We start from the raw sequence: 72,089 nt of genomic DNA on the forward strand, positions 1-72,089 counted from the left end.
ATTCCAAGCTGAAGTTGATCAAAACAGTATCACTTGAAGATCTGATGACATCATATGGAATTTCATTTAAAGTTGCAGTTTATTTTTTATTGTAATTATTTTGAACATGTTTTTTTTTGTTTTGACATATTTTATGGATCTGGAATTGCATTTTGCTTATAGTATTATATTATAGTTAATACTAGTTATTATTATTATTATTGTTAGTCTGAAGTTTAACCCAAAGCATCAAACATGTAAGGTATGATTCTCTACTGTTAGGCCACATTCCTGGTCAGGATTTTTCAATTTATTTATTTAAGCACCAGGGTTACAAACATGTTTGTAGTTGGGTTTCAGTCATAAAAAAGTACCTTCACCAGAAAGTTGCATTTTAATAATTCAAAAAATTATCCAAGACATTAGGACTTACTGTACTTAGGACTTCTTGTACCTGGCATTATTGTATTATTGTCAGATTAAAATGCACTAGTATCTGTAAAGTATTTAGATCAGTGACAGGCATAGAGTCATTATTAAATGTACTTGAAATTATTATCAATTTTATACCAATGATGTCAACAACTCATTGAACATTTCTAATCCAATGAGAATTAAATGTATTAGTAATGTCTTTTTATCATGCTTCCATCTCTTGGTACTATTCTTACTACTGAACCTTTTCCTTAATTATTTGAGGCCACATCATATGACGTTCAGGGTTTACTCCTGAGTCTGTTCTCAATGGTTAACCCTGGAAATGTGTGGTATACTGTAAGTGGTGCTGGGGATCAAATGGGCCTACTATGTGCAAGGCATACACACAGTTAAGTGACTGCCTAAACTCCAGAATAATCACAAGACCTTATCTGTTATTATGTGAACAACCATTGTACCTTACACAACCCTTACCTAACTATTTACTCACAATTTTTGCTTTTCTGTCCTATTTCAAGTTTGTATTAAGCAATATCTCAAAGACAGAAGACAATTATTGTGTAGTCAGTTTCCTCATTAGCACAGCAAATCCAAGTGGCCTCCACAATAGATGGGTTGTGGTTAGCACACTCTAGTCCCCCCACAGAACATTTTTTTAAACTGATTTCATTAAGGTGTTGCATAAGACAAAGAAACATAAAGCCTGAGGAAGAGAAAGCTACCAAATTGCTGTTTTCCTGAAAAGACCCAATAGTTATCTTTCCCGAGCTTTTCCTCTTCAACACAAGTTGGGCTGGTGAGAAGAGAAGTCTGCCAAAGCCTGAAGCCTTCAGGGTAACAATCTTGATTTCCTTTCCACAAAAAGTCCCCTTTCTTCATGATCTATTAAAGATGGCATCCCCTGTGCCAGTGAGGCTTTTTGAGTTTTTTTCAGTCAGTTACAACAGAGATTTGGGAAATTTTGCTGTGAGTATGGCTTCTCCTCAGAAATTGATTATTACCTGGTGCCCAAAATATGAGATATAATTATGCTATGTAAAACAAAATATATATGGACTCTTTGTCTTCTTCCTCCCTTTTTCCCTCTCTCCCTCCCTCTCTCTTTCACTTACAGAAGGACACAAACACACAGATAGTTTGAACACAGTGACTGAGCCCTACTTTGGATGTCAGCTCTAGTAATAAGAGACAGTGTAGACAAGCCTGAGGAATGAGATTTGGAGAGTGAGTTTTGGAGGAACAGTAGCAGGAAGTGAGACAATAGACCAGGTTACCCAGTGTGGGTTCCTTCCTTTTCAAATTGCTGAGTATAGCCTTGCACAAGTTACTGCACTCTATTACTTCATTTCCTCATCTGTAAAATCAGAAGGATCACAACAATGACTGTAAGTAAATTGATAACTAAATCAGTTCGCCAAAATAATTATAAAATCAAGGTCTACAACAGGGGTCTCAAACTCAATTTACCTGGGGGCCGCAGGAGGCAAAGTCGGGGTGAGGCAGGGCCGCATAAGGGATTTCACAAAAAAAAAGTCTTCAAACGTCATTATTAATAGTTTTATTTATTTCTTCTGAACATGAATAGAACATTGAGTGAAGATCATGAACAGTTCTTCTGAACATGGCATCTTTTGCCTATTCCTTGCTGCCAGAGACTTGACAGCGCTTCTTCTCACAAATCTGAACCACAGTTGGCTTTAGAGAGGAAGCAGTTGAGACCCTCAGTATGGCTTGAAGATGATCATCATTAAGTCTAGACCTGTATTTTGACTTATTAAAGTTCAATGTGGAGAATAACATTTTACACAAATATGTGCTCCCAAAAAGGCACATGATGTGCTTGAACATTCGAGAAAGCTCAGGGAAACTGGGGGGGCAATTCTCTCAAAAATTGCCCATGCATGTCTGCTTTTCCACTAATCTCCCTGAACTTGGCTTTGAGATCAGAGTTGCATTGCAGGTCAATGAACTCCATTTGAAGCACAGGAGGGGCATCTTGCATATCAAAGGAAAAGGGGTCCACAAAAATTTGGAAAGTGGCTCTGTGCTTTTTGAAGTCTGCAAATCTGTGATTAAATTCCTTCTCTAGCTTAAAAATAGCATCAACATGTTTATCACCACTGAATGGTATGCCTACATCCACAAGTTCCTTGCATGCTAGGAAATGGCAAAGGTTTGTCTGAGAGAGCTGGGATTTCCATAACACAAGTTTTGTGGAGAATGCTCTCATGTTGTCATAGGCAGCACTCATAAGCTGCCCTGGGCCTTGTAACCTCTTGTTTAGTACATTCGGCTTATGTGTGATGTCAACAAGAAAAGCTAAATCCATGAGCCATTTGTGATCACTCAATTCAGAAACAGCATTCCCATCTTTCTCCATGAAGGCTTTCACTTCTCTCAACTCAAAAAATCTTTTCAGGACATTTCCTCTGCTGTGCCAAGGTACCTCGGTGAAATAGAGCACATCTCCATATTCTGACTCCATTTCCTCTAAAAAAGCACGGAACCTCCTGTGCTTTAAGCCCCTGGATCTGGTTTGGTTGATGCATTTCACAACAACAGACATCACATTGTCACACGGCAGGCATTTACTGCAAAGGGCCTGCTGATGGGTAATGCAGTGAAGAGCAATGGCCTTCTCTACACCCTCCTCTTCAAGTTTTTTTTGAACAAGAGCCACCACTCCATTTTTCCTCCCTGTCATCGATGGCACTCCATTGGTTATTATTCCAACAAACCTCTTTCATGGCAAACCTGCATTCTCAATGGCATCACACAGATGCCGAAATATCTCATTAGTGGTGTCTGGCCATGCACTGAAATTATTGTAAGCAGCTCCTCTGTCAATTCAAAATTGCAGTCAATGCCACGGACATAAACTATGAGCTGTGCAGTGTCTGTTATATCTGTGCCCTTGTCAAGAGCAACTGAGTATGCATCAAAACATTTGGCTTTCTCACACAGCTTATGATAAATGTCACTTGACATATCAGAAATATGCTTTGCCACAGTGTTGGCAGAAAGGCTGATTTTGCTAAACTGACCTTTCTTTTCCGGACAGATAATACTTGCAGCCTGTAACATGCATTTTTTGACAAACTCTCTTTCTGTGAATGGTTTCCCTGCCTTAGCAATAATCTCACTAACCATGTAACTAGTTTCGACTGATGCAACATTCTCTTTGGTTGCTTTCTTGAAGAAATCTTGTTGCCTCTTTAGACATGCATTAAGACTGGCAACCCGCTTGGCTCTCTCATTTTCTTGCTATTTTGCACATTCCTCATCATGTTTAGTTGAATAATGGCATTTCAAGTTGTATACCTTGTGCACTGCAACTTTCTCTGAGCAAATAAGACATGTGGGGATGCCCCTGTGCTCAATGAAGAAATACTGCATCTCCCACTTTTCCTGAAATTGTCTGTGCTCGTCATCAATCTTTCTCTTCACAGGTTTTGATAAAGTCATGATGAAGTTATGACAAAATCTAATTTTGTAATAAACTTCTCTCCCTTAGGTCTCCGATAATGTAAGGGACAGTGGGCAGGAGCAGTGGAAATGATGTCTGCGCTAGGTGCAAAGTATTCACGATTATTCACTTACTGAATATTTGCAATAAAAATCGCGTTAGTAAGGAAAAAAATCGCATTAAAACATTTGATAAACATTGGCAAAAATAACAAAGAGAGAGAGGGAAACTTAGATAAATCGTATTAGGAATGAAAAAAGGAGAGATCACTACTGATATGACAGGGATTCAAAGGGTAATCAGAAACTACTTTGAGAAACTCTATTGCCACTAAAATATGAGAACCTGGAAGAAATGGATAAATTCTTGGACTCTTATAATCTTCCATGGTTGAATGTAGAGGATGTAGCATATCTAAACAATCCGCCATCACTACTGAGGAAATTAAGACAGTAATCAATGTCCTGCTCAAAAACAAAAGCCAGGCCCAGATAGATTCACTAATAAATTCTTTCACACCATTCAGAGGAACTACTACCAATCCTGGCAAGACTCTTTCATAAAATCGAAGAAACGGAAACACTTCCAAATAGCTTTTATGAAGCCAACACCACTTTGATACTAAACCAGAGAGAGATGCTAACAAAAAAGAAATTTACAGACCATATCACTGATGAACACATGATGCAAAGAGCCTCAATAAATTCCTGGCAAATAGGATGCAATACCTCATTAAGTAGATCATCCACTATGACCAAGTAGGTTTCATCCCAGGAATGCAAGGATGGTTTAACATCGTAAATCTATCAACATAATACACAACATCAACAAAAAGAAAAATTAAAATCACATGATCATATCAATAGATGCAGAAAAAATTATTTGATAAGGTCCAACACCCATTCTTGATCAAAACTCTCAGCAAGATGGGAATGAAAGAAATCTTTCTGAATATAGTTAAGGCCATCTAAAACAAGCCAGTGGCAAATATTATCATCAATGGAGAAAAACTAAAAGCTTTTTCCTCTGAATTCTGGGACAAGACAGAGGCTGTCCTCTCTCACCACTCCTATTCAACACAGCACTTGGGAAGTACTTGCTATAGCGATTAGGCAAGAAAAAGATATCTAGAGAAACCAGATAGGAATGGAAGCAGTCAAGCTCTCGCTGTTTTGCAGATGACATGATAGTCTACTTAGAAAACCCTAAAGACTCTACCAAAAAACTTCTAGAAAACAATAGACTCATATAGCAAAGTGGCAGGCTACAAAATAACACACAAAAATCATGACCTTCCTATACACCAATAGTAATAAGGAAGAAATGAACATTAAGAAAACAACCCCATTCACAATAGTGCCACACAAACTCAAATATCTTGGAATCAACTTGACTAAAAATGTGAAGGGAACTATACAAAGAAAACTATAAAACTCTGCTCCAAGAAATAAGAGAGGACACGCAGAAATGGAAACACTACCCTGCTCATGGATTGGCAGGATTAACATCATTAAAATGGCAATACTCCCCAAAGCATTGTACAGATTTAATGTGATCCCCTAAAGATCCCATGACTTTCTTCAAAGAAGTGGATCAGCACTTTTTAAAATTCATTTGGAACAATAAGCACCCTAGAATAGCTAAAGCAATCATGGGAAAAAAAGAAATGGGGAGGAATTACTTTCCCCAACTTTAAACTGTACTACAAAGTGATAGTTATCAAAACAGCATGGTATTGGAATAAAGACAGGACCTCAGATCAGTGGAATAGGCTTGAATACTCTGAGAATGTTCCTCAGACATACAATCACCTAATTTTGTGATAAAGGAGCAAGAAATCCTAAATGGAGCAAAAGAAGCCTCTTCAGCAAGGGGTGTTGGCATAACTGGCTAGCCCACTTGCAAAAAATTGAACTTAGACCCCCAGTTAACCTCATGTATGAAGGTAAAATCCAAATGAAGAGAAAGACCTCGATATCAGACGCCCGAACCATAAGATATATAGAACAACCACGTTAGGCAAAACACTCCAGACATTGAGACGACAGGCAATCTTCAAGGAGGAATACTGCTACTCTCCAAGCAGAGTGAAAACAGAGATTAACAGATGGTATATATTAAGCTGAGAAGCTTCTGCTCCTCAAAGGAAATAGTGCCCAGGATACAAGAGCCACCCACTGAGTGGGGAGAAACTATTCACCCAAAACCCATCAGATAAGGGGCTAATCCTCCAAAATAATACAAGGCACTGACTGAACTTTACAAGAAAAAAATCTAATCCCATCAAAAATGGAGAGAAAAAATGGACAGTACACTTTGATAAGAAAAAACAAATGGCCAAAAGACACATGAAAAAATGCTCTACATCACTAATCATCAGGGAGATGCAAATCAAGACAACCTAGTGAGGTACACCCACACCATAGAGATTGGTACACATCACAAAGAATGAGAATAAACAGTGTTGGCAGGGATGTGGAGAGAAAGGGAACTCTTATCCACTGCTGGTGGGAATGCCGTCTAGTTCAACCTTTATGGAAAGCGATATGGAGATTCCTCCAAAAACTGGAAATCGAGCTCCCATACTACGATCCAGCTATACCACTCCTAGGAATATACCCTAGGAACACAAAAATACAATACAAAAACCCCTTCCTTACACCTATATTCATTGCAGCACTATTTACGATAGCAAGACTATGGAAACAACCAAGATACCCTTTAACAGACGAATGACTAAAGAAACTGTGGTACATATACAAAATGGGAATATTACCAGCTGTCAGGAGAGATGAAGTCATGAAATTTTCCTATACATGGATGTACATGGAATCTATTATGCTGAGAACTAAGTCAGAGAGAGAGAAATACGCAGAATGGTCTCACTCATCTATGTGTTTTTAAGAAAAATGAAAGACATTCTTGCTATAATAATTTTCAGACACAAAAGAGAGAAGGGCTGAAACTTACAGCTCACTTCATGAAGCTAACCATAACAGGGATGAGTTTTGTTAGAGAAATAACTACTTTCCGAACTATCCTAATATATGAGAATGTATGAAGGAAATAAAAAAGCCTGTATAGAGTACAGGTGGGGTTTGGGTGGGGGAGCAGGGAGACTTGGGACATTGGTGAGTGGGAATGTTGCACTGTGATGGGTGGTGTTCTTTACATAACTGAAACCCAAACAACATAATCATGTATGTAATCAAGTTGTTTAAATAAAAAATATAAAAAAATAATAAAAATAATTTTGACAATAAAAAAACATTTACATACCCAAATGGGAACTGCTCGGGGTATGTTAATGTTTAATGCGATATTTTTCTTACTAATGCGAATTTATAGCGATTATTCGGTAAGCAAATATTCAGAAATACTGCGATATTTGAAGGCTGGCCTCAGGCCACAAAATGTTGTAGGGAGGGCCACAAACGGCCTGCAGGCTGCGAGTTTGAGACCACTGGTCTACAACATAAAGTAAATGGAGATCATAGAACTAAAATAGTCCTTACAAAATCAATATATCGAGCCAGAGAGATAGCACAGTGGTAGGGCATTTGCTTTGAAGTGCTGACCCAGAACCAACGGTGGCTCGAATTCGGGCATCCCATATGGTCCCCCGTGCCTGCCAGGAGTGATTTCTGAACAAAGAGCCAGGAGTAACCCCTGAGTGCCAGCGAGTGTGACCCAAAAACAGAACAACAAAAAAAGAAATCAATATATCATCTATTCAAAACAAAAAATAATTTCCACCGAATTATGGAACACAGTTAATTTTACCTGAATCCTGAATATCCTCCCTGATATTTATGATTGTCTTCAAATTATTTAATTTGAAGTGCTAGAATGGATTGTTTCCCTCTGGAGCAGCTCAGGAGTTTCTCATATGAGAGAATTTAATCCTGGCACATGGATTTTCTACTATTATCGATAAGTTGAATCAAAATTTCTTTTATTTATTAAACTAGCATTAGTTGGGTTACCCATATGTTAGTGCTAGATAAACACTGGTCTTTCAATGGGATCCAGATTAATGGATTGAGTTAAAGTCTAGTCAAGTAAAAAATATGGTGGTAAAAGGAAGTAGAAGGAATCCTGAGAGTAACTGAAAGGGATATTTTATTTCTTCTGAATTTGATCAGATCTGATAAATGCGTCCTTTATGAAAGTATATTCTGGAAGTGAGATTCAATTTTGAGGAACAGAAATTACCTAGGTGGGTAATTAGAGGAGTACTGGTGTTTCAGAAAGAGGAGAGTTGTCCTGAGAAAGGGTGAGGACTTTTGATTGCTTAAAAGTAGGGAGGATCGAGATACAGAAAACAAGACTAGACCAAGCTTTGACATAGGAAGGGGTGAGGAATGACACTGGGCACAGAGACATGCAACTCTAACCATGAATTATGTTTCTCTATCCTATATGTTAGATCTAAGGAATAGACAGATTTTCTAGTGGATGTATTTTAGGACTGTGATGTTAAACAAAGAAAGGAGAGTTTCGTTTTTTTAATTAAAAATTATTTAAACACTTTGGTTACAAGGTTGTTCATAATACAGTTGGTTTTATTTTCACAGTTACAAAATTGTTCATAATTGATTTGTCCAATGTCTTTCACCAATGAAATCCTACCCCTCCACTGCCTCTCTTCCCTGCTTACCTGTGGGAAAGACACTTTTCTTTTCTCTTTCTTTCTATCTATTTTCTGTTCTTTTCTTTCTTTCTCTTTTCTTTATTCTTTCTCTTCTTTCTTCCCTTCTTCTTTCCTTCCTTCCCTCCCCTTCCCTCCCCTTCCTTCGCCTTTCCCTCCCCTCCCACTCTCCCCCTCCCCTTCCTCCCCTTCCCTCCCTTTCCCTTCCTTCCCTTCCTCCCCTTCTCTTCTCTCTTCTCTTCTCTTCTCTTCTCTTCTCTTCTCTTCTCTTCCTCTTCTCTTCTCTCTTCTCTTCTCTTCTCTTCTCTTCTCTTCTCTTCTCTTCTCTTCTCTCTCTTCTCCTCTCTCTCTCTCTCTCTCTCTCGTCCTCTCTCTCTCTCTCTCTCTCCTCTCTCTCTCTCTCTCTCTCTCTCTCTCTCTCTCTCTTGTTTTTTTGGGTCACACCTGGCAGCGCTCAGAGGTTACTCCTGGCTTTAGGCTCAGAAATCGCTCTCGGCAGGCTCAGGGGACAATATGGGATGCTGGGATTCGAACCACCGTCCTTCTGCATGCAAGGCAAATAGGCTACCTCCATGCTATCTCCCTGGCCCTCTTTCTTTTTTTCTTCTTTTCCTTTCCTTTCTTTTCTTTCTTTTTTCTTTTCTTTTCTTTTCTTTTCTTTTCTTTTTCTTTTTCTTTCTTTCCTTTCTTTTCTTCTCTCCTCTCCTCTTTCTTTTCTTTTTCTTTTCTTTTCTTTTCTTTTTCTCTTTTCTTTTCTTTCTTTTTCTTTTCTTTTCTTTTCATATTAGTGAGCCAGTAGATATCTCTAGGGCAGTGGTCGGAAACCTTTTTTTTTTTTTCAACTGAGCCAAATCTCGCCAAAACCATGACTGAAATTTATTTTGAGAGCCACACAAGGCGCGCACTGACAGAGGCTAGGAGCAGAGTCCTGACTCCTGGAGCAGCCGCACGGCACACAGAAGAGCCAAATGAAAAGTGGAAAGAGCCACATGTGGCTCGCGAGCTGCAGGTTGCTGACCACTGCTAGGGAGATGTACATGAAGTGAGGAGTAAGAAAGTAGGAGCCCCCTAGAAAGGATCTGTTGCTTTCCCTCTCTCCACCTCTGGTCACCCTAGGAAGGCTGGGAAGATCTAGGACTATGGGCTTTGCTCTGACAAGGAGAGCAAAGTCGGTCCTCAACTTTAGTCAAGCCTTTTAGGTCTGTCCACCTTTCCTCTTAGTAAAAAATTTCAGGAATGAGCAATAAAGTGAAAAACAAGTTTTCTTTGGAAAACTTCTTCTGAGGGAAAGGAGGAAGAGGTAAGAGAGAGAGAGAGGAGAGAATGAGAGAGAGAGAGAGAGATAAAGAGAGAGAGATAGAGAGAGAGAGAGAGAGAGAGAGAGAGAGAGAGAGAGAGAGAGAGAGAGAGGAGAGAGAGAGAGAGAGAGAGAATATGCAGGCTTCTCCAAAGGTGAAGAGAGCCCAGGTACATTATGAAACCATGAAAGGTCCATATCTCTAGAGGTGACGCAAGCCTCTGTGCTCAGGCAACACAAGTGTGTACCTTCTTTGTTCTAGTTTGACCTTTATTAGGGTTTCCCCAATCTGTCCCACATGGGGCATCCTGCCTAGGTAAGAGTCCGGTTGTTAAGGTGGGTTGCCACTAGAAAGGGTTTGGGGTTCTTTGATTTGCCTTTACTGGGCCTTTGTTTTGCTGGAGCTTCTCTGGGTAGGGGGTCCAGTCTTCCCTGATCTGCAGTGGCTCCAGTAATACACTCATCAATGATGAAGTAACTCATCCAAATACTGTCTCTTGGTTTTATTACTTTTCAAGAATTTATTGCCTTCTCCAACTGCCTGCCTGTCTGCCATTCATTAGAATTTGTAAGTTTCTAAAATCTCCCTCAATCCTAGGTGTATTTTTGAGCAAAGGAAATGAGAGTTCCTTGTCATTTTATATCTATTAAGCTCTAAAATAATGAAGTTCTTTAATGCTAGTGTGAATATCACCAGTTGGGAAAGCTTTGGAGGGCGTGAAATATGATCAAGTGAAACTGTGTTCTGATCTTCATCTCTTGCATTCCATGATGTTTCAATACTTAAGTATGACACTCCCCATCCCATAACAGAATTATCAATGTGAATATTATCCAAAATGTAAGTATTTTATATTCAATTTGAAAAATATCAAAATTTATTGAAGTGGACCTGCAAGACAGTTTCCAACAAAAGGTAGAAATTAAGATACTAAATTAAGATACTAATTAGAATACTAAATACACAGTTCATCCTTTTGACAAATTAAAAACTTAATGAGTTTCAACTTAAAAAAACAAATAACTGTAGTAGAATGCCTGTCTTGAATACAGGCAGGGGTTGGGAAGGGGTGAGAGGGCCTTGGGAGGGGGAATGTTACACTGATGAAGGGGGGTGTTCTGTCTGTGACTATAACCCAACTATAATCATGTTACTTAAATAAAAAATATATTAAAGAAATTTAATGGAGTTTATGGTTCATATTCCAACTCCCTGCTTCATTAGATGTAAAAATAAGATAATGGTAAGTAACTTCTAATCCTTTGGGGATATGTTGTACAAGGTAGTTATTGCTTGAGTTAAGATATATGTGTAAGGGGCTGGCGAGGTGAGCTAGAGGTAAGGTGTCTGCCTTGCAAGCACTAGCCAAGGAAGGACACGGTTCAATTCCCCTGGCGTCCCATATAGTCCCCCCCAAGCCAGGGACAATTTCTGAGCGCTTAGCCAGGAGTAACCCCTGAGCATCAAATGGGTGTGGCCTGAACACCCCCCCAAAAGAGATATGTGTATGTTAACACTATATTTGATGCAATAATTGTGATGGCTGATTGTTAGGTATTTGGATAAGGTATTTCTCTTCAATATCAGTTTCCCTTCTACCTCCGACCTTCCAATATGGGGTGCTCTATTTGTGAGTATGCAAATTTCACTGAGCATACAGAATTTCTTAGATATCACAGCTAGAATATGATTGATTATCATTGTATCATGCCTAGGTTATATGCATAAAATCTAAACATAAAACATAAAATCTAAAAATCTAAAAAAAAAGTAAAACAATGGTATATTAAAATAATAATTACAAAATTACTGGTTATGCAGGTTTGGACACAACTATAAATGATATTTTAAAATATCTATTCCAATAAATTAAACCTTTAGAAGAGTCTTGGGTAAGAACATAAAGATGATATTATGCATGCATGTTTCTGTAAAATATATATTTTAAAGAAACATAAGGATAAAGACAGTTGCATTCTATTTTATTTAGTACATAGTCAATATATATATCCATATAAACTTGCAAAAATTAAAGAATTAAATGGAAAAAGTTGCCCAAACAATAAATAAAAAATTTATTTACATAAACTAATGAGCAATATTAAGCTCAATTCCAAGGGTGCTGGAATGTGAAATTTTTATTTATTTATTTATGTATTTATTTAGGTAATTTGGGTCATAACAGGGAGTGCTCAGGGATTATTCTTGGCTCTATGCTCAGGAATCAGACCTCGAAGACTCCAGGATATATAGAATGCCAGGGATTGAACCTAGGTTGGCTACATGAAAGGCCAGTGCCCTTCCTGTTGCACTATCATTCTAGACCTGGAATGTGAAAATTTTAAAATAGTTTTTATGATGCATCTTGATAAAAGAAAGGAACAATAAAATAGAGTTTATACTTACGATTCCTTTGTCTGCTTTCTTTTAAAGTTTATTAGTTTGGGAATCATCTCTGTTGCAACTGGAAGAAAACCCACCCAAAATTTAGTAAGTGCCAGTCCTTCCTCTTTCTCTATAATCCAAAGAACATAAAAGCATGTTTTTCCATGAATAGTAGAAGACACCATGTAATTTAAAGAAAACAAAATTCCCCCAGGCTGTCAGATGCTAAGTCATCAGAATAGCATGGAGGTAGTATGCACAATTATTGGAGTGATTATTAGGAAAATCTGATTAATCTAAAACTTAGAAAAGAATTTCTTAGATTTTATTTGACCAGAGTTAATCATTTTACATGTATTCCCATAATTAGTTCCACACTAAAAATTAGAAATTTTCTTCTATCAGTAATTTTAAGCAAAGATAACTTTTTATATGTTCTCCATGATTATTCTTTTTTTTTTCTTTTTCAGTCCCATTTACTCTTCCTCCTCCTTAGGTGACTATTCATCTTTATACGCTATTACCAAACACCAACTCTGCAGATAAACTCACTTTCTATTCTGAGAAAACACAAGCCATCAGAAGAGAACATTCAGCCCCCCTCCCTTTAACTCCAATTTCCTGGACCATCTTTTGCATGTATGTGTTTCATTTTAAGCCTTTCCCTTAAGTGATCTTTTTAAAAGCCAGTATCCCCTAATCTATGGCTAGATTCCATTTCCTTTTATCTGTACAAGTCTATGCACCAATTATTGGTCTTTCTCTACTAGATCTTTCTTAATTTGTTGTTGCTACCAGTTGTTGCTTTTATCTTAAAAAAAATTAGACCTTAAATTTGGGACATTGGTGATGGAAATATTGCACTGGTAAAGGGGGGGTTTTCTTTACATGACTGAAACCCAACCACAATCATGCTTGTAATCAGGTGTTTAAATAAAGGTATTAATTAAAAATAAATAAACAAACGTAAAATCTAAAATAAAATTAGACCTTGTTTTCTGCTTCTGATCCTAGCTTGCTGGTTTTTCAGCTTTTTAAGCCTTGGTCCTCAATTGCTATGGGCATCATTTCTACTAAGCTAATTTCAATCGGCTTTACTTTCCTTACTAACATGCCTCTGTAACTGTTATCTGTAAGGCCACTGAAGACTTTCATGCTGGTAACACAACTATAGGTTGTCAATCATTATCAATATTGGGTTCGATGATATTTCTGAGCAGTGGGTTAACACAGAGTGGGTAGACATTCCTTCTTTGCAATAACTTTCATTTAACTCTCAGGTCACATTTTGTTATTTTATCTTTCAAGGGCCTCAGCTTGTGGTGTTCAGAACTTACTCCTGTCTCTATGCTTATATATCAGTCTTGGTGGACCTCAAGGGCAATTAGAGATGCCCAGGATCAAACCCAGGTCTGCCAAGTGCAAGACAAACTCTCAACTTGATGCAGTATTATTTCTATCCTATCTTCAGGACATCTTTTAATTTATTTTTATTGGCTTGCAGGCATCCTATTCTCTTAATTTCTCTGTATCAAACTCCTTTTATGGGGAGCACATCCGGTGATGCTCAGGGGTTATTCCTGGCTATGCACTCAGAAATCATTCCTGGCTTGGGGGACCATATGGGATGCCAGGGGAATCAAACTGCAGTCCATCCTAGGCTAGCGTGGGCTACCCCTTGCACCACCACTCCGGCCCAGATTTTTTCTTCTCTTAAATGTTTTTTGTTTGTGTTTGTTTGTTGGGTCACATTCTTCTGTACTCAGGGCTTGATCCTGGCTGTATTCTCAGGTGCCACTTCTGGTGGCATCAACATGGGAGATCAGTTGTAGTGCCAGGAATTGAACCTGAACAGAACCCATGTAGGGCAAGTGTATTACATGCTCTCTTACCATCTCCTAAATATTTTAATGTTGAAATACTTGAGCTTAATTCTTTGTAATCTTCTCCCACTCTCTGGTGGTCTCATGCATTTTCATATATTAGAAAAACATCTGTTTCCATAGCCATGAAATAGATATTTCAGCCTAGATCTCTCTTATCAGACTGGAATATCTAATTACTAGAAGATCTAGGGTCCACAGTGTGTAAGGCACTTGCTTTACAGTCAGTCTCCCTGACCCAGGTTTGTTCTGTGGCACTATATATAGTCCTAGAACCTGGCCAAGAGTAATCCTTGAGCATAAAGCCAGGAGCTAACCCTAAACACAGCTGAGCATGGTCCAATAACAATAAAGGTCTAAAAAAAGAAAAATAAAAACTCAACTTCTCAACCTTTTATTTTAATTAATAATTTCTTTCTTTCTTCTTCTTTCTTTTCTTTTCTTCTTTTTCTTCCTTTCTTTCTTTCTTTCCTTTCTTCTTCCTTCTTTCTTTCTTTTTTCTTTCTTCTTCTTTCTTTCTTTCTTCTCTTTTTTTCTTCTTTCTTTCTTTCTTTTCATTTCTTTCTTTCTTCTTTCTTTCTTTCTTCTTTCTTTCTTTCTTTCTTTCTTTCTTTCTCCTCTTTCTTTCTTTTTCTTTCTTTTTCTTTCTTTCTTTCTTTTCTTCCTTCCTTCCTTCCTTCTTCCTTCCTTCCCTTCCTTCTTCCTTCCTTTCCTTCTCTCTTCCATTCCTCCTTCCTTCCTTCCTTCCTTCCTTCCTTCCTTCCTTCCTTCCTTCCTTCCTTCCTTCCTTCCTTCCTTCCTTCCTTCCTTCCTTCCTTCCTTCCTTCCTTCCTTCCTTCCTTCCTTCTTTCTTTCTCTTTTTCTTTCTTTCTTTTGTGGTTTTTAGGTCACACATGGCAGCGCTCAGGGGTTACTCCTGGCTTTTACACTCAGAAATCGCTCCTGGTACGCTCGGGGGACCATAGGGGATGCCGGGATTTGAACCACCGTCATTCTGCATAAAAGGCAAACGCCTTTCCTCCATGCTATCTCTCCGGCCCCAATAATTTCTTTATTAATACACCATGGTTACAAAAATTTTCAAGTTGGGTTTTAGTCATCAAATGAACACCACACTTCACCAGTGTAACTTCTCAATCTTGTACGTCAAACTTTCTATATCCACTGTCTGCCCTGGGACAGCACATGTAATTAAATCCTTCCAGAATCTCTGGCTTTAGGATTATTTCTAAATTCTTCTCTTTATTTTCCTTTTATCCTCTTTATTCCTTTTTCACCTTCCTTGTCTTTCCAGCTTCCTCCTCTTTTTTTGCTCTTCTTTTCTGCATTCAAATCTTCCTCCCAGACCTCTTCCTTTTATCTTCTTTTTCCTTTTCCTCCTAACCCTTCTCATGTTCTCAACCTTCCATCTCCAACTTCTTCCTTCTCTTAATCCTTCTTACCTTCTCTGCCTATTATTTCTCTTTTGACAATTTCATAGACAAATTGTCAACAAAATTCCACTTTCCTATGTTTAGACTGTACCAATGTTTGACCTTTTTCTTTTCTCTTAATGATTACACCTATCTCTCCATTGGTTTCCATATTTCCATCCCTGGTCTTCTCTAAACTTGTTCCATTTGAGACATCAAGAATATTTTCTTTAAAGCATAAATCTAATTGGGGTACCCATTTGCTCACAATCCTCCAGAATATTTTTCCCTCTTGTTTTATATTTATAATGAGCTAAGGTCTTTTCTATAACCCTCAGTCTATGGATTTTTGTTCACCCTTCATCTGAACTTCCTAATTTTCTCTGCTCTGGTCACTCAAGTTGCATTTCCTTATTGCTTCTCTCAAACACTGAGTTTCAAGCTAAGAGTTTTCTTGTCTTCAAGAACTCTTCTTAAATAGACTTATGGTTAGCCACCTCAACATCGTCATGTTTTTTTTCAAGTATTATTTCTATTTAATGGCATAAAACTTTATTCCTCTTTCTCTCTGAGATAGTTAGATCAGCCTTATTTTACTTTCTTATTCTATAGCATTTAATCACTTTTTTAAAAATGCATACTGGGGCCAGAGCAATATTACAGTGGGTAGAACCCTTGCCTTGCATGTCGCTGATCCTGGTTCAATCATTGAAATCTCATACAATCTCCCAGAACTTCCAGGATCACTTCCAGAGTGCAGAGCCAGGAGAATTCTTTGAGTATCATCAGGTATGGTCCCTAAACAAAAAAAGCAAACAAATAAGTAAAAGGCACATTAGTTGACTTATTAGTATATTTCACTGTCATCTATGACTTTTGTGTTGTCTATGACTTTGATGCCCTTGGACTGTAAGTTCCATGAGAGAAATATTCCTCTTTGTTTCTTGATATCTTCCCAGAATCTAGAATTTATAGACAACTCTAAGCTAAGGTTTGTTTGAAAGAATAGTCAGCAAGGGAATGAACTATGTGATTCCCATTAATTTTGAAAAGCCTTATTCCTTTTTTTAGATGCAAAATGAGTTTGGGATAAATCTTTCTACTGCTTTCATTGCACTAACTGGAGTTATTTTGCTCTCAATAAACTTATCATTTAATAACTTGTCATTGGAGACTGTCAGTCGTCGCAGTCACCAGACTTATGCATTTCCATGGGATCTTCCAAACGTATGTTTTTTAAAATATTGTGTTTTGTGGCTTTTTTTCAAAGGATGATTCTGGGGCTTTTGGCTTCAGCCAGGTCCACGGAATAAAGCTGCTATCTTCTGAAGCCTGACTGACTGTTAATTTTATACTCGCAGCATTCACCTCAGAACTGCTGGCTGAATGGGGTGACAGACGCATGCTCCGAGCTGGAGGAGAAAGACTTCATCCTCCATCCCTCCATCAGTCAGCACCATCAAGGGGCTGATTTGCAACACTTGTTTACTGCTTGTGGGCCCCTTGTGCTAGAGGTTGATCCCCTAGCCAGTGGTCGGCAACCTTTTTTTTCAACTGAGCCAAATCTCGCCAAAACCACAATTGAAATTTATTTTGAGAGCCACACAGGGCGTGCACTGACAGAGGCTAGGAGCAGAGTCCTGACTCCTGGAGAGGCCACCGGGCACACAGCAGAGCCAAATTAAAAGTGTAAAGAGCCACATGTACTCGCGAACCGCAGGTTGCCGACCACTCATGTCATGACCATCCTTCCATTTATTTTATTTGTACTGGTTTCCCCCTTGGAATACTCTAGGCAGTCCATAGGGGGTCATATGGCTCCTATATGATGAGTGCCATTTTAAGTTTTCTTTTTCAAAGTGGTCCTCTTTCCCAGTATTCTGAATTTCCTATGTTAATAAGTAGAGAGTGGGCAGTGCTCTAAGGAAGGGATTGGTCACCTTAACATCCATGGGAAAGCCAACTAGTTAACTAGAACGGAGAGTTCCAGGAAGCATAAATCTGTTTATGTAGAATGTGGCTGTGATAGACAGTACAAGATTAAAGGTTCATGCCTTGTCTGTGGCTGATCATGGTTTGATTTCTGGCACCATGTAGTACCCCAAGAATCACAAGGTGTATCCCTGAGGCCATTTGGCACCACCAGGCTAGTCCATATCTCCACAGCACTTCAGTGGCCTTTAAGCACCAAATCTGGCCTGCTCTGTATGAAGGGACTCCATGCCTACTCAGCATCAAATGAAAGACGCTTCCAAATAATACAAAACAAAATAAAAAAAAGTAAAAAGTCAAAGCAAAAGCTGAATATTATGGTAGAATTTGTTCCAGTATTTGTATATTTCGAGATGAATGGTGAAGGGACTTAAAATCATGAGTCATTCTAATAATAAATTTAAATAAAAATTTAAACAAATATTTTAGCAAATGCTAGTATGATACTGTTATACAGGGGATGAGAGATAGTACAAGAGTTAAGGTGCTTGCCTGCACGTGGCTGACCCAGGTTTGATCCCTGCTAAGCCCTATGATCCCCACCAAGAGTGATTCCTGAGCAAAGAGACAGAAGTAATCCCTAAACATCACCAGGGGTGGCTCAGAAATAAAAATATTAAAGTAGTAAGAGATTGGTGCACACTCATCTAGGGCTTTTGACTTAGAGAAGGCTGCTGAGGATGAGCACTGCAAGAGGCTTGAAAAGACAGGTGGATATTTAAAAAAAGAAAAAAATATTGTGTTTTATTATGAAGCACGTCAAATGAACCAAAATGTACAGAAAAACAATATATTGATCACTAAATTTGAATCTTAGCTCATTTGCTTCTTTTTTGTTTGTTTGTTTGTTTTGTTTGTTTTTTTTTGGGGGGGGTCACACCCAGCAGTGCTCAGGGTTTACTCATGGCTCTATGCTCAGAAATCATTCCTGGCAGGTTCGGGGGACCATATGGGATGCCGGGATTCGAACCACCATCCTTCTGCATCTAAGGCAAATGCCTTATCACTGTTCTATCTCTCCAGCCCCTTAATTAGCTTTTTAAGGAAGGTAAACTTGCTTTAATTCTTTTTAAATATTTGAGGATAACAATAACACTCACAGGGTTGGAATGATTAAATAGTTAATACTTAATAAGTGATAACATTATTGCTAATTACGATTTTTACACTCACCAAAGATTAATTTAAAATTTTTATTAAAATATTTTTTATTTAAAAACATTTTAAATGTAACCAATAATTTGCTACTGAAACTAACTTGAGTGATTTACAACTTTATGATCTGGGATTTTCAAACAATGCCCACATTTTTAATTACATCACTTTTTGAATTTGAGCATCTATTTTCAAAGGGAAAGGTTTTAAAAAACACATTTCTAAATCATTATTATTTTTAATCATTATTTTTATTTACTTATGTGCTCTCTCTTTTATTTATTTATTTATTTTTTTGTTTCAGGGCCATACCCGGCAGTGCTAAGGGGTTATTCCTGACTCTGTAATCAGAAATCGCTCCTTTCAGGCGGGACCTTCTTGGGGGACCATATGGGACCAAATGAGGTTCAAACCCTGGTACATCCTGGGTTGGCCACATGCGAGGCAAATATCTTACCATTCTGCTATCACTCCAGCCCCTAATTATTTGCCCTCTCTTGAGGAAAACTCAGAAATAAATATTTTCCTTTAAATGTTTTTGTTTCTTTATGACTCAGAAATAAATATTTTCCTTTAAATGTTTTTATTTCTTTATGTCTTAGAATTTATGATTATGATTATAATTTATGATGAGATCGTGTCTTAGAATTTGCTCTTTAGAAATACTATTAGTGGCTGGTGCAGAAATAATTTTTATCCATTTTCTTGAACTGCTTACTCATCTCTTTAGTGTATTATTATTTAAATCTTATGTTAGTGGTACTATCAGAAATTTTGCTGCTGAAATTTTCTTCCCTATGATTCTGTAAAATGGTTTGCGATAGAAATGCAACACATTTCTCCGAGGAAATATGTTCATGCCTTTAAATGGCTTTGCCTCTCCTATAAAGAACTCCTATTTTAAGATTGACTTGTGGTTCATTTTGTTCTCTTTTGTGAAAGATCTTGTAGTTTGGTTTTCTGGGTGTGATATGATATAACTTCCCCCTAGGGCCTTATGTCTCTAATGCTGATCTTAACCTTGCTGGAGTTCTGCATAAATATGAGTATCCTAACCAAGTGATGCAAAGAAAACTGCTATGATTCAGAAAATGTGGGTTTGTTTAAGTTAATTCAAAGTTCTACATGATATCATGTGGGACCTCTGGAGTTTGATATAAAAATTCTAGAATTTGTGGTGGGTTGAGCTATGGTACAGGTGGTAGGTCATTTGCCTTGCCTATGGCCCACTGGGTTTTATTTTTGGAATCTCATATAGTCCCTGAGCACCATTAGGAGAAATTTCTGAGGACAGAGCCAGAAATAACCCCTGAGAACTGCTGGGAGAGTTCTCAAAACAAACAAAAAATGCCAGAGATGGAATGCAACTGGAAAGAGAATGTAGTGTGTATAATTAATATCTAACAACACTTTTTACATTAAAATGGGATTAAGTTGAAATTTTTTCATATAATCTGTCACTTTCTAGGAAGGGGGAAATCATGAATGCTTTATACATTTTAGATTTTTTAGTTGCAAAATGGGAATATTGTGTTCTCTTTTAATGTTTGTTGTAAGAAATGTGTAATAATGTTGCATAATATATTTCATGATAGTAATGTGTGAGTGAATATTACCCATGGTAAATATTATGGTAGGAGGGGATAGAAGGAAAGAAAGTAATGGTCCTTTCCTTGAAGATTGATGTTGTTTTATGTTCCACGAAAATTCCTCACTTCCACATTCAGTGGAATAGGGCATGACTCCAGGTGAAAATCAATTTCAGAGCAAGAAAACCCAACTTCAAATCTTCCTGGATTCTCCAGGAAAGAATCAAATATGGATAAAATCTGAGTGGCACCATGACTCTGGGATATCACCACCATCAAAACCCTCCCTCTTCTTGAAAATACTATAAATATTCTAACTCTTGTCAAATTTATTCCTACTACTAAACCTATGTAACCTGGATTAGATAGAAGAATGCAATTATCTCAGGAGCCTACTCATACTTTTGATTCTTTGATTAAGTGTTCTTATTGAGTGAACTGCCTATTTTACTTTGAAATAACGCAACTCATTTTTTTAGGTTACTTCTGCACTCTAATTCCTAAGTGTATACTAACTTCTCATTAACCTTTTATGCTTAATTTCTTTGACTTATAATGAATACTTTTTGTGGATCTGGTCATCAGATCAGGCTTCACCACTTTAACCATAACTAGACTCTTTCTCAACAAATGGAGGAAATAGACTCAGTGAGAAAGAAGAGTTCTCTTATCTCTTCCTTTCAGATAGAGAAATGATCAAACTGTTAACTAAAATAAAAATATCACTGTTGCATGGAGGAAAAGAAAAAAAACCTCTCCTCCTCTTCTTCCCCAAAGCTTAAGCTTAGAGTTTCATGAAGGAAGAAGCTAGCAGAATTGCTTTCTCATTCACCCAGTGGGAACCTCAATTTAGAGATCATGATGATAGTCAATTCTTATTAGAAGAAAAATTATACCCTATTAATAATTTCAAAGTAATCAGACATTTTCTCTCATAAGTATATGATAATTTCTTTTATGCTATCTGAATAAAAATAAAATGTTTGTCCTAAGAATTTTGGTCACACAGACATTCGGCTCCTTTATTATTGCTGTGATGAGTTTAGTGTCTTCATATTATTGTTGTGGTGAGTTTGGTGTCTTTATGCCATCACAGGAAGCAGAAATGTACATGGGATAAAGGTGCAGGGATTTTCACACTCTAACGAAGGTGTTTTATTTCCTATGGCTGGATAAAAACAAACTCAGAAACTACCCCTTCTGGTTTTAATTGTATTTCACAAAGCCCATCCTGATTCTTTTACATTTTCCCAAAGAAATTCTTTTGTGATATGTGCCTGTGACCATTATTGTAAAAGATGAAAGCTTTAAAGACATAATCTGTGGGCACAGAAGATGACAAAGCATCTCAGAAGAAAATAAGGACAAATTGCAGCTAAAATTAAGATATGAGAAGAGGGAATCAAGATGATCAAATGAAGGGACGCTTTTAGAATAATATTGCATGTTTGGAGGGATGATCTGGGAGAAGATCATGATTTTAATTCCTGTAGGGAATTTTTCTGACTCTATATACCAATCTGGAAAAGGAAAGTCATTGGAGGATGGAGTCAAAATAGTGGCGAGACAATGAAGAGCCTGGTGACTGCAGAAAACAAATCAGAGCGGGGCAATCAAGACACAAGTATTTGTGGATAGAAATCCCCATATTAGTGATTTGGAGAAGGGTAAATTGCAAGTTTACCTGGAGGACTGACTACTAAGAGGCATAGATTAAAAACCCTACCAAGAGGTTGGAGAGGGGTGTGGTGTAAGGTAGACAAGCAGTTATTGTCTCATTGTCTATGGCAGTGTAACTGGGAAAATGATGTAGTGGAGATTCTCTGGTTGAGAAACCCTTCACCACCACCATTACTCCTATCAAAAACTTGAGTTAAAAGGTTATAGCCTGATTCACAAGCTATAGAGGTGAGAGCTGGGCTTGGAGACCCCACATGCCAGGAGTTTGTCCCTTGCACTGGTATGTGGTGGGCACTGGGCTGGACAGCTAGCCAAAGAACCGCTGGACTGCCAGTTAGTTCGGTGGGCCAGATTCCCCCATGCCTGAATGGTCTTCATGGCCAGATCTGGTAATCTGGGCCTTGGGGGATGGGATGGGGTGGAGGAAAACACCTTCCCTATCCATTCATTCTCAAGCTGCAGAGGCGAGAGCTGGGCTTGGAGACCCCACATGAGAGCAATTTGTCCCTTGCACTGGTATGTGGTGGGCACTGGGCTGGACAGCTAGCCAGAGAACCCCTGGACTGCTAGTTAGTCCGGGGGGCCAGATTCCCCCACGCCAGAATGGTCTTCATGGCCAGATCTGGTAACCTGGACCTTGGAGGATGGGATGGAGGGAAAACTCCTCCCCTATCCATTCATTCACAAGCTGCAGAGGCAAGAGCTGGGCTTGGAGACCCCACATGCCAGGACAGCTAGCCATAGCAGATTTATCTCAGCCATAGCAGACCTTCTGCAGGGGTGTCTTTTTTTTTTTTTTACTGATAACCATTTTTGCCCGCACGACATATACCCTTTGTAACATCATCTAAAAATACTCTAATTCTTGACTATTTATAGGAAAGGAAATGGAATATCCTATATATGGAGGATAGCACTCAAATAGATCTCTGAAGTCAGTGTCTAACTGAACGTTATGTTCTATACAGTTGTCCTCTCTGACTGTCAAGCCTTATCCTTAAACATTTCATCTATACAATGTATATAGCCTTTCTTCTATATTGCCTTTCCACACCCATAGACCTTTCTACTCCCCCCATATCCCAATCCGTATTTGTTATCTCCCCCTTATTTAACCCTCTTTACCCTCAGTTTTTAACTTGTTAGGCACCTTCCTTGCTACAGTGACATTATTTTCTCATCCACAACCGAGAGGAAAGGTTACACAAACACACACACACACACACACACACACACACACACACACAAAACCCTGGGATATGGCAATGAGAAGGTATGGAGCCAGAGGTTGTTCCCATGACAATATGCTTCAAGAGGGAGAAACCCTGAATCTCTTAGTCCACGGGAATTTCCTTCCTTCCCCAATACGTACTGTGCCTATACAAAAAAAAGATGAGGTAACACCAAACCCTGACACTGCAGCACTTTTTCTAGTTTTGTTTTGTTTTATTTTTATGTTCTTTTTTTTTTGATATTATTTTCCTTCTCTTTTTATCTTTCACTTTTTTCTGTTTCACTTTTGTGGATATTATTCGGTGATTTTTTTTCTTTTTTAGTAGTTGATACCAATTTTTTTCTTCTCTTTTCCTTAACCTTTTTATCTCCAACAGAATAGCATAACTTGAATCACTCAGCCTCATAAATTGAGGGGGGAAAAGAATGATACCAGGACCAGTCATATGAACATGTAGTGTAAATAAAAAATGACCAGACTGGAACACCAAACAGAATAGATACCCAACCTATTACAAGTTGTAAGATGGAGACCAGTTGCACTAGGATTCTGGGGGATAAAGGGGGGATATGTGGGAGACATGCTGGGAACAGGAGTGGAGGGAGGACAACATTGGTGGTGGGAATGCCCTTTATTCATTGTCACTATGTACTGTAAATAATTCTGTGTAATGAACTTCAGTCACAATAAAAAAAAAGGCTATAGCCTAATAATCTCACAAACATGAGTACACAATCAAAACCCTCTTTACCTGGTTCATGGGATTTGCATTGAGTGCAGATTGAGTCTTGGTTAATTCCTAGCCGTATTAAAGTCAATCACACAGCACTATTTTTCCAACCCTGAAGGAATTTTCTGTGATACAAACTAGTAAGACTAAATTAGGAGGAGGAAGTTAAAAACCTTCCATAGACTGACCAGTCAATGGAAAAAGCAATAGAACATCTCCCCTCAAAGTCAATGTCCAGATGCATTCAGGAGTAAGTTCCACCAAATCTTCAAAGACTTAATTGCCTGTATTCCTTATGTCCTCTCAGAATGTTGAAGACAAAAGTACCCTCAGCATGCCATGCATGTGACTGACCCTGACTCAAACTCAGCTCTTCCTAGTCTTCTGAGCATTGCTGAGTTAAGCCTTGGGGTGGGCAGCGTAATTCCTGGCAGTACTAGACCTCAATTCACTATGTCCTAATGCTTGGGCATTGAACCACCAGTCTAGTTTACCAACAATCAGTAATCACTGGGTCTCAGAACCTTCTGGTGCTATGAGAGTCGCATTTCTACCTCTCAAGGAGCAAGCAAGCAAATGGGCAATCTTTAGTGACAGATACTCCTTGAACTTTAACTATATAACAGTGTTACTAAGCTGGGGCAATGAAGGGAAGAAGAGGTGGAGGAGAACAGACACCAGAACAGTGGTGCAGTTCTTTGGCACTTTGGAGGTACTGAAAAGTTAGTCGCTATCTACATCAGACGCATAAATATAAACATGTTTTTATTAGGGTACTTCACCTCTAATAACAAAATAAAAAATGAAAACCAGGGTACAAAACAACTTGGAGGTGAAAAGATAGATTTCAGTTTGTGATTTGCATTTTGCACAGTTTTACTGAACATTCAGACAAAATAAGCATCATTTTTAAGCACCAAAACAAACTATTTTCTAATTCTCAAATCAAATTTTTTAGTTATTTGCTGTGCACATTGTGAACTGTATCCTTTCTAAAAATATGACCAAAAAAGCATCTTTTCTTATCCTTTTTTGGTGCTGAAGTGGTAGCACAGCAGTAGGGTGTTTGCCTTGCACATGGCTGATCCAGAACGGACATGGGTTTGATCCCCGGCATCCCATAATGTCCCCAGACCAGGAGTGACTTCTGAGCAGAGAGCCAGGAATAACCCTTGAGCACTGCTGGGTGTGGCCAAAAACCAACCAACCAACCAAAAGCAAACAAAAAACCTTATGTTTTTCCAGAAAGTATGGTGTGAAAGGCAAGGAAATTTCCCAGGTTGTAGCTTTAAGTCCCTGCTCAAGTGTTGCTTTCTTTGTAAATCTTTGGATAGAATCCTATATACATTTATCTGGTTTAATTGCCATTTCTATTTCTTACAGCAATCTCTGACATATTGATCATAAAACTAGTCCAAAGAAATTTCTAACTAAATTACCAGCAACTCTTTGGGATAGAAATAGTTATCTCTGTCTTTTTCTTCTCCTCCAAACACTCCTAAATCTTGCTTTGTTTAGGTTTATAGATAAAATGGAATGTTCCTGTGGGGACTCAACTGTTAATGGACAGAGGTACGGGTGTTTTGTTTTCAGGTAATTTAATTAATAAAACATTCATTTAAAATTTTTATTACATGAGGGATATCCAGTCAAATTGATAATGAAAATAATTTGGGACAGAGATAAATTAAGGAAAAAAGAGGACTCAGAACAGGTAACTTTCTCTTTGGTCACTCACCTGTGGAGAAGATCGCAGTAAAACAACAGTTCTTAAATATGCGTGCATGACCAGAGATTAAAGGAAAGGCAAAGGGACAAAGTACATCTGGGTAATGGCCTATGAGAGGACGTCACAATGCCAGTGATTCATGCAACACAACTCAGATCTAGATGTCATACATGGAAAAACAAGGCCAGTGAGGACAGAACACAGGACTTCATGCATAGGCCATCATTGAACCTAGAGGTATTCATATAAACTGTAGAATAAAAATAAAGATAAACTAGGACATCTATGTGTTTGTGTATGCACTCATTTCTACATGGATCTCCAAGAATCTACACAGAAAACCAGCACTGACCAGAGAATTTATTTATTCTAATGCCCAGAATGCTGGGCATACATTTATTAATGTATTTCCTCACTGGATAACCCAAGAGTTCCTACCCACTCCCGCCATCTTGCAGAGAAATGGCTCAGTTTTACAACTAATCTCCAAAAGAATATGAAGCTGCCGAATCTTCCCATGCAGATAAAATGGTTCAGGCTGAAACTCTGGGGCCTTCTCAGAAAGGGGCCAGGCAGATTCCCCTTTCTCCCTGGAGCAAGAGTAGCCTACAGTCATACATGTCATCTTTTGGCATAGAAATGTCTCAGTCAAGCCACCAAATTATTCCAGATCTGTAACCACACAACACTTGCAAATTTCATATCACTATCAGCTCATTAGGATCACAGCAAATACGATAGGAAAGTTATGTAGAGACCACTAATCTCAGTGAGCCTAAAGAATGGCATAGAACTGCACTAGCAGCTATCATGACATTGTTAATGAGTGAGAGAAGTAGAATGCCTGTCTTGAATACAGGCAGGAGTGGGGGAGTAGAGGGAGACACGGTGGTGGGAATGCTGCACTGGTGAAGGAGGTTGTTTTGTTTATGACTGAAACCCAACTACAATCATGCTTCTAATCTTGGTGCTTAAATATAGTATTTAAAAAAAGAAAGAATGACAGAAGACTTAAATAACACTAGGAAATAACACGAGGAAATCTTCAATGAAGTTAGTATTCCCACTGTGAGATATATCAATGATCACAAATCGATTCTTCTTGATATGCTTTGATAGTTCCATTTTCCTTTGTGTTGAAACAAAATATGAAATAAATTTGTTTCTGTTTGGAAAGAGAAAGGCTGGGCTGTGGGTGAAAAACTAGGGATATGGGTGGAGGGAAGGCTACATTGATGGTGGGTTGATATTGGAACATTTACTATCTGAAACAATTTGATAAGCCATGTGTGATAATAATTTTTAATGTATTCATCTTTTCTTTCTATATAAAGGCTGATTCTATAACCTGGAAAACAAGAAGGTTATTTTTGAGGACCATTTTTCTACTGCCACTTTGTTGCCAATAAAGTTATTTCTCAACCTGTCAACATGTCTCTGGATAGATTGTCCTCAAGTGGCAGTGAATCTGGTGATTATAATTTGTTCTGCTATGAGGTCTGTAGGAATTGGAATCTTTATGTTCTTATCAGTGCTCTCAGCAAGAGCAGTGGTTGGCATGAAGTCCTGAGTTCCTTGAGAATAAATATATCTGAGAATAAACTTTATTCTCCTATAAATACACATCGGTTAGGTTCACCAATTTCTAAAGATATTGTGAAAAACTGACACAAGGGTTAATACATTTTTGTTAATAAATTATAAATAAATAAAATTTTGTTATAAAAGCATAGTAAATATATATTTATATAATATACATTTTTGGTTTGGGGGCCACAGCCGGTGGTGCTCAGGTGTTACTCTTGGCTTTACTCTCAGAAATCGCTCCTGGCAGGCTCGGAGGACCATATGGGATGCCAGGGATCAAACCCAGGTCTGTCCAGGTCAGCCACATGCAAGGCAAATGTCCTACTGCTGTGTTATCACCCCAGCTCCTATATGTGTGTGTGTGTGTGTGTGTGTGTGTGTGTGTGTGTGTGTGTGTGTGTGTGTGTATATATATATATATTTTTTTTTAGATATATGTACTTTGTTCACACAATCATCTAACTGTTCTGGGGAACAAGAAGACATTTCATGTTCCAGATAAACAATACAATGTCTAATATACTGTCTTGATCATTATTATATAATATTTATTATCTGCAATTATTACATAATTAATAATACAATATTCCAGATAAATGGTACAATATTTAATATACATATATTAAATTTATAATTTAATCAATGGTCTATTATGTTATATGTAACACACAAACATTACATGTATAATATGAAATAAAATGTAATGTCTATAATTGAACTGAAGAATCCCAAATCTGTAAAAATGACCTGTATATTCATTTTGCCATAACCTAGCTATTTATGACACTAAAGTGAAGCAAGTCAAGTTTGTTAAAAAAGAAAAAAAAACATACACCATCATATCCAAGATAAAGTCCTTTTTGCTAAGCCCACCTCAACTAAAAGGAGTGGTACTCAGGGGCTACTCCTGGCTCTGCTCTCAAAAATTACTCCTAGCAAGTTGGGGGTGGACCTTACGAGATGCTGGGGCTCAAACTCAGGTCACCACATGCAAGGCAAATATTCTACCCACTGTACTATCTCTCCGGCCCAGAGATGCAAGCTTAAACCAATCAATGTGCAGTTTCCTGATCTGCACAGAAAGATAAGTTGCAGGATAAGATCCCCTTCCTATCGGCTTTCCTCTGAAGAGAGGAGTCTTTACAGAATAGAAGCTTCAACTTTCTTCTAAGAATCTTGTGCAGGTCTTTGCAGCAAACTAAGTGAAGGAAATATTTCTCCTTTACTTAAACCGTACCAGATAGATCCCCAAATGTGCCTTTATCTCGAGCTCCTTTTTTAAACCTTCTATTCCCTAATTTTTGCCATTCTGAAGAGTTTCCATTGTCTTGCCCCTCCTTACCAATCAAAGAAAACAAAGCAGCACCCATTTTTGTTTTAGCAGATAGTTTGTCCCCATTCTTGCTCTATGGGTAAGTACACTTTCTGTCCTTCTAATGTCTTCCTTGGAAAGGCATTTTCTTTCAGCTTCACCTCTGGACTGTTGAGTTTATTTCTTCCCCCAATGCACCATTTTCTTTTTAGTTTTTCTTTCTCTAACTAATGCTTGAAGTCTTTCCTGTGGGAGTCAAATGAACCTATTACTTGGCAGTAGGCCTGATTAGGCACTCGTGGTAAATAAGAATGTCTGTTTACTCTCAGAAACAAGTTAGGTTTCTGGGATTATATGTTGCTGAAAATCACATAGCTCATATTCCAAAGACATGAAGAAAGAGAAAGAGAATACATATAAAAATAAGATTTAGAGATGCATTAACTAAGACACAGAATTTTTAAACTGCTTCAGTTGTAGACTATGTATAAAATGAAATAGGGCTTGGTCAGGGAAGACGGGCTTTCTAGAAGTGCATATATCATAGACTTGGCTGAATAGGTACATGAGCAAAATATCTAGACAAAGAAGCACATTCTGGTTTATTTTCCCTGTGTTTATTTATCACCTCCTCAACCTCCACTAAGTGGTGTGGGGATTGATTTATTTATTTTGGGGAGAATGAGGATCACGTGGCTGTGTTCAGGGTTTACTCCTGGCTCTTCTATACTTGGGGATCACTCCCGGTAATGCTTAGGGGGCCATATGCAATATTAAGGATTAAACTAGAGTTAGCTGCATGCAAGGTAAGTGCCTTAACCCCTTTATGATCTTTCCAGACAGACTTCTAAATGGTCTGATGATGGTGTTGGAATCATATTCCTAAAACAGTAGTATCAGAAACAACTTTATGTCACACTGTCTTAAAAAGAAATAGCTAAAAAATATGGTCTTGAGGGGCCGGAGTAGTGATGCAGGCTGCAAGGCAGACACACTAACAGTTATTCGATCCCCTGGAATTCTATATGGTCCCTCAAGCCAGGAGTGATTTCTGAGCACATAGCCAGGAGTAACCCCTGAGCATCACCGGGTGTGGCCAACCCCCAAAATAAAGATCTTGAGCATGGTAATAATACCCAGAGACTATAGAGATGAGGGCTGGAAGGACCAGTCCAAGATATGAAGCTTACCACAAAGAGTGGTGGTGAGTGCAGTTAGAGAAATAACTTCACTGACAACTATCATAACAATGGTAGTGAGTGAGATAAATAGAATCCCTGCCTTGAAAACAGGCAGGGGGTGAGGGAGATGGGAGATGGGGGGCATTGGTGATGGGAATGTTGCATTGGTGAAGGGGGTGTATTTTTTATGACTGAAACCCAACTATAAACATGTTTGTAATCACAGTGCTTAAGGAAAGATATTATTAAAGAAATGGTCTGATCTGATATTTTGTATATACCACTACTCCCAGCAGAATTAGTCTGCAGGCATCTCAAATGTCTTTATTTCAATCTAGGTCTGCTTGGGAGCAGAGTAGAAGGACAAGACCACACAACTGGAATAAAGTTTAATAATTCTTTAATCCATCTACCAACAAGACTCCCACACTGGCCAGTGAAGGCCACCTCCTGAAGGAGATGAGCTCTGCCCAAGATCATGGTAAAGACTAGAGAGGGAAAGGATATAAGGAGGTTCCAGCTTTCTGATGATCTTTAAAATGACTGGCTATTGTCTAGGGTACCTTCCTACTGCTCGCTTGTCCTTCCCTGATAGGCTATCTGATATGGCCAGGCAGCTTGATGCGGTGCCTGTGGAAATAGGCTTGTGAAGACCTAGCATGTGGCTTATACCACAGTCTTCAAAATGGCATCTCTCTCTGCTCAGAACCTGAGAAGTCTGCCATGTGGCCTTTACAAAATGGCATCCCTCCTTGTTCAGAGTTTAGGACCCAATAGTTCCTAGCAAGTCACCTACTCAGTTTTGCTCTTCATCATAACAAGAAAAGCCCTATTGATTTTAATCAGTGCAGAAAATTATCTGTGTGACAAATATCATCAGTGTGAAGATAGTTATCATAGTCATGCATGAGCCAACCACCTGACTGCCCATTGCGGACACACTGTGAGAAGAAGTCTCCAAGGCTCATTTACCCATTTTCTTCTTCACTGAATAGCCTGGTTGATTTTAAAATGGGTGAGGAAATCAGAAGCAGAAAAGATATTGCACTTCCAAGCTTACAAGAGGCCTCGGAGTAAGTACAGGAATTTTCTTCCCTTATTGCTAATCATTTAAAAAACCAAGGATAGTTACAGAGCTGCCAATTTGTGTACTTAGGCATGTTCCCAACTAATTTAATTCAATATTTAATTAAATATATTTATTGAATATTAAAAAAACCCAGTTATTTGATATACTTGCCCAAAAGTTTTCTCTGGTTGGTTGGTAAGAAGTTATTTTTGCTTTATATGTGAGTAAGGAGTAAATAAATTTTCAAGCAAAACCATCTCTTTTGAGAGTGACAAAGGGGGATTTTACTTTAAATACAATTTTTATGCCACTTTTAATGGATAATTGGTAACAGGATAATGGTCTTCCTGGTTAGTATTGAATACTTTTGATGATATTACTAAGATACCTTTAAGATCTTACCCTTTGTTTAGGAGAAATATGTCTTTGAAGTTCAAACTGGTACTGTTGTATAATTTATTTTTCTTTGAATATCAATTATAACTATATGTTAAATCTTGTCATTAAAGATTTTTAGAGATATAGAATGATGAATTTGGGGCATCGATAGAACTTTAAAATATTCATGATATCTCCAGGCTTTAGAAGGAACAATATTTCTAGTTTCCTTATCACTTGCAAACAGGAAAAATTCAAATGATTCTTTGAAACCATTTTTTTATAATTTTTATTATGAATTATGAGAACAAAAAATGCAAAGAAAGAGGATAAGGTAAAGTTACAGTGGAAGGACACCCATAACATAATTATCAGAAGAAGTCCCCTTGCTGATATCTTAACTTTGAACTTTCACCAAAGAAAGTTAAGATAAATAAAACAGAATCCATGTGCAATTACTTTGTCCCTCAAGTCCCCAGATTGTAGCACATTATAATATTTATTAACAGCACACAAGGCAATCTAAAGCCATCAAACTTACATAACTCCTTAAACATTAGAGGCATAGTATTTTTTACATTTCCATGTACATGCATATTAGCTTAAGTTAACCTCAAATTTTAAGTGGGTGTGTTTTAGGGATTAGAGTCAAAGGAGCACAGTAAAAACGGTGTTAGAGTGGCAATTGTTGTTTGCATAGGCCCACCAAAATATGAGAGGCATGGAAAGGAATAGCCTTGGCCTAAATACAAAGAGATCCTACCCCTGAAGTTTCCTGGCATAAGACCAGCTCTAGGCCTCAGGAAAGTTATCGTTCACTCCAAGACATTGTCCGTAGCGCCAACACACTTATCACACAGTCTCTGTTGTTGGTCTCATGTTTCTGTATTAAAGATTCTGGAATCTGCATGTCCTACATTGAAGTCATGATGTGGAGTGCCTTCTCGTTTCACCTCACCATGAAAGGGGAATGCAGGAAGCCCTGTCCTGTAAGCAGGTTGTTGTTGTTAAGTCTTCTCAGTGTTAAGGGAAGTCTCTTTTGAGCAGGACGATGTCTGAGCAGTGGTAGGGTCTTCCGTGGTAGAGGATTGCTTCCAGGTGATGTTATAGACAAACCTCACCATAAAGGGGCAATACAGCAAGCCCTGTCCAGTAAGCAGGTCATTGTTCTTGTTGTCTTCTCAGTGTTAAGGGATGTCTCTTTTGAGTAGATCGATGTCAGAGCAGCTGTAGGGTCGTCCCTGGTACAGGAATGCCTCCGGGTGATGTTATATACAACCTTGGATGTTTTGTAAATGTCTTCTGTAGATCAAGGGGTAAATGGAGAATGCCCATTCTTCTGAGGCCTGTGCCAGGTCTTTATGTCAATGTTCAGGGTGTAAGGTCTCATTGCACTACAAGATTTGTGTGTTCCCATTTCTATTAGATAAGAACTTATTGGTATGTATAGTATTTTCCCATGTTAGTGTGCCTAGGCAAACAAGATATAAAGCCACGTGGTGCTATCAGATATATGGGGGCATAAGAACATTTCCAACAAGACCCATGACTTGGTTCAAACATAAGTATTAAACTGAGGGATTCTTTCACACCAAATTCCATATTGAGCAGTTCACAAAGAGAAGATAAAAAACATGGGGGGGGGGATCATCACTGTATAAGAAAGTAATTAGCAAAAGTTATAGCCATCAAAGAAAACACCCATAAAATGTTGAAAAGATATGTGTCCTTTTTATGCCTTTTAAAATAGTTGGGTGGGTGTTAACTCTAGGGCACCACTTTGGTCTGTGAATTAGGACTCAACAGTACTTAAGTTAGAAAGGGTAAAAAAGGAGTAATGATGATAGGAGATAAAGAAGTTAAAGAGAAATATAAATTTATGAAGGGGTATGCAAAAGGGCAGAGTACAAAATGGACATTCTGCATACATAAAAACATAATTCAATGGTAGTGAGTACTATTAATGTTTCTTGTGAGAGTACTATTAATGTTTCTTGTGCACGCGGGGGTAAATGTAGACTGGACAGAGATTACCAGCACCAGCCAAACCTCCTCCTGCTAGACTCCCGGCTCCCAGGAAGGAGAGATCCTTCAAGAAGCTGGGAGAACAGAAGTTCAGAGCCCCACCCAGACCCTCCCTAAGGAGCCGCATGGATAGTGGGGGAAGGCCTAGGGTACCTTCAAGCTCCACCAAGGGACCCAACTCACCGGCTTGCCCAGGCGTGTGACCCGGGGAAGCCCTGGAGATCTGGAGCAAGGCGGCAGAGGGGTGCTGGGGTTACCCAAGTCCCGCACCCCCCCTAGGCCTGGCCAAGCAGGCCTCCGGTATGGCGTGGGCCTGCCAAACCTCCTCCTGCTAGACTCCCCTGAAACCATTTTTTAATAGATGTGAAATTGAGTGTGATATCAACAAAATGTATTCATATACATTTCTATGTTAAAAAGGCAATGAGATGCATAAACATTTATTTGATTTTTTTATCTTTAATGTTGTGCATAAATTATGGGAAACAGCTTGATAGTTTACCCTGGATTATAATAAGAAAATTGGCATGTTTTTCCTTCTTTTTGGTTCATCTAATCATAAGTATTGGCCACTAATTTGAACACTCTTGAGTTTGAGGGGTCTAATTAATTCAGTGAAAATTTTCATTGCAGACTTGTTTCTAAAACAATTGTGCTGTTTTAATCAATTGATAGGTTTAAGCTTAGGCTTTCCATGCAGGGGAACTGGGTTCCATCCTTGCCCTGAATGCTCCTCTGAGCATTGCCAGAAGCAGCCTTTGAGCACCGGAGACTGTGTCCTTCAAATAAAAACCAAATAAAAACAATCGTAATTCTGCTTTCTGCAACTGAGAATTTCGCATAAGGAGTTAGAGAATTTTTTGCATGACTGAATTTGCGTTTTCACAGTGTGATTGAGCATGCAGAAGAACCTTTCCAAGACAACCCACTGCTAGAGAAGCCTTCTAAGACTCCCCAATCTCGGCCGCAACGTACCTGGATGACAGTTCTGCGGAATGAACTGGAATTCCTGGGGGTGAGTGAACCTCGTATAGGCTGAGTAGAGACAGACTCTAGGAAAGAGTATTTGGCTGGGTCGGTTAATGTTTTCACCTTGATTCATGAGACATGAAGGTCTAGTAGAGCTATACCAACTGGGCACCGTGGAATAGTCATTGGGAGACATTTGTTCTTGAAAAGTTGGATAAGAATGTTGAATAGAATCTGGCGATTGCTGGTGCATTAATTTAACATCTTACTATTAGGAATTTTGTGGAGTAAGGATGGGGATGAGGAAGATGGACATGGTTCGAGCCATAGATGGTGGTACTCAGGGATTGCTTTCTCCTGGTTCTAGAAGGGATGCTTTTTGTTGTATTTGGGGGACCAGGAATAGAACCTGGATCTCCTGTATGCCAAGCGTGTAAAGATCCATAGAGGAATTTCTCTGACCCTGGGAAGGATTTATAATTTTGTAAATTATATGTTTATATTTATTATATTAATCATGTTATATTCCTAAAATTATAAATTATATTTATAAAATATTTACATTTATTATATATTTATAAATTATTATATTTCATTTATGAAAATACCCATTATTAATATTTATCATTATTAAGCTAATAAAGGCATATACAAAAGAAATATATCAACTGTCCCTGCATTGTGTTATGTTTCTATTAAGTCTGAGAATGCTAGAGATATAAATATATAACATATTTAGATAATTTCTCAAGACTGCTTAAGACACTACAGCAATTTCTCATACTTGGTCTCAATTTTTTTTTTGTTTTGGGGCCACACCTGGCAGTGCTCAGGGGTTACTCCTGCTTTTGAGCTCAGAAATTACTTCTGACAGGCTTGAGGGACCATATGGGATTCCTAGGATCAAACCCAAGTTGGCAATGTACAAGGCAAATACCTTTCCTACTATGCTATTTCTGCAGCTGTTGGTCTCAATTTTAAAGACATTCATACACACTTGGGGATAAATGTTTATATTTCATAAAACATATGCATTTTTTACAGGTAACACAAGTTATGATTGCTTTAATATGCCTTTATTTTGGAACAATCATCTGCTCTGTAATCAAGATTTCAGAACTTGAAAAAGATATTTTTTCGTCATTCAAAGTGGGCTACCCATTTTGGGGAGCCGTACTTGTGAGTATATATACCTAAAATTGTCTCTAAAATAACATTATACATGCTTGTCATTTACCCAGATCAAACTTAACCAATTGCTATTTACACTATTTGAATTTAGATTATATAAATGCATTTATAACATCATTATAACATTTGTCACACTTTTATCAGATGAAATACTTGAGATTAATAAAAGTAAAATGACCAAATGTCGGCCCTAAAATTTTAGAATCCAAATATGGGGGAGGAGAACCCACTCCTTATATAATTTATCAATTAACTTTTCTTTGTGAAGAGTGGGAATACTGTTTCAATAGAGATAACCAGATCAAAAGGTGTTCAATGAACTCCTATTATGCTGTAGAAAGTCGTCTATGTGTTTTTATATCCTAAGTTTGTATTTACTGTACTGCTTAGAAACTAGAAAATTTGTTGAGATCATAAAGATATAGTCCTTAAAGAGTTATAATCAACAATCAGTTGCACAAATTTAAGAAATATAATTGTATTTTGACATAAGTAAAAATAACCCAAAACATTAACATATCAATATCATGGGTAGACTCATCACCTCAGACAGGTTTCTTGCATATCCCTTGATAATTTTTCTACTTCTCTTCCTCATCATTCCTCAAGTCATCTCTGTCATCATATTCAGTCATTAATGAGTAGTTTGCCTAATCCAATGTTTTTATAAAAGAAATTGAACATCATATTCTATTTTCCTATCGAGATTTCTTTGCTTATCAGTATTTTCATCAACTCATGTTGATTTTCTATCAGTACTTCATTCACAAGGACATATATTATTTTTGCTTATTTTACTTTATCCTGGTGAAAGTAATAGTTAGTGATATGGTTACAATAGTATAAATATTTCTGTGGGAATTTATTTTTGGTGTATAAAGTTACGGCACAACCAACACCACCAGGGTCAAAGATCCTCCATTTTACATCACTTCTAGTTTGCTTTTTCCTGATAGCCCACATCTCATACTTTCCTCACTCACTTGTTTCTTGGTAACATCAGTTTTGTAGTGAAAGTTTAAAGGTTACTATTAACACTGCCCATTCTCTTGATTTCTTTTTTTTTCGTGGGGAGCGGGGAACCTAGACTACTCAGGGATTCCTCCTGGCTCTGTATTCATGAATAACTCCTGGCAGGGGTGGTGAGCCATATGGGTTACTGGGGATTGAACCCAAGTTAACTGCTTGCAAGGCAAATAAATGTTTTCCTTGCTGTGCTATTGCTCTGACCCTGATTTATATATATAAAACGCTGGCTCCAATTTTTCCTTATATAATGCGAGTGAAATAATTTAGCATGTGTCCTTCCTCTGATTTATTTCACTTCACATAATCCCTTCTAATCAAATCCACATATTATTGAATGTCAAGGTTTCATTTTACCATTGAGTAGTACCCCTATTGTTACTATATGCTAGAATTTCTTTAGTCATCTTTTTTTGGACATTTCAGTTTTTTACAGATCTTGGCTATTGTGAACAGTGCTGCAATGAACATAGGTATAACCTTAAAATGATCTCACCAAGTTGGTCTTTACTTGCTAATTACTTACAATTAGGATCACTTGTTAAGGACTATCTGAAACTGTTGCTATATTTTATGCGAAATAATTTTCTACTATCATTCTATCCCAAACACTTTGCTTATTAAGTATTTCCCAATTCATCCCAGAATCTGGATCATTGATATGCTTTTGAATCCCTGCAGTTGGCTCTAGTTCTAATAAACTTCCAAGCACATTTTCATCATTTGCATATATAGAATATATGCCAGGGTCTGTATATATACATATATATATATATCACAAATATATTTTTGCCTAAAGGAGTTGTTACTGACACATAGGACATGTATACAGAAAAACTGTTATAATAACACCAGAGGAATGTTAATGTGGAGCCAAGCTTTAAGTGCTGTTAACACCAGCTACTCCAGTAAAGTTCAATGAATCATTAGATTTTAATGGATTCGATGAATCCACCTAGGAAGCCTGGCAGAAATGAAGACGCTCAAGTCCTATTCAGAACCACATGGAATAAGAATCTGTACATTTTACAGTAAAATTGTGTGATTCAGATGCCCATTTAATTTGAAAGAGCAATCTATGAGGGGAAAAAAAAGAGGAAGAAAAAAAAAGAAGGGAACACTAATGAATAACTCTATAGAAAACCCATAACTTTACCTTATGCTGTTGGTTAAGGGGAAAAGTGACATAGAAAACTCCAGACTTACTGTGATCTCTCCTTCTTCCTTTTGAACAGTTTGCTATATCTGGAATTTTGTCAATTATTTGTGAAAAGAAAAATGAACTTTACCTGGTGAGTTATAATTCTTTTGCCATCGTTGAGGAGATTAAAAAATACACCTAGAATTTGGAGGGAGTCACAGTGTCTCCTGAAACATGTAAATATATGTAAACAATCATTTATGTATTTAATATGTAAATATATTATGAGCTTATATTATATGAATATAGTATGAGGACATATGGCTTTATTACTCTGTTCTACATTGGATATAATGGCTAAAACATGAAAGTAAATTATCAACTGTGTCATTTGAAGAAGAATAAAGTGGAAGTACTTTGAAACTTTATTTAAAAATGTTCCCACTTCATACACTTGCCCCTGAATCAATCATCTGTCATGAAATAAATGATTCATTTTAATGAAAAATACAATATGGCGTGCTCGCTTCGGCAGCACATATACTAAAATTGGAACGATACAGAGAAGATTAGCATGGCCCCTGCGCAAGGATGACACGCAAATTCGTGAAGCATTCCATATTTAAAAAAAAAATACAATATGGGGAGAGATCATGTGCATTCCTGGTAAGAAAGTGATCAAATCATATTAAACAATAACTGTACATCCACAATTTTCTTTTTCAATTTGTATTTGGAACCAATGCAGAGTTTACTAGTTGCCTCCTGCCCTGAAAATATAGATAGGCTGATAGAATATACTGAGCGGTGTAAGCCCAGATCTAAGTGTGTATTCTTTACCTCCAGGTCTGGGGGCGCCTGGGAGCAAATTCTGTCAGCATCATCGGGTCAGGAGCAGGAATCGTCCTCCTGTGTATGAACTTAAGGAAGAGCGCAGCTTCTATTTCTGGTTGCAAGAAAGCTAAACAGATAGATTTCTGTTTTCTGGCTTCTTTTTCCACTGTATGTATTGCTTGTGGAAATGGTGTGAATTTAGGTCTTGATCTAAATAAGAAAATTCTATTTCTATAAACTAGAATACTCTTTTCAACGCTTCAATATTTTTGTTGCTTCTGTCATAATTTAGTGTTCTAGGGTCATGCAGATAAATACTTTATTCCTAGGTGAACCTTGAGTTATTTTCCCACATTTAAGTCACTTCATAAAAACTGATCACAGACATTAGGGGTTGATGAGGACAACAGCACCGTGGAGACATCTAAGGATAACTCTGCTGTCTTTTGTTGTTGTTGTTGTTATTGTTCAATAGGAAATTGTAGCCATAATCCTGTGTCTCACCATTCTGGGTTTTTGCTGTGCTGTGTCACTCACAGTTTATGGAGTTGGAGACATGATCAAAAAAAGTCAGGTAGGTGGTCACTTGGTATTACATCCTGATAGCAGGGAAGCTAAAAGGATTTGTACTTTCTCATTAAAAAAAAAAAAAAAGGCAAACAAACGTTTCTTCATGAACATTTTTTTTTTAAAAGACTTGCTTCACCAAGTTACGTTTTGGGTTCCAGTTTTCATATTGTAAATCAATTTCTACTTGAAGGAAATCCATAGCTCAGCCAGTATGATGGAGGGTTAAGAAAAGAGGATCTTTGTCCTTTTCGGAAATGAAAATGCTTCAAATTGTGTTGAGCATAAGAAGTGTATGATCGTGTAACAAGTGATGGGAACAGTGTCTGGCTTATTTCCTGTTCAAGTGTAATTCCCTTACTACTTTGTATTGCTCCTTCTTTTCACCTTCCCAGGTCCTCTTTTCTCATTCTTCATTTTCCCCTAATGCATGAGAGTACCAGATGCATTTTTATTTTTTCTGCCTCAGGCATTACAGCTTTTATGTGGAAAAAAAAACCCTCAAATATTTAATACACATACACTTCTCAAATATCCTAGATAAAACATTGTCTCCAATTGCTCACTCACTGATATGACTGATATGACTCACTGTTCAAGTCCAACAGCTTTATTTTTTAAATTATTTTCCTTTGAAAACAAATAAGATGGAAGACGCACCAAAGCTTAGATGTCACAATCTCACCAATGTGTCACTGAGAGATATTGGCTCTTTAAGCTCACACGGAAAGCAATCTAGCTTAGTTTGTAAGAATTGGAGAGAATATGTAGATAAACTTCTAGAAAAGATTTCCAGTGGTAAAGGTTCCTTGGTACTTTTACTATCTAATAATTTTAGCCAATATTTATAATATTATAAATCATAAGATTCACTTATACTAATCTATATTATTAAATCAATAAATATAATAACTGATTAAAATGAATGATTAATAAATATTTAATTCATAATTTGTTGTGAATACTTCTTAATAACCAACAATTATAATAATTAATAAAAGCATTGATGCATCGGTAATTTAATCAATAGCGTATGAGTAATTGATCATGTGCTTATGCTAGTATAGATTATGGCATAATAATAGTGAAATATCTAATATCTTGTTATCTAATAAACTATCAAATAATGTTTCCTCATTAGATTCCAGAAGATCGTCTATATGAAGAAGTAAACATATATTCATCTATTTACTGTGAGTTGGAAGACAGAGAGAACAAGCAGCTTACTGATTCTCCTCCTGATTCGTAAAATCATGTGCTCAGATCATGTGACCTATGGCAAATGGTTCAGAATGTCTTGATCTGTGTTTAAAGGGTTACTAACAACACTTCTCATCTGTGTTTAAGGGGATTCTGCCAACATTGCTAACTGAGGATCTGAAAGTTGAACAATTATGCATTCCCCAGATGGCAATAATTAGTTTTAATTATTTCTGTGGATCTAAATGAACCCAGGCCCACTTGCAGAGGTGATTGATTCCTATTGTTTTCTGTTATTATCTCATACCCATCCTATCTGGGAAGTCAACATATAAAAAGTAATACTTTACTATGTACTAATAATTGTGGGACTAGAAAATCAGGGGAACCTTGGTTGAGAATTGAGCTAAAACTTGGAAAGTTAGATCATATTTATTCCTGAGTTTTGGAAATTCACCCAAGCAAGATGTGCACGATATTTTTTTATCCCCTCACTGGACCATGGGCATCTTGAGGGAAAAGTCCATTGAGATCTCACAGGTATTTGAAGTTGCCAACATTTATGTCTTTCATAATAGGGTTACCAATTTTTAACATTCTATGGATGTCCAGTACATATTTCTGGGTTAGAAATCTTAAAGTAGAAAAGCGAAAAAGAGAGAAAGAAATGATCCTGAATTGAATTTGGAAGCAATTAGGAGGACAAATGGACAAATCTTAGGAGCTGAGTTAAGAATATAAATGAATATTTGAATAGACTTTGCAGGCAAGTATTAAACCTGTGGTGTATTCATATTAGGTTATCAGGCTATCTTTTTTCCTGTTTGTGTTCAGTCATATGGTATATTTATCTCTGATGATCAAATGCAGGAGTCTGCAGTAGAATCTTAGACCTACTGCTTGAATTAAGGGACTAATAACAAATCATTTAATAATATTTTCACATAATCTGGATTTTCTCATATGTAAAATCAAGATATTAGAAATTATTTTTCAGTTGGCCTTAAAAGGCAATTATGAAAACACAGTATAAATTAAAAGTGTTCTAAAAAAGAGATTATTATAAAAATATACTTGGGTCACATGTATATCTAAGCAATGTCCAAATCTTAAACGTTTCTAATATTTAACTCTGTGCACTTTATATTACTTTAAAAGGCTCTAATACAACTTCAACTTGAATGTACTTTGTACTTAATAATTTCTAATAAATTGACTCTAAGTGCATTTTATATTCATTTAAAATTTTCTGATACATCTTCAACTTGAATGTACTTTGGGCTTCTCCACTTCACAAGTTTTCCCTGGCTTGAAATGTTCTCTGATTGCCTAAGTGGAATCTTCTTTAACATTTATCTTAAATTTTATTTTAATATTTAAATTTTTCTGGTTACAACTTTTATTTTCCCTTGGTTAACAATTTTTCATACCAAATACATACAAAAATGTACACAACATACATAATTTTCTATATGAAAAGATTTTATGTCCCTTCAACAATACAAAAATATATTTTGGGCAATGAAATTATTAGTCTCACAAAAGTATGTGCATTTTTTGAATCAGGAACACATTCACTGGCACAATGACATAGAAAGACTAAGGTCAAAAAACACTTTCTAATACTAATGGAACTGTTTTTATTAAAGGGGTGTAGTATGAACAGACCTAAAAAGTCAGCTCAGTTTTAGGCTCTGATTTTTAGGAAATTTTACCAGAGAAAAGTGGAGAATACCCCAGGACATATAATAGAGTTCTGGTAAAGAAAAATATCTGGAAATATAGATTTTGTTTCATTTTAGAGAAACCATTATTAAATGAAGCAGACGCATTCTCTAACAGAATTACTTTGGGATAAAAGTGAAGTCAAATGAATTTTCCATACAAAAATAGAAAGGTATAAGGTGCAAAACTTAGAAAACTGCCTTGTTATAATAGACATCAAGTAGCCCTGAATAGAGTGATCCAAAAATGAGAGAATAGTTAGCCATAAGACATAGTATTTGCTGACTTTGCAGAAGTCCACACTGATAAGTCAGTTCCAGACTACTCATGGAGATGAAACAGTGAAAACAGCAAAGGTGAGTGAGAACAAAAAGAAGTCAGAGAAATTAATAATCAGGGTGATGATATGAGTAAAAGAATAAGACATCTGTAAAGGTAATGGAAGGAAAGAGGAAGTGATAAATGACCTTAGATGGTCAATAGAAGAGGGAGAGAGATAGACGCAGAATAGTCTCACTCATCTATGGGTTTTAAGAAAAATAAAAGACATCCTTGCAATAATTTTCAGAGACAAAAGAAAGGAAGGCTGGAAATTCCAACTCACTACATGAAGCTCACCACAAAGAGTGATGAGTAGTTAGAGAAATAACCACATTGAGAACTATCCTAACAATGAGAATGAAAGAGGAAAGTAGAAAGCCTGTCTAGAGTACAGGCAGGGGTGGGGTGGGGAGGAGGGAGATTTGGGACATTGGTGATGGGAATGTTGCACTGGTGAAGGGGGGTGTTCTTTACATGACTGAAACCCAACCACAATCATGCTTGTAATCAAGGTGTTTAAATAAAGGTATTAGTTAATAAAAAAGAGAAGGAAATAGACATAATCAAATGGAAATTTCTGCTAGCAAGTAATAAAATATTATGTTGTTTAAAAAACAGTAGTAGCAAAAAATTATTCAAATTTATCCAAAAATTATCTAAATCACTAAAAATTTAATGATGTTGAAATTTAGATGTTATAAATTTGGGGCATTGAGTCATGCCCAACAGAGATGCTCTGTAGTTTCTACACTTCTGGCCCAGAGCCTTCCTCATTAGGGATTCCTCAAGAGAGTTCTTGTCCTGGGGAAGTGACTCCTCTTTCCCCTACATCCCTATGCCTGCTGAAAAGCCACAACTAATAAGTTACTTCTGCTGGCTAATATGTCTTCCATACTTCTGTCTTAGTGAATCATATCCCTCTTCCCACTCTTGATTGCTAATTGACTTCCTTGCTGGTACTGTTGTAATATGGATTTAATTAAAACAATTAAATCCAATTGTTCAGGTAAAACAGTTTAATTAAACTCCTAATTAAAACTAAGTTTAGAATTGCATTCCAATTGACTTGAGGGTTAAGGTGAGACCTCCCACTTACCATGACAGTGAGAACTATTGACAGTTGAAGCTTGATAATACATGAACATGGCAAGACTCAGATGGAGTGAGTCAGCCAGAAAACATATAGAACTTCTGTACTCCTCTCCACCCCTAGCTCTTTAGACCTCTTCCATCTGGATATTCCTGAGCTATATCCTTTTTGCCATCTATAGGTAATCTAGCAAATAAGAGTTTTCCCAAGTTCTGTGAGTCACCAAAGCAAATTAATCCTAAAAGTTCTTTTAGGAGCCTTTATTCAATTTCTCCAGTAGTACAGAAACACTAAATCTAAAGTAGAGGGCAGGGAGAAATACTAACTCCAAAGGGAGAAAAACTAAATCTAAAATGGGGGGTAGGGAGGATTTAAAAATTCTGTAAGACTGAGAATTTGTTATTATTTTCTGGCAAGTCGAAGCTGAATTGGGTTAACTGTTTGGTGGTGTTAAGAGAGCACACAACGTAATCACCAAATAAAGATTTTATTTTGAAGTTAATTATTGATATCACTCCTAAGATTTGATTGTAGGGCTCTTGTCCATGTATACAAATGAGTCAAATATGTGGATGAAGCCATAAATCTACTGTAAAAGTACATAACAACAACAAAAACAACAACAAAAAGAATCACATAACTCCTGATGGAAATTAAAGGGAACAAAAAAATATTTCTATGACTTCATTATTTTATCTAGTTTTCTTGGAATAATGTGACTATTTGGTCAACGTAGTCAATGGTAGTCTGAAGTCCTGGGATTTTGTAGAAACCAATATTTAGTAACTCCAGAGACCATTATTAAATTATTAAACATATATTCAAAAAACAAAATTTTTTAATGTTCTATTACATAACATTTCAGGAATTTAAGATTTTTCTTTCTTAGCTTGGGTTTCTTTGGTTGGCTTACACATGTTCTCATCAACACCAGACTTCTGAGAAATTGACTTATATTTCCTAATTTAATAGTTCTTCATACGAAGACTCAACTTTAGTATGTGATGAGAATTTATTCTTGTGACTGTCGGGCAGGAAAAGCACACTCTAGAAGAAACAAAGTAAGTTTTTTTCTTCAGATTTTATTTCATTCATGCCAGTAAGTTTATAGTATATATAAACCTTAGCTATTCTGAAATAATAACACACATAATAACATAATAAACAGTTTTTAATATTATATTCATTCATTTTCATTTTGCTACCTCGAATAAAAGTTTAGATAGATCATTTAATTTATTTAAATGAAGATGTGAATCTATGGTAGTGGTGACTCATGGAATTGTATTAAACTATTTTTAAATATATTGTAAGGGAAAATAAATTTTAAATGGCTGAAAAAGAAAATAAGAGAAGACATTTTTTGAATATAGTCACATGACAAAATGCTCTTCTTGCCAAAAACAAAGAAAGTCACACCAAGTTCTAGTCAACTGAGTCCAGGAAGAAAATTCATACCACAGAGATGAGCAAGTCTATGTCTCAGATTTCTGCATTTTGAAACGAGAAGTGACTCGTTCATTTCCCACATTTGGCTGCCTTCACAGTCAGCAAATTTCCCATTGCATTATACTTCCTTCATCTTTTTTCATCTCTGTTAAAGTATTGCCTATCATGAGTATATCATGGCCTGGAACAGATTGTCCCTTCTGATACTCTTTTTTTTTTTTTTTTTTTTTTTTTTTCCTTCTGATACTCTTGCTAACATAGTTCAACAGAAATCAGAAACTGAGATACATTGGGTAAGGCTCAGGGAGTTTGGGAGGTTGGTGGGGACACTCACCCCAGAAAAACCAGATTGAAGCTGTTTCCACCACATCCCAGCAGTGAGAGCAGAGAGGAAGAACTCCAGCAGAGTGGAAATCAGCATCAAAGACAAAGTTCCCTGAAAAGCAGCAAACATCAAATCAGCAGTGCCTTTTCAATCATCAGAAAATAGTCAAAACACCATCAGGAGAACATGACTATTTCTGAGACTTAGTGCTTGGCCTCAATTCAATCCCTTTGCTCATTTATCACCTTGGCAAGAAAATCAAAGAACTCACTTAAACACCTTTTCTTCCTTCTTCCTTCCTTCTTTCCTTCCTCCCTCCCTCCTTCCCTCCCTTCCTTCCTTCCTCCCTCTTTTTTCTTTCTTTCTCTTTCTTCATTTCTATTTTTCTTTCTTTCTTTCTTCTTTCTTCTTCTTTCTTCTTTCTTTCTTTCTTTCTTTCTCTTTCTTTTCTTTCTTTCTTTCTTTCTTTCTTTCTTTCTTTCTTTCTTTCTTTCTTTCTTTCTTTCTTCTTTCTTTCCTTTTTTTCTCTTTTCTTTCCTTTTCTTTTATACCAGTTTTTTTTTTTTAATTAAAACCATTGTGATTTACAAAGTACTTGATAGTTGAGTTTCAGGCTTCTTTTTTTTTTTTTTTTTTTGGTTTTTGGGCCACACCCGTTTGACGCTCAGGGGTTACTCCTGGCTATGTGCTCAGATATCGTCCCTGGCTTGGGGGACCATATGGGACACCGGGGGATCGAACCGCGGTCCGTTCCTTGATAGTTGAGTTTCAGACACAGAATTAATCAGGGTCAATCCCACCACGGGTGTCCATCTCCCTCCACCAATGTTCCTCAGGTGGATCCCATACCATCACTCTTGTCCTCCAGTCTGCCAATATAATAGACCAGTTTTAAGTTTAGATGGTTAAAGTTTGGGTCTCTTGATTCCATTGTTGTTGCCTTTGGCTTGGCAAAAAAAAAGTTCTGTCCTTTTTTTAACACTACCAACACATGTGAGACTACTTGGCCCCAGGCCCCCAACCTTTCATGTTTGTATTTATCCTCTTTCACTAAGTTTCTTTCCTTCTTCTCACTATATTTTTGGGCCAAAGGTGTTTAAAACAACTCCCATTTAGACCATAGCATTTTTTTGTTTATTAATATCTTTATTTAAGCACCATAGTTACAAACATGTTTATAGCTGAGTTTCAGTCATAAAAAATGTGCACACCTCCTTCACCAGTGCAACCTTCCCACTTGTTTTTGGGTTTTGGGTCATATCCAGTGATGCTCAAGGATTACTCCTGGCTCCACATACAGGAATTATTCTTGATGGTGCTGGGGGACTCTATGGTATGCTGGGGATCCTGTCACATACATGTAAGGCAAATTCTCTACCAGTTGTCTTATTATTCCAACCTCACTTACACACTTGTTTGTGACGTAATTTGTCACTCAGTAAGGAAGCAGAGCTGTGTGAGAAAACCTGGGATGGAGAAGCCACAGCTCCAGCCTAGCCTTAACTGGATCATTTATTTGGTAGTAAAGTGAACTAGTTTAGAACAATCCTGGCTTCTTAAGCTTCTGCTTCCTCATTTATAAAATGTGCATGATTTTTCTTCTCAGAGATTTATGAGGATAGGTGGATTATTCCCTGTGAACTTTAAAAAAAACAAACCAATTTTAACTCCCTTCTGTATAATCTGAACTTCCTCCCCCGCTCTCAGTTTTCTTGATGGCAGTAAGAAGTATACAGAATAATTGAATCTGTAAATGAGGGTATTTGCTAACATTCTAAATCACCTAAAAAAATTACCAATAGATTTCCCCATTTTACCATTTTAACTGTTCCTGCAGAACTGGCCATCTGATAAGACAGAAGATAAAATATGATTGCATGTACTTCTAGTTAATTTACATATAGTTAAAGAGGAAATAAAGCTTCCATATTACCTAGAAATTGTTTCATCAGGCAAGTTCAATAGAACACCTTTGATTGATGGTGTAAAATTGTCCCATGAACAATTATTTTGTCCACCACACAAATCTCTCCAGAACATCTCTGAAGAATTTTTCCCAAGGTGGACTTGATCCTGTCATGTGTTGACTCATCCAATGAACACAATATCTGTTACACTCCCTTGTACTATTTCTCATTATAGCATCATTGATCTGTGATCCACTCCATTTGGAGCAATACTCACATGTAAACTTTACCAGCTCTACGTTTTTTCCTGGCCATGCACCAAACAAGCTCTTTTGATTTAATGCACTTTTAGGAGAGTAGGGTAGGTAATAACTATTCTGTACATATTTATCCTTATGGGTGATTTATTTTTTGATTGTAGTCTATCTCTGTACTATAAGATCATTCTTAGTGTTTCTCAGGGACCGTGTGCAGTACCAGGGATCAAACTAGAAATGTAAGGCAAGTGCCTTAACTCCTGTAATATATCCCTAACTTCCATGTGGTTCTTTCCCCCCCTTACTGTATTACTGACAATATAAGATTTTAAGTGTAAAAAATATTATTATTCTATTTTTATTATTAGCTAAACTTCATTATTTCAATTTCTCCAATTATGGCAATCATTATTATACATCCTTCTGTATTCTTTGTCTGTTAATTTAATAAATCCCTCATATGTATGTTATAGCAAAAATGATAGTGATATTTACATCTTGTCTGTTCAAGGAGAAACCCCTTTTTGTAACCCTTATATTTCTTGCTCTCCATTAATCAGTACTTTACCCAATATCTAAGACCAAGTGAAGCCCCAATCCTATATTGCACCACGTTTTCTTGTTAACATGTCATGATCTCTTTCTGCCATCTTGGACATTTTAATTCCCAATTTCATATGTGAAGTTTTTTTCCTTCCTGACGAAACTCCTCTAAGAATGAAATTTGACTAAAAAGAAATTTAACCATGGGGCCGGAGAGATAGCATGGAGGGAGGGCATCTGCCTTTCATGCAGAAGATCGGTAGTTCGGATTCCGGCAGCCCATATGGTCCCCTGAGACTGCCAGGAGTGATTTCTGAGCATAGAGTCAGGAGTAACCCCTGAGTGCTGCCGGGTGTGAAACCAAAAACCAAAAACCAAAACAAACAAACAAACAAACAAAACAAAACCCTTAACCAAAAGTTCTAGTTTTTTGTTTGTTTTTGTTTTTATTTTTGTTTTTGGTTTGGAATGGGGCCACTTCTGGCAGTGTTCAGGGGTTACTCCTAACTCTATGCTCAGAAATCACTCCTGACAGGCTTGGAGGACTTTCATAGGAATTTTGGGAATTTAATTTAGGTCAGATGCATGCAAGGTATACACCCTACTCTACCCCTGTGCTATTGCACCCCCCCCAAATTTAGCTTTTATCATTAGTCTCCATGATATTCATTGTTCAATTTCACGCATGCCCTGGAACCTGGACAGGAACCTTGATAGGAGCTGGAATCTACTGTGATCTCTTTGCCTACTTAGATTATCTCAGTAATCCCAAATCCTTGTCATAATCCCAGTTTTACCTCAGATACTCAAAGCAGAAAACATTAAATTTTCAAAGACATGCAGCTCATGACATGAAGCTCATCACATAGAGTGATGAGTGCAGTTGGAGAGATGACTACACTGAAAACTATCATAACAATGTGAATGAATGAGGGACGTAGAAAGCCTGTCTCGAGTACAGGTGTGGGGGTGGGGAGGAGGAAGATCTGGGAAATTGGTGGTGGGAATGTTGCACTGGTGAAGGGGGGTGTTCTTTACATGATTGTAATCATACAACTATAATCATATTTGTAATCACGGTGTTTAAATAAAGATAATTATAAAAAAAAGTTTTCAAAGACGTGATAATGAGAATTTAAGTCTTAAAACATTCCATCTTAAAATACTCACAGCCAGAATAATAGTGGTCATGGAGCAGTAAGCGTCACTATCTTGGCGATAATAATAGGATTCTGTTGTTGTTTTATCCTTTTCATTCAAGTGGCATCTCCAGGAAACTGTACCCAAAGCAGCCAGTTTGATGGAGAGGATAACGAAACCCACGATAGCAGATAAACAGCTCAGAATATTAAAAGCCAGGCTACATTGAATCTGAAAGAGAAATACTGAGTAAGAATATCTAAAAATGAAAAGCAAGTGTTTTGTAGACATTTCTTAGAACTCTGCAAATTTTCTTTTCTTTTTGTGTACCTCAAATATTCTAGAATTGTGAAATTATAGTTGAGTCTCTCTGGTGCCTTATAACCATCTAAAAGATATGCAGTGAATGAAGGTAGACAAATAGTACAAAGGTACAAACCATAGAAGGTACTCAGTGAGTGAATACATGAAATAGTCCCTCTAGACAAAATCAGGGTGTTAGAAATTATTGCTTTCCTAAATTCTTTGCTCTGAATAGATAGCAGGGCTCTGTCAAATCAGACCTGCAAACTTCAAGAGAGTGTATCCAAATATTGATGCGATCTCTTTCTCACTCATGTCACTCAGAAATCCATACAGAGGAGCAGGTCAAGCAAGTCACACATCCTTGTGCATGGTCTCTCTTAAGAGCCCATGTGTACACAGGTTCATGGTCACACCCATATGCACACACACGAGTATGGAGTCAAGGCTCTCAGGTTCAAGTATACTCTAGAATCTGAACTGGCTTATTGGAGTTGAATGAAATTCATGGGTCATGAAGATTAGCTGTAGGTAGAATTCTATATTAGCTGTAGTTAAAGTTCTATGCCCAAGTATGGGTACAATGTATGAATGTCTGTGAGTGATGTAAAAAGAGGTGTTGATGGGATGTCAGAAAAATAATAAAGCTAATTTGTAGCAGGTACAGTAGGTTTATCCTCTAGTTTCTCTGTATTCCTGACTACTCAGTTCTTCAGTCTTCTTTCCTACTCTGAGTTTCATGTCTACATTGATGAAGAGATAATTTATAAATCAAATGATCTTAGAGATAGTTTCTCTCTTCCTCCATCTTTCAGAAGGGGAATCTGATCTAAGATTACACTGCTACTGTCTGGGCCAATTCAGGAGCCAAAATGAGACTGTTACCTAATCCCATTCAGACTTTCTTTTCATTTGTTGGCTCAGTAGTGGGAATTTGGGGTCACAGTAGAGGATAGATAGCACATACTGTTTCTTAGCTCCTCCAAATTGTTCTGACTGCTTTGGTAGACTCTTAAAGCCAAGCTTTACCCATTGACATTCTGTGTGTTCTTATATCTGCCCCCTGCCCTGTATTCAACTACTTGGGAAATGTAGGATTGAGTAACTCTTTAGTGAACAGTTACAGATTACGTTAATCTCAGTCAGCCAGTGTTTTCTCCCTGTCAAAATGCAGGGTTTCACCAGAAAGTGTTAAAGACTAAAATTGTTTTCTTAAACAGTATTTATAACTATTACAATTTTAGGAGTCAAGAGATCCACTATATAAGAGAAAAAATAGAATTACCATGAGAATGACAGTTTAATAGGATTTCTTAAGCTTTAATGAATGTGCTTAAATTGTGAATTCACAGGAATAAATATCTTTATAAACCTGCGTTTCCTTCATCATTGACAATCTAAATATGAAGTCTTATTATTATCCAAAGGGAGTCCTAGAAGGTAGACTTTTTCTCAAATTGACTCCTAAGCTTTGGGCATAGGGAAAAATGAAATATCCTGAATGAAGGTTCTGATTCAAGTGATGAAGGAATGTACATTGGACAGAAATAATTTCTAACCCTTCTAAGGACATACATTATGACTTAGTTTTCAGCTCTGCACAGTTAATGACCTTGAGAAGTTCTCCCTAAATTCCTCCTCTAAATACACATAGTTCTTATACTCACCAGAATCTTTGTTGTTTTTCGTTCTGCAATGATGCATAGAGATCCAGAGGTGATAAACTATCGAGAAAGAGTGGAAAATGGTTAGATAAGTTTCTATGTAGATATGAAGCTACAATGTTTTCAAGGCATTGATGGAAAACTCCCATGGGTAAAGCAGTCAGGAAAGAACCAATAAGTATTCATGCAAGACACAATTAAATACATGATAAGTATTTTAGCTTCAAGACTATTTTAAAAAATCCAGCTTCAACATAGCTCAAGATGAGGTGAAGAGTAAGACCATCTTCCCAAGAAGAAATTACTTGTGCCAGCTTAGAAATAAGTTGAAAGGGCCCGGAGAGATAGCACAGCGGCGTTTGCCTTGCAAGCAGCCGATCCAGGACCAAAGGTGGTTGGTTCGAATCCCGGTGTCCCATATGGTCCCCGTGCCTGCCAGGAGCTATTTCTGAGCAGACAGCCAGGAGTAACCCCTGAGCAACGCAAGGTGTGGCCCAAAAACCAAAAAAAAAAAAAAAAAAGAAAGAAATAAGTTGAAAGACAAATTCTACTCTCCCAAATGAATTCAGTGTTTTCCTGACCCTCACACATAGGAGGACACATTCTATTATTGGCTCCTTGGTCCTGACGGAGGGAGAAGTAATGATCACTCAAGGTGTAGTGAAACACCTCAACTTTCTTAGTTTCCTTCCACTTCCACCCCATCTCAGCTATCTAAGCTTCTCTACTCACACACAAAGCGCCTAAGAAAGGGTGTGCAGTCTTCAACAGGAGGTAAATCGTATCAGAAAAATCTGAAGAGTACGGAGCAGACACAAAAAGGATTCCCAGGCTCAACACCATCACTCCACACATGATCTGGATAATCTGTTGTAAAAAGAGAAATGGAGAATCCATGGACATTTGTGGTAAGACAGGACTTCATCTCTCTCATGCAACTCACACAGGATCATTTTCTACTGAATCTTAGAGAGGATCCTACTATAAAAGCTCTGAAGTGCAACGTCTGAAAAAGATGCTTTGGAGAAGAAAGTCATTGTATCACTTAGTATGATGGTCTTGGCGCATCTGGACAAGTGCTTAGATAGCATTTAGGTATTTCTGCTTTCATGGCCTGTGTGTGCTCATTTATGACCTTCGATCATCATGACCAAGGATGTTGTTCTAAATGCATTTCTACTAATTATCATTACAGGTTAATACTCATTATCACTGTTACAAATAATAATATGCAGCCTTTTGTAAGTCACAATTATAAATAAAGTGTTCTTTTAAGGTGTGAGGAAGCTTAGGACACACTAAGTAATATTTAGACCCAGGCTTGCTTCTGACTCTGCACTTTTGGAGTTGCTAAGAAACACCAAAACATCCAGGACCAAACTAGTTCAGTCACATGCATGGCAAATTTGTTAACATCAGTACTATCTCTTTAGCCCCTAAACTATTTTCTTCAATGTAGAGAAGTTGTTGATAATAATTGTTGCTTAAGCCTGTGCAAAAACACATAGACAACAAAAACTTAATTGTCGCTCATATTTGGAATTGGGAGAAAAATATTTTTAACACTGTCTCAAGAAGAAATGATCTGGGGATAGTTCTGGTGGTTCTCTAAGTGGCTTCCATTGGTCTATGCTTCAACCTGGAGGGCCTCTGACAAAACAGTCTCCACAGTCACAATGATTGACTTATCCCCAAATATATAATCTCTCCCTTAATCCTCCCATGCCAATGCAACATACTTTGAAGATCTTACCCCAATAGTTTTGATTTCTGATTTTAGACACCCCCACAGATTGTTCCGATTCTGGTTGGTAGGCATGGGTTTCTCTGTTTGGGGAACATTGATGCCATTTGGTGAGATAATAACAATGTTCTGGTGGGTCATAGGTTGTGATAGCATGATGAGGTTATCAACACTGAAAGAGAAATAAATTCAAGTTTTATAACAGAGAGCTCCCAAGTTTGACTCTCCAGACTTTAGGGAAGGAAACTGATTGCACAAAACCCTAAATGCTGACTTTATGATAATTTTCCTACAATTTTATGAGTAGTTCATTCATTATAGAAACAATTTCACAGGGAGGCAAGAACACCATGTTCAGAAGAAAGTGACCTAAAAATTTTGCAGTCCATCAACATCACAATTTTCCTTTGTGTTTCCTACAGAAATTAAAGTGCAACATAATTTTATGAAGTTTACCCTCAAAGTTGTCTCCCAATCATAATCTATTGATCATAAGTAGGCTCACCAAACTTTTTATGATCATTTTTATACTCTTTAGATCACATATTCACTTTCTTTTTAGGTCTAATGGTAATATATATTAGAATCAATCCTAGGTATATTCTTATAATATTTATTAGACAATATCCTTACTAGTGCTTTTAATCCTTATAAAAAAAACCTGGGTAATTAGCTATTGAATAAAACCATGTCAAATGAAAACTTAGAATGAAATAAATTAAATATGTATAATGAACTATACATTTTCTTTCAATACGTGGAATAGTATTAAACAAACATCTATAGGCATAGTTATTGTTAATTCAATTGGTAAGCTATAGAGCCCAGACTGAATCCCAACTTCCCTCAGCACCATTCCTAGATGGTACTTTGGACTCTGTGCACCATCCACTAGATTTTATTACCTCTCCCTTCTCTCTGGCCAAAGTATCCTGTGCCAGATTTTTATCTGGAGAAACAGCAGCATGCAGGGGTATGAGAATAGAACTTGGCATTGTACACCCTGGGCCTAAGACCTGCACCCTACACTCTCAACCTTTGGAACCAGGTTGCCCTTGGAATTAGTGGTGTGACTCTCTTTTCAATTGCACCACTTTCATCCCAGAAATGTCCCAATGTGAACACTGGAGAAACACTGAGGAAGTAGGAATTGTGCTCCTTGAACGGCAGAATACATTCTATAACTGAAACTCAATCATAAACAATTTTGTATTCATGGTGCTTAAAGAAAGTAATTATAAAAAAGAAAAAGAAAAGAACTGTGCCCTTATTAACATGCCCTGATCAAATGAGGGACTCACTAAGGCCACAGTATTAGATAAAAGTAAGACACAGTTCACGACCGGATGGTCTTTCCCTTTGCTCACTGTATTCATAAAATAGCTTAAATTTAGGGTCCCTTAAATTCTCTCAAGGATATGAACATCAAGTATCCCCTCTAATGAAAATTGTAGTCATGGGAATTGAAAAAAATGTCTGAGCAGCTCCTACCTGTGGCCTCAGATCAGCACGTTGTTGATTCCAGTGGAATTCTGATTTCCAGGAGATTTTATTTCTGGATTCTTTTACACAGGCTTGCTAGAATTTCTTGTTTTCATCTTCTGAACGCCACTAACTTTGCCTCAGAGTGAGGTTTAGAGCTAAACAGGATGTGATCCTTTCACATTTTGATTACAGGCAGTATAGGCACTTCCTTTTTCTAAACTTTTTGCATCTTTAGAAAAATCAACCCACCAAAAGCCTACTTATAATTGAGTTTTGCCTATGAATTGTCATACTTACTAGCTTGTTATTAGACAAATTCATGTTCTGCTTCTTTGCTGTCCAATATGTTAAGTAAGAAACAATATCCACACTGGATATTTATTATTACAGAAAATATTTATGAAATGTTTTTGAAAGGCCTGTGTTGCTTCCAAGGAAAATTGAATATACAATTACTAGGCGTACTATTGACGATAGTAGTTGTTTGATAAGCAAAACTTAGTAAGACACATTCACTATATAATAATAATTAGTGTTATTATAAAAACAATCTTGAGCTATTTTCAAAAAAAATGTCAATAACAGATAATTGCAATTCCAGAATATGGAACATCATTTTATATGGCTTCTATATGATTTTAGATTTTTAAGTTTTCAGACTCTGAGAAGGCTTTACCAGCCTTTTCAAAGCCATTTCAGAGTCTTCTTCCTTCTTTTGTTCGTTTCTTTGATTTAATTTTATTTTATTGAAACCATTATGATCTACAAAGTCCTTCCTATTTGAATTTCAGATATATAGTGCATCAGGGTCATTTCCACCAACAGTTTCGACCTCTCTCCACCAATGATACCAGAGTGCATCCTGTACCACCACCTATTGCCCCCTGGCCTGCCAGTATAACAGGCCCATTTTAAGTTTTAAGTTTAGATCGTTAAACTTTAAGTCTCTTAATTCTATTGTTGATTTTGGCTTGGATATTTACCATTTATACTCGAATATAGGCAGATTCAGGTATAAGCCAACTTCCCTAATTTTACCCTAAGAACTGGGAAAGTTTAGTGACTTGAGTATAAGCCAAGGTGGAAAATGCAGCAGCCACTGGTAAATTTCAAAAATAAAAACATATACCCAAAACAATTACAATAATTAAAAAATCAGTAAATAAATAAGTAAATAAATAAATACATGTTACATTTATGATACATGATTGTTTGATATGCTATATACTATTAACATACTGCATTAACCCATGATATTCAATGGCAACCTTAATAAAGTGAATAAACCATTTTAAGACAGTAAAGCATTGTAAATAAATGGTTAAAAATTCTGAATCCTTAGACTCCAAAATCCCTGATTATAAGGATTCAGGATTTATAAACACTTATTTACATGATTTTACTGCCTTAAATGGGGTTTTCACCTAATTAAATGTGCCATTGAATATTGTGGGTTAAATAGTTCAGTGGCATCCAGTTCAGTTCATCTGCTTACCTCTTCACTCAGCCAATTTGTGGACTGAGCTGAAGCACCGCCCCTCCAGAAGATGACAGAAGACGACTGACTAGAGACTATATGCATTTGATCAAATAACCTGTAGACCCGAGTATAAGCCAAGTTCATGTTTTTCGGCACAAATTTTGTGCCAGAAAAACTCGACTTATACTCGAGTATATACATTAGTTCAGTTCTTATTTTTCTCCACCAGTGTTTCTGAGATTTCTTGGCCCCTCGCCCCATCCTTTCTTTTTTTTACTTTCTTCTTAATTTTATAGAAAAATGCAGAAATATGTGGTAAAACAAAGTTATCAGTGTGTCAAGTTTCTATGAAAAAAGGCAGGAGCCCCTATTTAAAAGATAAGAAATTAAAAAAGACATAATAAAAAATGAACAAAAGAGAAAAAAAAAGAATTTGTATGCAGCAGTTGGTTTCTTTTAATTAGTTTTTTGTTTGTTTTGCATAGGCATAGTAAAAGTTGGGGAAAATAGAAAGGAAAAATCTTTGGCTCAAAAATCAGGGAGATCCTAACCCTAAAGCATCCTGTCGTAAGACCAATAAGAGGTTTTAGGCATATTAAGTTGTCTAAATCTTTCTTTGTGGTCCCAGTAAAAGTTCTTCTCAATCACAGTTGTTGCAGTCAGGTTTCTGTGTAGTTAGAGATGCGGGTTTTTGCACAGACCCTATGTCTGTGTTCAGCCTACAACAGAAAGCAAAGTTGAATAAAAATGGACTCCTTTAAAGAAGTGTTGACAAGGTGTTTAAATAAAATATTAAAAAAAATTATCAACAAAAAAATGCAACTTCAAAAATCTAAAAAAAAGTGTTGACATGGAAACTCAATCAAGAACAAATTGAAATTGTGAAAAAAAAAATCCAAAAACCCCAACTGTATTATGAACTATTTTGTAACCATAGTGTTTACAGAGAGAAAATTCTAAAAAAAAAAGAAAGAAGTGTTGAATTAAATGGGACAAAGGCAGGAAAAGTTCTATACATTTGACAAACTCCTACATGGTATACTTCTTAAAATCAAGCTCATTTTTTAATGGACTTGGCACGAGTACCAGAACCTGAGCCACTCAGAGCAGTTAAATAGAAATATTCACAGGTTTGCTTCCTCAGAGCTTGCTAGAAGGATCTCAGGAGTAGGGCCTGAATATCAGTGTGTAAGCTCAGGCGACTGAGTTCCTACACTTAAGTTCATGCATTCATTCTACTCAAGAAAGAGGTAGAGAAAAACATTTAAAAGTTTGTCTTAGGCCTCAGAACTAAAAAGCAATTAAATGCATTAAATGGAATCTCCCTTGTTTTAATTTTTAGAGATGAGTTAGGAGAGAAATGGACTTGCAGAAAACTGAAAAAATGACAGTAGGACCTTTATTCCTCTTTCTCCTGAGGCCTTCATGTCATTCACATTTCCTCTAGTGCCTTCAGGCATTTTCTCATTATATTCTGCACTATTATCATGTGCTTAAATAGTAGGCTATAATGCTTTTCCTGGATTTTGACAAAGAAGGATACCAATTCCTTAGAGAAAATCACAATTTTTCTTTCAATGGAATTTTCTAAGAAAAAATTTTTAACAAAATTTTTTAATTTCTATCAGCCCAAGCAAAAAAAGTCTCATTTATTTTCCTTTTTGCACTATTATACTTTATTTAATAAGTCATGATTGTATAAGACAATGTCTTGGAACCTGAGCGATAGCACAGCAATAGGGTGTTTGCCTTGCACGCAGCTCCCCAGGATGAACCTCGGCTCGATTCTCCCAGCGTCCCATATGGTCCATTGCTCAAGCCAGGAGCGATTTCTGAGTGCTTAGCCAGGAGTAACCCCTAAGTGTAACTGGGTGTGACCCAAAAACAAAAACAAAAAACAAACCAAAAAATGCCTGCTACATTCTTACTGCACAGTCCTGCAGTTATAGCCCCAAAGTAATCTGTCTTATCTACTCTATCTTCTCTCTTCCCATCCAATTTTCCAAAACCAACATCCCTCTCTGGGTTACCATCTTTGTTCTTCCTCCTTTTATTTTATTTTATTTGAGGATTCAGTGACATTTGAATAAAAATTGCTATTTCTTCTATTTAGAGTCATTGTCCTTTGACCACTGAATTGACAACTGAATTCTCAGTTGCTGCTAGTCTTAACTCTGCCAACCCTACTAGGATAGACTCTAAAACAATGCATAAATGGCATTTTATTTTGGATAATACTTTGTTATGAAAGGGCTCTGTCCTGAATATTACAGAATGTTTGGCAGGAAATCTTGTCTCTCTCTCTTTGTGGAGTGTAGTAACAAACCACGTAAAGACGTGACAAGCATAAATGTCACCAGATGTTGCCAAATGCCTCGTGAAGGAAGAGGAACAAAGTCTTCTCAGTTGCATGCCGAGAAATATGATCAAGTAACAAAAGGATTTCAGGTGACTCTTGTGTAAAGCTAAAAGTGGAAGCAAAAAAATTTTTATATTAACTCAAGCAAATACTTTAATCCCTAGCTCTAAATATTTCATTTAAAAATTATATTATAGCTGTTACTGTTATCATTCCATTGTTATTATTATTTTATTTGGGAACACACCCAGGTGTGCTCATGAATCATTCTTGTTTTACTTGGTGCCAGGTATCAAGCCAGGGTTGACTACAGGTAAGGCAAGTTGCTTAAGCCCTGTACTATCTCTTTGTCTTCTCAAGCCTATTAATTTTTTAACTTAATTGTGGTTTTTATAAAAAGTATATAAAATGTACCACTTTAACCATTTTTAACTACCCGGTTCAGTAGCTTTCCACCTTCTGATAGAACAAGAATTTGTTATAACAAGAAATTAACTTGATGGGGCTGGAGAAATAGCATGGAGGTAGGGCATTTGCCTTGCATGCAGAAGGATGGTGGTTCGAATCCTGGTATCCCATATGGTCCCCAGAGCATGCCCGGAATGATTTCTGAGCATAGAGCCAGGAGTAACCCTGAGCGCTGCCGGGTGTGACTCAGAAAAAAAAAAGAAGACATTATCTAAAGTGACATCAATAATGTGGTAGATTAAAAAGCAGCTGATCCTCATTCCCTACTTAGAGGCATTAAACTAGCAACAATTTACAGTATTTGTCAGACTTCCAGAAATCAATTTGGGCCAGGAAATATGTGGTATTTTGCCTAACCTGGCATAGTATACTATATATATATATATATATATATATATATATTTTACATCAGAATATATTATATAATATTACAATTAATTATACATAATTATTTACATATTATACAGATTTATTGTATATGAGTATATACAATATATTTTATTTTAATTTAATACATAGCTTAACATATAATTTAATATATCTTATATATTGACACTGCTCTGTGGCACATTTCTAGAAAGTTCTCATTTTCTTAAAAAATTAAAACTATAGCTACTAAAGGATAAATACTATTTTCTCAATCTGCCACCCCTGGTAACCACTGTTAACTTCTATTTTGAGGCAGACTAATTTAGATATCTGTCATCTGTAGACCCAGTGAATTTGCCTTTTTTGTGACTGCCAACTTTCACCTAGAACCATGTTCTCGTTTCATTTATATTGTGGCATCAGGCAGGATTTCCTTCTCTATATTTTAAGACCGAATATTATCCTATTGTATGTACAAACCTCATTCAATGGGGACCCATTTGGATTCCCCCTCTTGGTTACTGTGAATAATTCTATAGTCAGAAAGAATATGGAAATATCTATTTAAAATCAGATAATTCATGCATATTTTTTTCTTTCCAGCCTGACTCAGCCACATTCAAGGCAAGCACTTTAATTACTGCACTATGTCTCCAGTCCATCTCATTTTCTGTAGGGTGGGTTTCTGAGAATTTTGTTCTTAGAGTAGATTGACCTTCGGTTTGTTTGTCTGTATGATTTATAAACTTCAGTTGGAATTGAGAGTTTGAAAATATATCCAGCTCTCCCAGTCCCTACAGATTTACTTCTAAAAAAGGAGACACATTCAATCATCAGTACGGTAAGAACTTGGGGATCTCTTCAAACATTTTGCTTATTTAATTGTATGGTATGGAGGAGCACATCGAATGGTGCTTAGGGCTTACTCCTGGCTCTGTGCTTAAAAATCATAGGTTATGGTGCTCAGGGGACTATGTGCTGTGCTGTTATCTAATCAAAGTTAGCTACATTCAAGGCAAGTGCCTTACCCCCTTTACTATCTCGTAGGTCCCTCACATCTTGGATGGGGTAAGTCTATCTGCTCAGAAATTTTGCATCTTAAATTACTATGAATTAGGAAGAAGATTCCGCTGCTGCTTAATGTTCCTAATGTCTCATACTCTTGTATCTTTTGGGTGACCACACCTGGCTATGCTCAGGACTTAGTCCTGACTCTGTGCTTAGGAATCCTAGTAAGATTCAGGCCACTATACAGGGTATTATGGATTGAACCCTGGTTGGCCACATGCTTACCACTTGTATCATCATCACCCTGCCCCTTTCTGACCCCCTCTGGCATCTTTCTTAGATATTACAGAATCTCTAGGTCTGTGATATGATATGTTTCTAATTTTGTTCTCAAGACTCTCATCTTTACAGTTAAACTATTCTATTTCCCTTTTCCAGAAAGTTAGATATAGAAAGCATGTTTCTTTCTTTCAGAGAAACAGTGGAAATGGAATCTTTCTTCTAATGCACAGACTATGCCAGGTTAGGTAAAATGCCGTACATTTCCTGGCCCACTTCAATTTCTGGAAATCTGGCAAATAATGTCAATTGTTGCGAGTTTGGTGTCTCCAAGTAGAAAATGAGAATCAGCTGCTTTCTAATCTACCACCTTATTGATGTCACTCAAGTTAATATTTTGTTATAACAAATTCTTGTTCTACTGGAATGGAAAGCTATCTTTCCATCTATGGCAAAGTCCTCAAACTAGATAATATTAAATATAGTTGCTATTGAGGAATAATGTTGGTATTCATCTAACTTTGGAAGATATTTGTTTCAAAGATTTCTACTTGAAAAGTGAGAAAGTCTGAATTCTTCAGACCCAAAAGAACCGTGTGAATCTTTCATTTTTTTAGCTAGATCTCATTTCTTAAATGATACCTGAGTTTTGGTCTCAATTGCCTTCCTCCTTTATTTTAGGGTCAGAAGAATATCCCAATTCTTGTCATTTTCTTTTTAAAAACAGTTTGAAACTTTATTTAAACACCATTATTTACAAAGTTGTTTACAGTACAGTTATTTCAAGCATTCAATGTTCTAACACCTGTAAAATGACACCCGTCTTCCTCTTTCATTTAACCTCTCCTTTGATGTGTAAAAGTCCACTGATCTTACTCCACCCTCCCCCACCCTAGTGAGTTTTGTATTAAGAATAAAGAAAAATTAGTTTGGATTGGTGTACTCAGAGAGGAAGAAAGACTGTGAAATGCAGATTGACCCCACAACTCTTTCCTGACTGGTTTGGTTTATCAATTCTTCAGACCCATCAACCTGGGGTGAAAACACAGTGTGGGGGGATTAATTTCAGAATGTGGAATTTATTTTACAACATCAAACCCACCACCCATGTGACCTTTCTTCCACTAATGTTCCCAATTTTAAACCCACCTCCCAAAACTTGCCCCCTCAGCAAGGACAAAATAATTTACTTTGTATTGCTTGCTTGTTACAACAAAACGGCAGATAAAATTATCAAAATATATTTTAATAAAAAATTTTGTGACGTGTTATATCTCACAAGAGTATTACTAAAGTTATTGAGGATTACCTCTGTGTTATTGTTTTCATTCATTAAGCTTAGTAGCCTTCTACATAATTTTCCCATTAATTATTTTTTACTTTTTGGGCCACACCCAGTGGCACTCAGAGGTTACTCCTGGCTCTGCTCTCAGAAATCACTCCTGGCAGGTTCAGGGAACTACACGGGATGCCGAGATTGAATCCAGATAAGGCAAATGCCCTACAGCTGTGCTATCACCCCAGCCCCTCTGATTAAATTTTCTGTGCTCCTATTAGGCTATCAGTACTATGAACTGCATATGTGACCACATGTTTCAGGGGTTTTGGAGCTGGGACAATTCAGCAGCTTAGCATCTCTTTACAATTAGTTGTAGAGCTAGGCTATTTATATGCTGAAGGATATCAGGTGTAGATGGGACTGCAGGGCCTTCACTTTCATTCTGAGAAGGCTCTAGAGTTCTCTGCCTGGAGACTAGTCTACTTGGGACAATTTAGTAGCTTGGTATATCTTTTAGATTAGTTGTAGAACTGTTGTTTTCTTAATTATTGGGTTCTTGTTTACATTACATGTTCCCTCTTGTACCTGATACTCATATCATCTCTCCAGATATTACTTTCTGCCACACAACTTTCACAGTAGTATGTCACTATGTGGAATTTGGAGAACCAAAGTTATTAGTTAGTAGATAGCATCTCATTTTTCCTTCTTCCATACCGTACTATTGCCCATTCCTAATTAATACATTATCTTAGGGAAAGATCTAATGAAGTTCTAGTGCTTGAGGTGGGAAAGAAAAAAATACATCTTGTAAAAATTTAGCCCTGCTCATGAAAAAAATAATTGAACCACAGGATGTCGATAATTGAACATTAGATATGTATTGAAAACTATTTATGTGTATATGTTGGATATCCTGGCAAGCCACTTCAAGAAATTTGAAAGAGGAACAGTCAAATTTCAACACAAGCCAGTTTGTGCAAGTGAGCAAGATTTCTAAAACATAAAGTATAAGCTTTTCCCACAAGAAAGAAGCCAAAAGCATGATAGAAAAAAAGGGGGAACCATTGCTCTCAGGTTGAGAACTGAAGGAACTAACCACAAAGATTTAGAAATAAAGTGAAAAATCAACAATGGGCCTTTGGCTTTGGTCTTTGTGGGTGTTTGTCATTCTAATAGGAAGAAGGTGTGTTTGTTACTCTAAATAATAGCTGTAGTCAATTATTTTCTATTGTGTTTTTAACTATTTACACACACACATATAGCTTGATGGTTTTTTATTAATGTTTATGAGAATGTCTGGAAATATCCCTTCTCCAATTAGAAATTTCTAGAAATTGCATGAGCTGTAACAATTCCAACAAGTCTGTCAGTGAAAAAACTGCTGAACTCGAGGAGTTTCAAAAAGGAAGCCCAATGCATCATCAGCTTTGTTTAAACCATATAAAAAGCTTAAAAGTAGTTAACATAGTTTTCTATTCACCATCTAATCAAAAAAAAATCTATCTATAAAGCAATTCTGTATTTATTGCATGGTAAATTAAAATTTTTTTATCCAAGACCCTAATTAATTGTTTGTTTTTTGGGGGGCACACTTAGTGGTTTGGGGGTTTTATTCCTGGCTCTATGCCTAGGGATCATTCCTGGTAGTGTTCAAAGGAACAAACCGGGTCAGCCACATTTAAGGCAAATACCTTAAAACCTGCATTAAGTCCTCTGGCTCTGTGATTAACTTTAAAATGTATGTATTAGCTCTGAAAATGTTATAGCTTTGATGCATGACTCAAGTATTGTGTGAGATTTGTAAAAATAGGTTGTCTGTAAGGATATTATTAACATTGAAATATCAGACACCCAGGGTATCAGAATTTAATTTAAATATAATGCTGATGTGCACAAGTACTTTTTATGAATTAATTTTTAAAGTACCTATAATAAAATGACTTAGAATTTGAAAATTATTACACTGATTTTAGCACTAGAGATTTTAGATTATTGAATAATAATTTATCTATATTATAATTTTTAAATTTTATTTTATTAAAATCACTGTTATCTACAAAGTCCTTCATAGTTGAATTTCAGATATACAGTGAATTAGGGCCATTTGCACCACCAGTGTCAACCTCCCTTCACCAATGATCCCAAAGTGCATCCTGTACCACCACCCTTTGTCTCCTGGCCTGCCAGTATAACAGATCCATTTGAGTTTAGATTGTTAAAGTTTAGGTCTCTTAATTCTGTTGACTTTGGCTTGGATAAATAGTTTTGTCCCCCACCAATAGTTTTTTTCCCCACCAATGCTTCTGAGATCGCTTGGCCCCTGGCTCCCATCTTTTGTTTCCTAATTTTTAATTTTTTAGTTTTCTTCTTAATTTTATAGAAAAAGGCAAAATATATGGCTAAACAAAGTAATCGGTGTCCCAAGGTTCTATGAAAAAGTAAGGAGCCCCTACTTAAAAGATGAAAAAAAATAATAATGATGAAGAAACATAAACAATAAAGGGTGGGAGTTTTTTGTATAGGTGCAGCAAAAGTTGGGGAAAATAGAAAAGAAAAACTTTTTGCCTAAAAAACAGGGAAACCCTATCCATGAAACATCCTGCCATAAGACCAACTACAGGCGTCAGGCATACTAAGTTGTCTAACCCCAAAGTCTTTCTTCAGGTCCCAGTAAAAGTTTTCAGTCAGATTTCTGTAATTAGAGATCTTGGTTTTTACACAGATACTATGTCAAAGTCAGGGTCTCTCAAAACTCAAATCCAGTAATGAGCAATAGTCCTCAGTGAAGGGAGGTCAGAGAAAAGGGGATGCGAAGAGCAAATCAGCAGCAGCAGCGGTGGCAGCTTCTTCCCAGGCTGAGGCAAAGTGGGCTTGGAAGGTGACTTTTCACTTTGGGATCTGGTTGGCAGCTGGTTGGGGTGGGGAGAATGTTCCAAATCCTGAAGAGTTAAGAACTAGGGTAAAAAAATCAGGAGTGAGATAGTGAAAGGATTGAAAAGGATTTGTAAAGTGGTAAGCAGGGAGGGGAAAAAGAAGGGTTTTATGTCTAGCAAGAAGGACTATTTATAACAGACATTATGTACATTACAGACAAACATTAGACAGACATAGAGGTGGGTAACACACACACACACACACACACACACACACACACACACACACATTGACAAACAATGGAGATCTATCCATAGGTTGTAATTGAAAAACTGACTCAGGTGGAAAGCTTAAGCATTATAAAGCTGGCAAGTCAGATGGAAAGGTTTTCCATTTCTAGGCAAATTATTCTTGGTGAGGGTAAACTTTACTGTAGAAAGGCTTCCTGGGGGGCTGGAGAGATGGTGCTAGAAGTAAGGTATCTGCCTTGCAAGAGCTAGCCAAGGAAGGACCACGGTTCAACCCCCCAGTGTCCCATATGGTCCCCCCAAGCCAGGGGCAATTTCTGAGCGCTTAGCCAGGAGTAACCCCCAAGCATCAAATGGGTGTGACCCGAAAAACAAAAAAAGAAATAAAATAAATATTTAGAAAAAAAAAAGGCTTCCTGGGTTAGATTATGCATAGAGCATTCTTAAAACAATCATAATTTTAAAGTCTAGAATACTAAGTAATATGGTAATGAGCACTGTAAGAGGAGTCTACATCATGAAGTATCATCTAATGGGTCTTGAGCATCCAGGTTCCTTTCCTGAAAGCAAACTGAAATCATGGGCACTATGATATAATAGTAAACTAGTTTAAATTAAAATAAATTGCAATAACATATGCAATGAATGAGCTCAGAAACTTTGGTGGATTTGGAAATTTGCTTGGACTTCTCTTCATATCACTAACTGTAGGTGTCTTCCTTGCTTCTCCATTGTTCTTTGCATTTAGTGGTTTGGAACGCTGGAGTATCAGGGTGTTAAAGAATGTGATCTATTGAACTATTTGTATAAAAGGTGACTAGAAGTATATCTGCTTTCGAGGTTATTTTTCTAAATAAGCAAGGCTATCTAAGTATGATAAAAAAAATATTGCAAACTAGTTCATTGTTTTGTTGACAGAAAGGACTGGAAGCTCCTTGATCCAACCCAGACACAGATCTAAAATGGCTGCAGGAGGCAGACACTCAGGACTGGCGGTGAAACCTGGAATGATGCTAAGGGAAGGCCCTGCAAACAGCCCCAGTCGCATTTGATGGGCTATATTATATTTTTAACAGCCTTAAATGCACTGGCTTAAAGGCTCACTATGAGAGATTAATTTTTCATGATGGTTCTTTCGTGCTTTCTTCTGTAAGCATTTGTTTCTTACAGGATTCAGAAAGAGTTCAGAAAGAAGACTGAGGGCTCCTAATAGCAGATATATCTCCTCAGAATTTGAAGCCAAACAGTAAAGAAAAAAAAGCAAACTCTCTTGATCAGTGAGGCCAAAAGGACATGATTGACTTTGTTTGTAAATGCCATTTATTTATTCATGCATTCGATCATATTTTTGCTATCTCTTCAATGCTAAGAACATCAGAGAACCACTCCAGTGAGTGGCTGAAATTTTCTCAGATTTAGAAGGTGAGGTACAGTAAATTCAATCTTTGTGCATAAAAGAGAGGAAGAGAGTGGTGGTTCCTTAAAGAAAGTGAGTCAAGATTATCAGAACAAATGGGAACCAAAATTGTGCATCCCAACTGTAAAATGTTAATGAAATATTGGAGAAACATTACATGAGAAGTTTATAAGAAGTCATCTATGTGGCAAGTATTCTTTTCAATGATTTTAAAAGTTTATCAGGTTTTGAGGGCACATGTTGCATGCAGAAACTAGGGTAATATGCCCAGGACCACATAGTTTCCTGAGTATCTCCAGAAGTAATACTTCAAATACCACTGGGTATAGGCCCCAGCCCATGCACACATGCAATATTAACAAGAAACATTAGAAATAAATATTAAGTTGCAGTAGAGGAAAGTTAAAGAGTAAAATTCCCAACATGAAAACACTTTGTTTTCAAAGTAGGAAAAGGAAGTTGTAGAATTTGAGGAATAATATTTTGGGAAGTAGAAATATGTACTTTTTAGAGAAGTCACAATGGAGCAATGCCTCTTATCCTTGGTCAAATATGATTTACCATCATAATCCCATTGCATAAAGTTCTAAACATGCATAAAAAAATGTTAAAGTACTACATTTGTCTCATTAAACTGCTACTTTATTTAATTTCTGCATTTATTGAAAAAATAACAATGAAATAAGTAGGTAAGTTCTGAGGAGTTGGATAAAAAAAAAAAACAACCACAATTTAAATACTTTCATGTGGAGTTTTGGGACTATTATCAACAAAAGTCTTCTGTACCATTCTTCTGTTGATCCGTTGCTGGCATCACGTTGTTTTACACTGGTTCAGGAGATACTGTTTCTGCCCCATGAGAATTGGATGGCATAATGAATACAACCTGTGAAATCAATCAAAATACCAGATGGTGAGTCTTAGAATTTCCCTTTCTTGTTCACACAATGAATCATTTTCAGGATCAAATTTTCTTTGTATTCTGTCTCAAGCTTAACATAAGTATATTCCTTGGACATTCTTTAGAATAAGATCAAGTTGAATCTAGAGGAGATGCTGATAATTATTGTCTTTTCAGTAAGTTGACTTTAGGTCTGGATGATTGTTTGGGTGAACCTAGGTTCTTTAGCAAATATAGACTTTTCTTTCAAATAAAGTTTATTGCTGATGACCACAACATACTCAAACCATGGTTTGCTGGTGATTACTAAAGTATTTACAAATCCCCAGATTCAGAATACTAAGAATCATTGCAAAACTATAGAATGTCTTTTCATCTTCTCTTGCACGAAGTGTGAAATGACCAGAGAGAAGGAATGTGGAAGAATCTCAGAGAAAAAGACTTTGGTATTATATTCCTTAAACCCACTGATCCTTTATATTGACACTTTGCAAATCTTTGCATAGTGGGATTAATGAATACATATAGGGGTACATTTCCCAACTAACTATTCTTGCAACAAAAGGAAGGACAAATCTAGGTGTTATAATATGATGATTATAATGGACTTAGATTCCATGACTACATGTTTCACTTAAAAATCAAATGTTTCCCTAATGCAATCACAAAATCCTTGGGAATTTCTGATACTGTCTAACTTCAAGGGACTTAGTATGACAAAAAGTTCAATGAATTACTCTATCTTTTGTGAAGAAGGACTATAAAAGAAAGTGGGCTAAAGCAATGTGAATGCCACTCAAAATAAAGTTGGCAATGAGACCATAAAATTAACCTAACATGGTTCTTCCATAATTTGACTTTGTCTACCCTGGATCATTGGGTAATGCAACCGAAGAACAGGTTTTAATACCCGATTCACATTTCCAAATCCCTCAGTTATTGAAACCTATTTGTATGATTCTTCCTAGTTACTCTTGCTTGATTTTCTTTCACTTCCTGCCCTCAATTTCTATCTGAAATTCCTTCTGCTTAACAGTGAGGGAGAACTTCAATAGGTCTTGGGGTACGAGAACAAGGCAGCTTTGCTACAGTGACACTGACTCTTCAGTATTCTAGGAATAAAAGAGCCAAATTAGCTTTTCTCTGATCCATACAGGGAGATTTCATTTGAAGGAGTAAAAATGGGAAAAATAAGTTTTATCCATTATGGTAAGCATGATTTTAAGATTATACTGGTGTCCCAGTGACCTTGTTTGACTGTCTTCTCTTGCATGTAGGTGAGACCTGAATGCATAACTACTGTCAGTTGACCATGAATTAAATTAGGCAATAAATTTTGAGTTTTCAAGAAGGCCATAAATTTAGTTAGAGCAAGAGTGTTGGAGCAAGAGCTGGTGTTACTTAGAACTGATCCTTCTTGGTGCTTGAGGGAACATATACAATGCTGGAGAATCCAACTGGGTTTGGTTGTATGTAAGACAAGTAACCATTTTTTCTCTCGCCTAATCTTGTTAGACTTGACTTAATCATGAGTACCGATGAAAATAAATCTAAATAAGTTTGCAATGCACTGTATTTTTGTGATTTCCATGGGTTAGAAAAAAATAAATTGTGTAGCCAATGAATAAAAATAAAAAGGATTAGAGAATTTAATCAAGACTCTAAAAAATTTAATCAAGACAGTTAGTCTCAGCCAGGTTCTTTTCTGAAAAAGAAAAAAAATCCAGCTAAGCACTTTCTTAACTCCTTTTGTTGGAGTTAATTGTTATAGGGGCCACATTGACAATGCTTGGGAGCCACTAGAGTTACTCAGGAGGTGTTGTGTGTACAAGCATTCATTACTGAGGATCTAACCCAACACAAAACATGTGAAAAACTACTTAGAGTCACATCCTTTGTACCAGTTTTGAATTTTTACCCACTGAATCTAAGAGATAACCAACTTGTTTTATGTTAAGCTTGTAAATTTATATAATAGCACATAGCAGTTGAAAATAAATATTGACATCCACAAGGGAGATGAATACTCACTCCACCAGGATTACAACAGATTACTTTGCATCCAAAAGCCGAGACGGATATAGCAATACATAATTCCAGCACACTTAGAATGAGCACTATGACATCTATTCCCTTGGAAAAAAAATGCATATAAAGAAGTATGAGGGCTGGGAATGACAGTTTAAAACACTAACCACTTATTGCAACTTCACAAAATAAAGCCATTGAACAGAGATCAAAAACATTGATTTCTAATTGCCTTCATAGGACCTGACCATATGCTGTATACCTCTTGAATGTGACTTTTCCTCTCACCATCTTTATTAGCAAAATAATCATTTCCCTCACCTTTTCCATCCCAGTTCTATGGTAATGATGGAATGTGAAAACTGTATTAAAAGAAGAATTAATTCAAAAGATATTCTCAACATATTCCTTCTAATATAGAAAATTTTATATAGTTGATGCAAAATACGATTGTAAACATGTAATGATAGTAGGATCATAATTGTGCTATGAAGGAAGAAATCTCAAAATCAGAAAGGTAACTACTGGGACTGGAGTGAGTACAACAGGTAGGGCATATTTGCCTTGCACATGGACAACTGGGTTGATTCTCCATCATCCCATATGGTCTCTGAGCATGCCAGGAGTGATTCTTGAGTAGAGTCAGGAGAAACCACTGAACACCCTGGGTGTGGCTCAAAAATCAAACCAAATCAAACAAAATAGGAACTACTGATCTGATTGAGTTAAGATAATTGTATTTCACACATCTAAGTAGGGGTTAATAATATTCAACTTTGTAAAGAACTCATAACCACAACAAAAAAACCAAATAACCCAACAAAATTTGGGCAGAGTATCTGAATAAATACTTCTACAAAGATGACTTAAAGGCACATGAATAAATGTTCCTCATCACCGAGTATAATGGAAGTACAAATTAAAAACCACAATGAGGTTTCACTTCATACTTGTGAAAATGGCCTCTACCAAAGAGGTGAAACAAGTGTTTGTAAGGTGAATATGTATGAACAAAATAACTTTCATACTTCATTTGGTATCATATACATTTATGCAACTTCTTTGAAAACAATGTGCCCTAAAACATTTTAAAATAATATTATATGATCCAGCAATTGCACTGCTAGGTGTCAACCCAAAGCATAGGAAAAACAATAATTTGGACATGCATTTGCACTCCTATCACTGAAATGCAAACCATAGAGCCAGGAAATGAAAATAACCTGCACTCCTGGCTCTATGTTCAGAAATCGCTCCTGGCAGGCTCGGGGGACCATATGGAATGCCAGGATTCAAACCACCATCCTTCTGCACGCAAGGCAAAAGCTCTACCTCCATGCTATCTTTCCAGCCCTGGACCAAGTGGTCTTACGTGCATTGGTGGAGGTAAAAAAAAAGTCATAACTCAACATCCAAGTCAAAGTCAATGACGAGAGAATCAAGAGACCTAAATTTTAGCAATCTAAACTTAAAATGCACCTGTTACACTGGCAGGCCAGGGGCATTAAAGGTGGAAGTATTAAAGATGGATGCATGCTGGAAATTTTGATGGAGGGAAGTCAACACTCTGGTGGTTGGAATAGTCCTAATTCATTTTCACTTTTTGCCTGAAATTCAACTATGAGGGACTTGTAATTCACAATGGTCTCAATAAAAATTAAGAAAAACAACAACAAAAAAAAACATAGACTTGTTATATAAATGCATGAAATTTCAAAAAATGCAAAAATGAATTCTATGTCTATATGAAATATATTAAAGCATTAAACAAACACAATATGAAACACCAAAAATTAACTCCTTAGACTGATAAAAGCATGGTGGGTAATAGAAAGGAAGGGCAAGTGGTTGGAAAAAAATGACTAGAGAGATTCAATTTGATGGTGGTGATTGGTACTAGAGCTTGATGTTGATGTGGGGTGAAACAATGCTCCCAAACTATATTACATTGTAAACCTATAGTAAATAAATATAATAGACAAATAATAAACTAAAGATATCCTCATCCTGTAGAAATGTCAAAGGGAGTAAGTTAGTTTAGCAAAGTTACTTAAACAGACTAGTTCAATCGATATACAGCACTTAATGTTCATGTCTTTTGGGCTGGGATTAAAGAAAAAAACAATGCAACCAATCTAAATAATAAATTAGAAAGAACATTGAGTTTCCAATTCAGGTGAGAGAAAGTAACAATAAGAAAAATTTTCAACAGTATGGTATAAAATCAATTGCTCACATAGAAGAGAGATGCCAAAAAACTCAGTGATATCAAGATAGGTGTATTTCATAGCAATAGCATATTTGTAGTAAAGAGTTCATTGAATTGTGATTGCCTATGCTGTTTATTTGTTTGTTTGTTTGGTCACACCCCATGGTGCTCAGGGGTTACTCCTGGCTCTACACTCAGAAATCACTCCTGGCAGGCTCAAGATACCATATGGGATGCTGGGATTTGAATCACCATCCTTCTGCATGCAAGGCAAATGCCCTATAGCCCCTGCCTATGCTGTTTAATTTTCAAACTCTTCCTTGTCTAATGGGCTAAACATCCAAAAGCTTTATTCCCTATGCTATGTTGTGTGCCTGGTATTTGAAAAATAAAAGTAAATAAATAATATCTAGAGGACAAGTAATGCAGAAAAGTAGCAAATGTAGAGATTGAGAATTTGCCAGGATCCAGTTGCTGAGGTTAAATTTTGTAAGGACCTCTAGAGATGATTGGAAAGGTACTGGATTATTTAACCATTTGTCAATAAAGTTCAAGAGTAAATTAGTTTCATGGTTGGTTAGATAATCAAGTGACTAGCAGTCTCCATCAGGAGGTTTTGTTTGTTTTGTTTTGTTTTGTTTCGTTTTGGGGCCACACCCAGCAGTACTCAGGGGTTACTCCTGGCTCTGCACTCAGAAATCGCTCCTGGCAGGCTTGGTTGACCATGTCTTTTAACAATATATAGAAGGAGCATATATGTATCTGATACCTCGATAATATGATCAGTTTATAAGTCACATTCAGCTTACTGAAGTCATTCATTAATTGAAGCATATTGACTGTTACTTGTTTTGTTTTGTTTCGTTTCAGGCCACACCCAGCAGTTCTCAGGGGTTACTCCTGGCTCTGCGCTCAGAAATCGTTCCTGGCAGGCTTGGTTGACCATATGGGATTCCGGGATCAAACCCAGGTCCGTCCAGGGTTGTCCACGTGCAAGACAAACACCCTGCTGTTGTACTATCACTCCAGCTTGACTGTTACTTTTTATCAGAGTCAAAACTCATATGACTTGTTTCCAGTATCCCATGAAAAGAGGAAGTACTTACTATTAAA

The 72,089-nt window shown here is 36.9% G+C and overlaps 3 protein-coding genes and 1 non-coding gene across 5 annotated transcripts in view; 2 read left to right on the forward strand and 2 right to left on the reverse strand.

Moving 5' to 3' along the window:
* The first annotated feature begins 30,607 nt into the window (after positions 1–30,607).
* On the forward strand, positions 30,608–40,150 carry MS4A2 (membrane spanning 4-domains A2). Its single transcript, XM_049780850.1, has 7 exons — positions 30,608–30,774; positions 34,062–34,188; positions 35,187–35,321; positions 37,595–37,651; positions 38,347–38,502; positions 38,810–38,908; positions 40,043–40,150. The coding sequence occupies exons 1-7, from the start codon at positions 30,608–30,610 to the stop codon at positions 40,148–40,150; spliced, it is 849 nt and encodes a 282-aa protein (XP_049636807.1).
* LOC126019645 (U6 spliceosomal RNA) lies at positions 38,020–38,126 on the forward strand. Its single transcript, XR_007499277.1, has one exon. It is a non-coding gene; the product is annotated as a U6 spliceosomal RNA (small nuclear RNA).
* A 3,987-nt stretch (positions 40,151–44,137) lies between the features above and the next one.
* LOC126018755 (membrane-spanning 4-domains subfamily A member 6A-like) lies at positions 44,138–52,725 on the reverse strand. Its single transcript, XM_049780851.1, has 6 exons — positions 52,579–52,725; positions 51,558–51,692; positions 50,829–50,885; positions 48,889–49,089; positions 45,021–45,122; positions 44,138–44,284 (listed from the first exon to the last, which is right to left on the reverse strand). The coding sequence occupies exons 1-6, from the start codon at positions 52,723–52,725 to the stop codon at positions 44,198–44,200; spliced, it is 729 nt and encodes a 242-aa protein (XP_049636808.1). The 3' UTR covers positions 44,138–44,197.
* A 13,868-nt stretch (positions 52,726–66,593) lies between these two features.
* LOC126017938 (membrane-spanning 4-domains subfamily A member 4A-like) overlaps positions 66,594–72,089 on the reverse strand; it is a 12,408-nt gene continuing 6,912 nt past the window's right edge. Inside the window, exons 4-6 of one of the 2 annotated variants that reach the window (XM_049780001.1) lie at positions 72,083–72,089; positions 68,771–68,872; positions 66,594–66,724 (exon numbers count right to left, since the gene is read on the reverse strand). The exon at positions 72,083–72,089 is cut by the window's right edge and continues 152 nt beyond it. In XM_049780001.1, coding sequence (XP_049635958.1) covers positions 66,662–66,724; positions 68,771–68,872; positions 72,083–72,089 — 172 coding nt within the window. In that variant the 3' untranslated portion in view covers positions 66,594–66,661. The remainder of the gene's footprint in view (positions 66,725–68,770; positions 68,873–72,082) is intronic. The other variant, XM_049780002.1, reaches the window with a different exon arrangement.

This window comes from Suncus etruscus, chromosome 9 (assembly GCF_024139225.1).
Source record: "Suncus etruscus isolate mSunEtr1 chromosome 9, mSunEtr1.pri.cur, whole genome shotgun sequence".
In the NCBI taxonomy this organism is placed as follows: domain Eukaryota; kingdom Metazoa; phylum Chordata; class Mammalia; order Eulipotyphla; family Soricidae; genus Suncus; species Suncus etruscus.

Bases quoted from the DNA above. Each gene is read 5' to 3' on its own strand.
- MS4A2 (XM_049780850.1), top strand. From the start codon at position 30,608: ATGAGCCAACCACCTGACTGCCCATTGCGGACACACTGTGAGAAGAAG. The intron at 34,189-35,186 runs GTGAGTGAACCT...CATTTTTTACAG, and splicing joins ATGAACTGGAATTCCTGGGG to GTAACACAAGTTATGATTGC. The intron at 37,652-38,346 runs GTGAGTTATAAT...CTTTACCTCCAG, and splicing joins AGAAAAATGAACTTTACCTG to GTCTGGGGGCGCCTGGGAGC.
- LOC126018755 (XM_049780851.1), bottom strand. From the start codon at position 52,725: ATGCTATCACAACCTATGACCCACCAGAACATTGTTATTATCTCACCA. The intron at 51,693-52,578 runs GTAAGATCTTCA...TTTTTACAACAG, and splicing joins CAGAAATCAAAACTATTGGG to ATTATCCAGATCATGTGTGG. The intron at 49,090-50,828 runs GTGAGTATAAGA...TTTCTCTTTCAG, and splicing joins GAAAAACAACAAAGATTCTG to ATTCAATGTAGCCTGGCTTT.